The sequence below is a fragment of the Cyanistes caeruleus genome, unplaced genomic scaffold, assembly GCF_971803275.1.
Source record: "Cyanistes caeruleus unplaced genomic scaffold, bCyaCae1.hap1.1 HAP1_SCAFFOLD_141, whole genome shotgun sequence".
Classification (NCBI taxonomy): domain Eukaryota; kingdom Metazoa; phylum Chordata; class Aves; order Passeriformes; family Paridae; genus Cyanistes; species Cyanistes caeruleus.
The window spans coordinates 194,867-265,214 of NW_028255935.1; the positions used below are offsets into that span (position 1 = coordinate 194,867).

General features: G+C 47.5%; 3 protein-coding genes across 12 annotated transcripts in view; all 3 read left to right on the forward strand.

Annotated features, from left to right (window-relative positions):
- The first annotated feature begins 15,413 nt into the window (after positions 1-15,413).
- On the forward strand, positions 15,414-21,670 carry LOC147645961 (maestro heat-like repeat-containing protein family member 7). Of its 4 annotated transcripts, XM_086874070.1 has the most exons (16): positions 15,414-16,299; positions 16,399-16,557; positions 16,829-16,893; positions 17,011-17,160; positions 17,349-17,497; positions 17,822-17,969; positions 18,219-18,406; positions 18,496-18,633; positions 18,916-19,030; positions 19,209-19,349; positions 19,541-19,717; positions 19,855-20,010; positions 20,174-20,275; positions 20,621-20,723; positions 21,004-21,060; positions 21,345-21,670. In XM_086874070.1, exons 1-16 carry the CDS (start codon positions 16,173-16,175, stop codon positions 21,542-21,544), a joined length of 2,175 nt encoding a protein of 724 aa, XP_086730196.1. In that variant the 5' UTR covers positions 15,414-16,172; the 3' UTR covers positions 21,545-21,670. The 4 variants fall into 4 exon arrangements, with proteins under 4 accessions (XP_086730196.1, XP_086730193.1, XP_086730197.1 ...); XM_086874067.1 differs by having other exon boundaries at positions 15,455-16,299; positions 17,822-18,406; XM_086874068.1 differs by having other exon boundaries at positions 16,107-16,557.
- Positions 21,671-44,797: 23,127 nt separating this feature from the next.
- LOC147645962 (uncharacterized) lies at positions 44,798-45,911 on the forward strand. The gene is made up of 2 exons (XM_086874053.1): positions 44,798-45,105; positions 45,425-45,911. The coding sequence occupies exons 1-2, from the start codon at positions 44,851-44,853 to the stop codon at positions 45,620-45,622; spliced, it is 453 nt and encodes a 150-aa protein (XP_086730179.1). The 5' UTR covers positions 44,798-44,850; the 3' UTR covers positions 45,623-45,911.
- A 23,304-nt stretch (positions 45,912-69,215) lies between these two features.
- The window catches only part of LOC147645963 (maestro heat-like repeat-containing protein family member 7), a 6,252-nt gene continuing 5,119 nt past the window's right edge, over positions 69,216-70,348 (forward strand). For 4 of the 7 annotated variants that reach the window (XM_086874073.1, XM_086874074.1, XM_086874075.1 and 1 more), the window contains exon 1: positions 69,900-70,348. This exon is cut by the window's right edge. In XM_086874073.1, the coding sequence (XP_086730199.1) occupies positions 69,975-70,348 (374 nt within the window). In that variant the 5' untranslated portion in view covers positions 69,900-69,974. The other 3 variants (XM_086874072.1, XM_086874076.1, XM_086874078.1) reach the window with 2 other exon arrangements.

A 70,348-nucleotide genomic window follows, 5' to 3' on the forward strand; every position in this document is an offset into this window, starting at 1 on the left:
CTTGCTCTTTGTTTGTTGCCACAGGGAAGCGGGGCTGTGCTTTAGGTGCTGCGTGTTCAGGAGCACACAAGGCAGGGGGGATTTTTTATACAGGAGAAAGTGAAGGGTGTGAGGAAGTTGAAGGCAGTGCTAAAGCATTCTGCTTTTTTAAAAAAATAAAAAGAAAAAACTCACCTAAATTACCCATTTTCTCCAGAGTTACTTCTGCCAAGGGAAAGGAAAGATGAAACTGTGATGATTTTTCCAGCTGACTGTGAATGACATTCTGCTTTGGGAAGTGTTTGGATTACTGCTTACCTGAAGTGCTGGATATGGCAGCATGTTTTCCCTCTTTGCAATGTACAAGACTATTTTAGAACTTCTCTTTTGTTATTGGTGTGGAAAACAAATGGATTTTAGGGTAATAATACAGATTCTTAACTCTATTTGATTACATATTCTAAAATCAATTTTTAACAGAAGTTTTAATTATACATTACTTTCTTTAAAAGGGCAGAGGTACTTCAGATTGTTGATTGTGCTTGCAGAGACTTGGTTTCTTTTTCATTTTCTATCCCCATTATCCCTTTCCTGTAACCAATTTCAGTATTGCTAAGGAGCTTTCACTCAAATTGACAAACATTCGTAAAAACTCACTAAAATTAATACATTCTGAATCAATGCTGCTATTATTTTTTTTTTTTTTGTATATTTATTAATTTGGAACCTCTGACCCTGATATAATGGGAAGGAAGAGTCTTTTCTCTCTTTTCATAAGCAAATTTCTTGGTAAATTGCAGCAGAAAATGCTCAGTCCTCCTCATTAATGGATCTGTCTTACACTTCACATGGCATGACTTGAGCAGTAAAGGGTGGGTTTGCAGCTTACACCACACACACCTAATGAATTCCTGAGCTGCTTGAATTGCAGAGCTGCCCATTTGATCATCGTGCAAAGATGACAGTGGTCTCGATACCCTGATTAACGTGGAACAAAATATATTTATAACAATAGTTTATTCTAAGCCTGGAGATAAAACTGCCTTTCTGCTGCCAAGCAGTCAGCACCCACGGCATGCAATTAGCAACTTCCTTCCACTGCTTTGAAAGACATCATGCATGCAGATAGTGGGATTTTTTAGGCTAAGTTATTGAAAATTAAATAGAAAGTTGTGAAAAGGAACAATAAATGGGTTTTCCATCTGAAAGCCAGTGGCTTTATAGGGAAAATCCATAAGTGTGGCTGGTTTCCTGTATTGTTTGTTACAGAATAGTCATTACACACTTTACAAGTGAAGGATATTGTAATCACAGTAATGGAAAAATGTAGCTCAGTTGTAAACTTGAACAGTGTTGGGGTTTTTTTGTTTCTGAGATAGCCTCTTAGCTGATTACATTTTTGACCACAAGCATTTCTTAAATGTTAGGCCACATTTTTCTCCTCATTATATAGATGAAACTTGTAAAGAAAACCTTTTCCAGTTTCACAAGTTTCTGATTAATCCAAAGAGCATTATAAATCTACAATAAGTTTGCCTTTTGACTAGCAGCATTTGTAATAGCTTTAAAAAAGTAATCATTAAATGACTAATAACAAGCAATTGCCTTGATGCTCCTTGTTTTCAAATACCTATCTCAATTTAATGTCTTCCTGCAAGAAATTGTCAACAAAAATAATACAAATAAAAATGAGTGTTTGGTTAAAAGATGTCTCTAAACTTTGAAGTGGCAGGACTGGAAGAAGTATTTCTTTATTAATGGAAAAGTGTTGCTATTACAAGTAACGCTCCAAACGATGACGACCCTTCTGACGTGTAGTGTAATCAGTCTGTACATGGTATGAGCAATCTGTGCTGGGAGTTGGAGTAATGATCACCGTACCAAAAATAACCAAAATTTTGCACAGGTTTCAGCAGGACCAGGCGTTCATTTGCAGATGTAGAGCCATGCAGGGCTTAGAACCATTTCTTGCAGCAATTGCCTGAAAGTGCTAAGACCCTGAGACAGAGTGGGATTCAGTTCATTTGAGGAAGAGAGATTGCTGATGGTGCAGAAGGATGTGGAACAGGTGAAGACTTGAGCTGGAAGCAAAACATGAATGGGAAAGGGAGCATTTGTGTGTAGAGGCCGGCAGTGAGAAAGGCAGAAAGCTGAGTCCTTAGTTCACGGTGGAGCCTAGCAGTTGTCTAGATGTGCCTCTGGTTTGCCTGCAGTTCAGTAGGTTTTCCTCCTCCCTAATTTCTTGTCTGGATTTACTACTCATTTTCCAATTTTTTTGGTCAAGTACTGTGTGCCAGGCAGAAATGCTGGCCAGAAGCGCAGTCAGCGGTGTCCTAAGATGTATTGCTCAAAGAACGGCTAAGACATCACTCCCAGTTCACGCTGCATTGACAGCTCAAGAGCAAAGAGCCTGAAAAGTAGAACCAAGGATGATGAAAGCTGTTCATATTCCTGCCAGAAGCGCATGGCGCTGCAGCTGGTGACGCTCTGTGCCACAGCCCTCAGCTGTGAGGTGTCTAGCACATCTCAGTGAGCAACCAAGTGCTTCCGAGGACAAGCGCTCTCCCACACGTTTCTGTCCAGGCTGGCCAGCGATAGCCTAAAAACAGCTGCTCAGAGAGAAGGGTAGGAGAGAAACTGTGAGTTTGAGCTCACAGCTGAGAATTTTAGTCACTTGACTTCCACCCCATGCTTTCTAGCCTGTTCTAAGAAAAGTAGAGTCCCCAGAACAAGACTCTGTCAGCATATTCTCCCAGTGGAGAAGCTTATGTACAGTTAACGTTCTTATCCCCTTTGTAAACTTGTACCCCTTGTTTACTCCGATGGTTATTAGTAAGGTTAATTACTTACCAGTTTCTGAAGTGTTTTAAAGGTTCTTATGAGACATTCCTGTACCCTTTCCCTTACTTCCTTGCTATTATATAACAAAGCAGCTCCCATAGAAGCTGTGCCACACTAGAATAAAGAAACTCCCAGGAAGCTGTGCAACTGAGTAGTGTGCAAACTAAGGCATGCAAGGCACCAAAACAACGAGCTAAGAGAGGAATAAAAGGACAAGGAAACATATTCTAGCAAGCTATGATGAAAGATCATCTCCCTGCATCACCTAAACCTGCTTAGAAACCATCTTCCTGCATCACCATGACCTAAAGAGGACAGGAATGGCCTGACACCCCTAGACAGTGAACCTGAACAAGAGGCCTCCTGGCTACTTTCCTGAGGACGGAAGCCCCAGCTCTGCAGTGTGTGCTGCAAAGCTGAATTGTGTCTCCTCCTTGGAGCTGACAGTGTGGGAATGGCTGTGGTGCAAGCAACCCCTTGGGCCCCCCCCCCCACCCCAAGAGCCAAATCCTAATAAAAGCATCAAACAGGAGTCTTGCCTCCTGGCCAATTTGTTTCAATTACCGTGTGCCGCACGGGCCGCGGCCGAGGGGGCCTGGACCCAGCCGGAGCTCCTCCCGGAGCCCAGCGGACTCCAGCTCAGCGGGGGCCGCAGCGGGGCACGGCTTAGGCTTGGCAAGGTGTGAGCAGCCGTGGTCCGGCCCAGCCTCAACCGGGGTCCCGCAGCCTCCCGTCCCCACCCGGTCACTGCCAAGGCTGGCCCAGCCCCGCCAGGCCGAGCCTGTGTGACTCAGCCCTTCTGGGACACAGGGCCAGAAAGACTTCAGCCCTGAAGCAGCAGGCTTTGAGTTCAAGCCTTGGGAAGCGCTTGCCAAAGGCTTGATGGCAATTCATACGTTCATCAAGTCACCCCACTGAAAGTTATGTTTCTAGAATCTTCCCGTATCTCTCCCCAGATTGATTGCAATTCATCACAGTATTTTGCAGCTTTCTAACCCCAGCCTGTGTCTGGACCCCTGCCCTCAGACTGCGCCCTCACACCTCCCCTAGATATTGTTCTGTCTGCCCCTAGTCCTGGTCTTTGCACTTTGTTCCTGTGCTGCACAGGCTTTATGGGCCTCATCCCTACTTGATTTTCCTATTCCAGTTGGTTTTGGGGACTCCACGGCACTCGCTCCTTTAATTTTCTCCTCGGTTGTCTGCGTGTCAGGGGACCCTGAAGTTTTGAGGATTGTTGTGGCCACTGTCAGCACGACTGTAAGGGCCGCAGTGCAGCGGGGCCTGGCCCGACCGGCAGCCGAATACCTCCTCAAAGGTGGAAGCAAGAGAGAGATTTCCCGGGCTTGCTTGTCTGCAAAATGTCAATCTCACAGAGGTGGATCCAGCTTTTTAAATGCTTTAATAGGTAGTCAGTTCCCACAGCTAGCCAGCTCTTGGATTTTGCTTGGCACAGAGGCAGCTCTCGCTTAGCAGCTCCTCTCAGTAACATCATTTCCATGGGGGGCTTCTTCCCTGCTCACCAAACAGCAATTCATGCAAAAGCAGCACAAACTGTTCTTCCTGTCCTCCTGTCTTTGCTAGAGAGTGCCTTTCAAAGGGATAATAATTGGGAGCGAGGGGGTTTACATTTTCCATTGCAAAGGAGCCTCCTGCCTCCCTTAGCAGGCCCCTGTCTTTCAAACAAAGACACACACGGTCTCCTTTTGCACCTTCACTTGGCCCCAGCCACTCCTGATCATTTGAAGGAGCGACTCAGAAAAGGGGCGGCAATCCCCCAAGGCCAGAGCTGCTCCAGGCTGGTCCTGGTGCCTTGGGCTTTTGAAGGGGTGCCGCGGTGGCCTTTGTGACACAGGCACGGGGTGCCGGGGTGGCCTTTGTGACACAGGCACGATGCGTCAGGGGCTGTGGTGACACGGGACCTTGTGGTGCCCAAAGTCCATTGTGACATGGCAGAGCCCCTCCCCAGCTGGGGAGTATATAAAGGGCTTGCGGGGCCCTGGTCTGTCCCAGGACAGTGGCTGTGTCCAGGTACCTGTGTGTGCCAGAGGACTGCAGGCATGCAGGAGGAGAAGGCAAAGCCCAAGTCCCAGCCCCACAGGCCCTGGCCCGGCTCACAGAGAGCCCAAGCCTTGAGGGAGCAGCAGGAGGAGGCTGAGAGGGCAAGCAGAGGGAGGAGAGGAGCCGTGGAGTCCTGCGCTGAGGAAGAGGCAGAGGTCTGCCAAGGAGAAATGAACAAGTTCCAGCAAGGGACTCCAGGGGAAGCCTGCACTCAGCCACAGCTGTGCCCAGGAGAAGCCCATAGCTGCCAGGAGCTCTCTGAGTGGGAAGAAGGCCTTGAGCAAGAGCTGGTCCAAGTATGGGGGAGCTCCTGGCATTTCTGGGACTGGGATGAGGGCAAGGAGCAAGAGCCCTCCCCAGTTGTCTCCGAGTGGGACGAGTGCAGGGAGCAGGAGCTGTGGCAGGCAGACAGCGATCACTGTCAGGAATTTTCAGATTGGGAAGAATCTCCTGAGCAGCGGCTGTCCCCAGGAGAAGGCACGAGCTGCCGGGCACTCTTGGACTGGGAAGCTTGCCACAAGCAAGAGCTGTCCCTGGATGGCCAGGAGGTGACTGGAGGCAAAGCAAAGAGAAAATCCTCCAGGTCCAGCTGGGATGATGACACTGATGGAGAACTGGCTCAGGACAGCAGGGAATACTGTGACATCCTGTGCAGCCAGCTCAAGCCCTGGCAGCGGGAGGACGATGACTGGGATGAGGTGAGCGTCCTGGAGCTGCACGAGGAAGGAGAAGAGGCCAGGCAGCAGAGACTGGCAGATTTAGCCCAAGAGGGAAGCCTGCTGCCTGTCCCTCGAGAAGCTTGGGTGGAGAGCCAGGAACCCGAGCTGTGCCCACAAGAGCAACTCTGTGCCGGGCCTGGCCCTCTGGCAGCCCAAGCCACAGTGGAAGATGTCTCTTCTCCTGGGCAGCCACTTCCCCACAGGAAAGGCCGCTCGCTCTTGAGGAGGGGGCTGCGGGCGCTGCGGGGGCTGTTCCGCTGCCCCTGCCTGGCGGCACAGCCACAGGATTAGTGCCCGCTGGCAGCAGCACCAGGCTGCAGATGGCGGCTGCCCCGCGGCCTGCCCGGTGCCCCGAGGTAGCCGCACGGGCTGCCCCGGCCTGCGCTGGCCCTGCGGCCGCTCTGCGGCACCCCCGGGGTGGCTCCCCGAGGGCACACGGCAGCCCAAAGCGGCACCCAAAGGGGGACCCTCACTGCCGGGGCTCAGCGCCGCATCCCGGCCCATCATCCGGCCAGGAAGGCACCTGGAAAGTCATCGGCTCCCAGCGGCAGCCTGGCACTGCCAGTGGCACCCCTGCACCGGGTCCCCAAGGGCCACAGCCACACGGCTCTTGGCCCTTTGCAGGGACACTAGCTCCAGCTCCTCTCTGCTGGACTCCAAGGCCATTTCCTCTCCTTCGGAAAGGACTTTGCTGATCCTGTGGCACTTTGGCCATGAGGAATGGACACAGGCAGGAGGTGTTGCTCCCAGGACATGACGGCGGCCTGCTGGACTGCAACACACACAATTCTAACAAAAGAAAAGAAAGTTGTATTTAGGAAGTAGTAGTAGGAAAGAAAAAAACCCAACCCCCGCCCCCCACCCCCCCCTACTAAAACCTGCATAAGACCCTCCAGAAACCAAAAAATGATAAAGAATAAGAATAGGAATATTAGGAAGAAGAGGTGGAAGCTGAAGTGGATCAAGACATAGTAGTACTTAAAACATGGAAAATTAAGAATAAGAATAAAATGTTGGAGTCTGGAATACAGAGTGTGTGCCCTTGTTTCTGATACTTAGTTATAAGATCCAGTTGTAAGTTCCCCCAGGCAGGGCAGGTCCCTGGGAGCTGCCCCTGGTCCAGATAGTTTTCAGATGGGAAACACTATCAGAAGTAAGGTTTTAGAAGACAAAATGTCTTCCCTGCTGACAGCACCGTAAGGAATAGCTGCAGGGCAGAGTTTTAAAAACAGAGGTTGTCTTGACCTCTCTACAGCCTTGCATGGTTCTCAGCATGATAGATCAGGGGAAAAAATATTATAGTGGGTCGGACACATCACATTGCAACAGAGATGCAACAGCACCCCTGATTTTTCCATGGTTCTGGATGACAAGAACTAGGATACTGTTACCGCTGAAGATGAATAGATCATGCGGACACAGGTGGAGGTGTGCTGAAAAGAAGAGCAGAGTTTATAGTTTATTTCCTCCCAGGATTTATAGGCTTCTGACCACAGCCAGGGATTGGATGGTCAGGATAACATTTTCTCACTGCACTGGCCATGAGAGATGCCCATCACAAGACGTGTAACAGAAAGAATGTACACATATCTATGTTTACAGTTACTCTCCTGGGAAAGTCCTTAGAAAACCATGTCAGCAAGCTCAGAAGCTGAGTTTTCAGGGCTACATCTCCCCCTTTTCGGTTTAACAAAAAGAAAAGAAAAAAGAAAAATGAACAAAGAAACTAGCAACATTATAAACAATCAAAAAGATAAATAATAGGAAAATACAATACTCCATACAATCAGAAGGCTGTAATTTCAGGGTGATAGCTCACCCTTTCATTATTACAAAAAAAACCTTTTTTTTTTTTTGGAAAAAAAAAGCAGAAAAACAACAAAACTCAAAAATAAATGAAACAATTGTCCAACATCAACACCTGCTTGTGGATGGCTCTCAATTTGGTCACAGAGGCAGAATCCATGGCCAGATTGAAAGGCGCCTGGGAAAACTTATGAAATGCTCTGACAGCAGCCTGTAATTCCATCAATTGGGCTGATCTAAACTCATGACTCTCCAAAAAAATAAAACAAAAACCACCAACCTAAAAACAAAACAGCGACATCAATGGAAAGATTAATCTAATAAACTTGAGGAGCAGAAACTGCTTGCAGAACCTCCTCCAGCATCTACAGTGCCTCTGGGGTCACTGTCAGAGGTGACTTTAAATCAGAGTCCCCCTTTAATAGACCAAACAAGGGAGACAGTTTTGTCGTGGTCAGTCCCATATGAGGACACAACCATGTAAAACTCCATTAATATTTGGACATCATTCATGCAGTGTCTGCACTGAATGCAAAAAAAAGAATTGCACCTCCAGATGCGGGACTGTTCGTCCCAAAAATTATTTTGACCCTCAAATAATTTCAAGGAGGTTGTTTCTGGAGTCACTTGCAGCTCCATATCATTGGCAAATGCCAGCCAATTTTGCATGCCTTATGGCAAAATCTCCATTGATATCTCTGTGTGGGCTCAGCATTAATGATAGCTGGCACCAGAAAGGCAAATTTGGGTCTGTCATCAGGATGCAAAGGAATTGCAAAGAACAATCCTTCAGATCCACAATGAGGACTAGCCAATCAGCAGGAAGCATGGCAGGTGAAGGCATGCTAGCCTGCAACATCCCCATGCTTTCCATCATAGCATGAACTTTCTGGAGGTCTTGCAATAACTTCCATTTCCCAGACTTGTTCTTGACACAGAAAACAGGAATGTGCCAGGGACTGGTTGAAACTCCAGATCACTGTGATCCAACTGTTCTTGCATCAAGTCACGGAGGGTGACTAGTCTATCATGGGAAAGGACAACAGAATCTGCTGAACAAAGAGTCAGTCTCAAGTTCTTCTTTGCATAGAATCTGTCAGCATCGGCTCCAAGGGTCACTCTGGGGCCCATCAGCAAACCTGACAATCGTGATGTCCATGCCAGTGTCAAAAACCCGCAGAAGCTAATCTCTGACAGCACCTCACCAAGGATGGACAGGAGATGGATGGTGTAGACCCATTCAGGATGATCCCTGGCTGTCAGAACAGCAGTCCAGTGACCCAGGGAGGTCCAGGGAACCCGAAGCCACCATCTCCCCGCAGCTGGTTCTCAGCTCTGCGAACATAAAACTCAAAAGGCACAAGGTGAGCAAATCCAGGTCCTGCAGGGATAGGAACAGGAGGGGTGAGTGTGGAACCCATGGCAGAAATGCACCCCAGGAATTCTGAATCAACGTCCCCTGGGTGAGCAATAGTGCCTTGAGCAGTGGTATTCATCCACGCCACAAGAAGAGCACTCATGCCTTCACCCACCGTCCTGCTCTGCTGCAAGGGGACAATCCAGGCTCGCAGGATGGGAATCCAGCAGCATGGGGCTGGCAGAACACGGCCTGGCATCGGCACCACTCGCAGAACCCGCCCCCACCCCCCACGAATCCGGCGCGGGGCGGGCAGCGCTCAGAACTGCCCCTAACAGCGTTTCTTCGGGGCGAAAGGTCCAAGAAGCGGTGCCAGCCGCTCCTCTGCTGGAAAAGCGTGCGCGGCCACCGGCGTGGAGCCCGGGCCCTGCCCGTCCCCCACCGCGGGGCAGGGCATGGCCCAGCCGCAGCAGGGACACGGGACCGGCCCTGAGGCATGCCCCAGGGTGGGCGCCGCCCCCCGTTCAAGCACCCCCCATCGGTCTGTGCCAGGAGGGCACACGGAGGAGGCGAGTCCGCCCCGGGCTTCCACCGCCGGGGCATGGGCCGAGGCGGCGTTACACCCCCTGGGTCCGCAGCGCTCCCAACGGCCTGCTGGCAGGGATCCAACCCCGCCCCAGGCCTACACCGCCGGGGCGCCGGTCGAGGCGGGGTCACACCCACCGGTCCCGCGGCGGCCCCGTTCAACCCGTCGCACCTTCGCCAGATCCCGAGCAGCCGGAGCAGCCGGGGCTCATAACCGACCAGCAGAGCCTCAATCAGGGAATCGCCTAAAGGGTCCCAAGCTGACTGTGAAAAAATCGCTTCAACCACAGGGAAAAACCCCTCAATTCTCCCATACTCACACAATCGCTGAAAGTCAGCATATGAAACATCAATCCCTCTCTGATCAGACACCGCATGCCATATTTCCAGAACCAGGCCTTCGCTGAGAGAAAGCCCAAAACCATCCATAGCCACAGGCTAGACAGTACCCTGTAACACACGTGCAAGACACGTCGGGGTTCCCCAGATGTTACCGCTGAAGATGAATACATCACACGGACACAGGTTGAGGTGTGGTGAAAGAAAGAGCAGAATTTATTTTTCCTCCCAGGATTTATAGGCTTCTGACCATGGCCAGGGATTGGATGGTCAGGATAACACTTTCTCACTGCACTGGCCATAAGAGATGCCCATCACAAGACGTGTAACAGAAAGAATGTACACATATCTATGTTTACAGTTACTCTCCTGGGAAAGTCCTTAGAAAACTATGTCAGCAAGCTCAGAAGCTGAGTTTTCAGGGCGACAGTCTATCTCAAGGCCATTTCATCTTGGGACATCACTTATCTTCCAGACTACATCCTGTACCTCAATTTTAACATGTAACATCTGTAAAGCGCTGTATCTGCCTTGTAACACTGATTCTTTTGATTGCTTCGAATAATAACTTCAATAACAGTTACTATTTAGTTAGGACAAATCAATTCCATTTACTGCAATCCCGCATTTCTCTTTTTGACCACATTGATTCATGCTTTTAAAAAAAACCAACTTGAATCTTAGTATTTTTTCTATATTCTCAATAATCTCATTTTTTGCATTCACTTTATTTCCATTTCTAATTTCTTTAACATTTCTTGTGCTGCATCAAGTTTTTTCCACTCTCTCTCAAATTTGGTTAACATTTTTTTGAGCTATTATAGTTACTTTCTGTTCAGTATTCCTTGAATTACTGAATGGATTATGGAATCATACAAGGTAGAAACAATAATCTTAAGGTAAAACACAATATCAAAAATTTTAAGTTTTTCCATTATGTACTTTATAAAGGTTATCTCACCAATCAGTCTTCAGAAGAGAATTCCATTTTTGAACGGGTACATGTGTTACTCTTTTAATTTCTTCAGCAATTTTCGTGATGGCTTCTCCATGATCATTTATTTCCACACAACATTCAGATTCATTAAACTTTCTACAAACTCCCCCTACTTCAGTTAACAGATAGTCCAGGCCCATTCTGTTTTGATCTACTCATGCTCGCATTTGTGAATGTTGCTTGGCCAGCAACTTTAGGGCAGTAGAGGTATGGTTTAAAATGACTTTAAACTACTGCTTGGAGCCTTATGAAGTGATTCAAAAGATAACATATTCCTCCTGGACCTCAGTATAACGAAGAAGGAGGGTTGTATAACTCCTAAGGTACAGGATCTTTTCCACTTCTGAGGTAATTCCCTATACACTCTTGGCTCACAAATCCAATATATTATGTCAGGGGCTTTCCATTTGTTACTTGTTGTATCTGGTCATTCTCAATAGAATTTTAGGTCACTTATGGATTGCTAAGGGTTAGCTCCAAGACTTTTATACTAGCACAACTAGCCGATGGAGCCCCGGCCCAGCGGGGCTGTGGGGCGAGATGGCTCCGCGGCTCCCTGGACAGCAGCCAACCCTCTGCCCCTTCCAGAGCTCGGCACCAGCGGCTGCTGGCCGGGCCTCAGGGTTGGCCGGGCACGGGAAGCTGGGGCTGGCTGCAGGTAGTGCCCGGCCGAGGGGCAGAGCCCGCGCCAACCATTCCCTCCTGCCGCTCTCTCCAGCTGGCGCAGGACAAGAGGCGAGCGGCGGAGGACCTGCGCCGGGCCCTGCCGTACCTGCAGAGCCCACAGGAGCCCCTGCGAGCGGCGGCCATCAGGTTCATCGGTGAGCCACGAGCCCGGGCTCCCTCCCCGCCCCGCCACAGCTCGGCCCCGGCCCCGACTGCTGCCCCGGCAGCGGCACCCGGGCCCCACGCCCTGGAGCCCTGACTCCCCTCGGGGCTGCTGCTGCCGGCCTCTGGCAGCCGTGCCCTTGGGCTGAGTCAGGATGCGGCACGGGCCCGGGCTGAGCCCTGCCGGGGCGGGAGGGCGTGTGAGCACAGGGCTGGCAGCGCCGCTGGCAGGGAGCTGTGCCGCTGGGGCCCTGACAGGCTCTGTGTTCCCAGGGATGGCCGGGCGGTTCCTGAGGCGGCAGAAAGACCTGCAGCTAATTTACAAATGTGAGTGAGGGCAGTGGGCTGTCAGCGGGGATGTCGGGGAGAGCAGCAAGTCCTGGACTGTCTGTGGAGGGCTCTGCTCAATGTGCGGATGAGGGGCGGCGTGGGTGGATCACTCCGAGGTTTCACGTGGGGCATTCGTGGCCAGCAGCTTCGGGTTGATCCCCTTGGTCCCTGCTCCCTGCTGGCCATGGCAAGAGACGGCTGGGATGGCCCTGGCAGGGGGCTCTCTGTGGGCCTCCGCAGGTCTGGGAATCTGACAGTAGCTCTGTTCATCTCTCTTCCAGCCCTTGAAAGCCTGACAGAGGACAGAAGCTGTTCCATGTCAGACCTGGCACTTGAAACATTGTAAGTTCTTCAGGCAATACAGAGTGGCCGATATTCCGTCCTCCAGAGGATGCAAGATCAATTCCTCAGGTCATGGAGGACACGGCCTCGTCTGTCTGGCCTCAGCTGGCTGAGCTGCTGGATCTCTGCAGAGAGCTGATCTGGGAGGCTCTGTCTTCTGGGGCTACCTGAGCCAGCTGGGATTTTTTTTTTTCTTAAAGACTGTTCTTTTCTTCTTTTGGTTTTCATTTAGTATGTAAATATAGGATATGTTAAAATATACAGAATCCCAAGACCTTTCCTTTGCTGCCCAGGGTGTGTGGGGCATAGTGGAAGAGAGGGAAGAGGGTGGCTTATGCTCAGCAACCTGCTAGGGCATGCAGCGGTGCAGGGAAAATGGACAGAAGCCCTTGGCCTTTGGTGGTTCTGCTGAAGGCACAAACCCTGTCTCAGCCAGGAAGCGCCGCCATCTGTGTCCTCGTGCCCGTGTGGTGCTGGCTGGGTTGCTGAGGGCTCCCACGTGCCTCTTGATCCTGCTCCTCTGGAGCTCCTGTGGGGCTGTGGCGCTGCTGCTGGTCCACGCTGGGGGAGACTCTGAGGGAACAGGGCACTGGGAGGCTGTAAATGGATGAGGGTCTGTGGAGGCCCAGGCGGGACAAAAGCGTGGGAAGGCGTGAGGGGCATGTGTGGAGGCTGGAGGCTCCAAAGGGGACAGGAGGCCCCTGAAAGGCCGGACCGGTGGGAAGACCTGAGGAATTGGGTGTCAGAGGGCATTATGCCCCTGGGCAGCCACCTTTTTCCTGACAGCCGGCCGACCTGGCACTTCCCCAGAATGTCTCCCAGGCCTGCAGCAGAAGCCCTCGAGGCTGGGACAACACCCCTCCAGGAGGGTACGGACAGCCCAAGGTATGCCCAGGCTGGGCTGGCTGGGGACATGCAGGGCAGGGGGGTGCTGCCGGCCCATGGCCACTGGGTGCCTGCGATAAGGGGCAGTGGGCAGAGGCAGGGCTGGCCGCCAGCCCAGGCCCTCGCGGCTGCCCAGGACACGGTGCTGTGACTGAGGCTCCCCTGACACAGAGCTCGGGGTCCGCAGAGCTGCTGCCACCAAGGGGAGGGTGGTGATGTCTCCTCCAGCAGGGCTGCCCAGTCGCTGCTGCTGAAGCGACTCAGGAGCCCACAGAAACAGCAGCAGAGTGTGCACAGGAACAGCAGCAGAGTGTGCACAGGAACAGCAGCAGAATGTGCACAGGAACAGCAGCAGCCCCAACGTCGGCACCTGCACAGTGAGGCGTCCGCAGCAGCCGGGTGCCAAACCGGGGGAGGCTGTGGGCACAGTTGCCTTTGGTTTAGCAGAAGGCTTCAGCAGAATTGGCCACAATGGCTTTCTCTTCACTTGCCAGCCTCACAGCAACGCTTGGCAGCTTCAGCTGCAGCCTGTGCCCCTGACTGACTTGGATGGCCGTGCTTGAGGGCGGGCTCGCCTTCCACACTCAGGTGTCCCAAGGCAGCGGCATCAGCGCCATCGTGAGAGAGAGAGTAAGAGACTCTGATGGGACATGAGCCCTGTGCTGCAGCTGCCCTCCCTCTCTTCTGTCCAGGCACCTTAAAGACACATGAAACAAAATCCTGGACTTGCTTGGAACAGAGGAGTAAGCAGCATGCACTGAAAAAAAGCAGGGACTTACATGGCTTAGTTTTCCACTCCACTTGGTGAATCACAGAATCTCAGAACATTTTGTGTTGCAAAGTATCATAAACATCATCCACTTCCAACCACCCTGCCATGGGCACAGGTGGTGTGCAGACACAACTGTCACTAGAATTGGAAGAACACTTCTCCATGTTGACCTTTTCCTCTCCTGGATTTCAAGCAAAGATGAAAAAATCATCTGGTGAATCACAAATGAATATTGTAGCTCACAGAACTGGGAGCAGGAGTCTCCTGTGGCCCACGGTGTGTCCATTCAGCCATTGTTAGATCGTCCAGTTGGAGCTCAGCCCGGTGCAGCCCAGGCACAGGCACCAGGCTGGTCCATTTCAGCACCCCAAAGTCTTTGTGGCTCCCTGTGCACCCATTGCTTCCTGAATCCATTCTTGAATTCCCAGTTACTGCTGTGCAGGACATGAGAACACAGGAATAGCTTGTTTGGCTCATTCTTGTGTTTGCTGCTCCTGCCTAAAGGAATCATCAGGACTATATGCTGATGTCATGGTATAGCCCAACAGCAAAGACTTCTTCTGTAGTGTCTAAAACTCAAACCTTGTGTGACTGTTCAGACACTCTAAAATCCAGGGTGAAGATGACAGCTTTGGTATGGAAGAATCCTAGAAATTTTGACATGTGATTTTTCTAGTCAAGGATTTGAATGCCAATGTGGAAACTACAAAAATCTTCAAACTGGTTTTCATTGGCAACCCCTTTGAAATGGCATCAGCACACCTACAGGGGACAGGGTGTGACAGCGGGGACAGTACTTGGCAATTCATGGCTTCAAGTGTGGGAGAGAAATATTTTGCCCGGGTTCAACCTGAAGTTCAAGTTTTCCCAGGATTTTGATTGATTGGTCATTGCAGGTCAATTTAATAAATGCAAAAGGATGGAAAAGCACAATTTCTGGAGATTGTGCACTAGGGAGAAAATAGGAAGAAAACCTTGAAAACAGTCGGCAGGCTTTGGAAAAATTCTAAAAAGATGTGGGCTTTGGCTGCCCTCTGGCACAGAAGCCCCCCAGGGGTACAGGTCTCTGGGGCAGGAGACGAGTGCCAGCACTGCCAGGGCTCGGGTGGGGTGGCAGGTCTGCCTTGGCGGGGACTCTGCCACACCTGCTGATTTCAGTGCTGGCCGGGCCCCAGGGCTCAGAGCAGCATTCGTGCCCTGGCCCACACGTTCCTTGTCTGTGTCACACCTGCAGGTTTAGAATGGCCACCAGCTGGGACGTGTCCCAAGGAGGCCGTGCCAGCTTCTGTGCAAGGCCCCGTGCCCTTCCTGCTGCGGCTGCGTCGGCAGCCCTGGGGGCTCCTTCTGCTGCCCTGAGCCTGCAGAGCAGGGCAGCGTTGGCTGATGGTTTGAGGCATTCCTAAAGATCCTGTTGGGCTGTCTTAGACCCTTTGGGCAAGAGATTCCTCCCAACCTGGGCCATTTTTGGGGGGATGGGGGCAGGGGGAACCAGGGCAGCTGGCAGGGTGCGTGAGGGCCCTTTGTGACATATGGTCACCATGGGATGGAAAGGGACAGGGTGTCAGAGGGCCCTTTGTGACATGTGGTGGCATAGGAGCTGGCGGTGACAGGACCACGCCACAGTGCTCGGTGCACGCGACGGGACAGGACGCGTCAGAGCGGTGCTGTGAGGAGCCCCCGCACAGCACACTCGTTTGTGTCGGACCCGGAGCTTTTCCCAAGCGTTATTCCAACAGGTGACCTCGAGGCCAGACCACAGGGCTTGCTGACCTGTGGCCTTGCCGAGGCTTCTTTCTTAAGGTTCTGTCAAGGGCAGACCGTGGGACTTGGTGACCCGGGGCTTTTCCGAGGTGTCGCCCATCCCTGCAATCACTGCCCTTGAGACCAGACCTCAAACCTTGACGAGGAGCCTCCTGTCCTTGTGGCAGGAGCCCTCAAGACACAAGTGCAGGACTTGCTGTCCTGCCGTCTTGCCAGGACTTGAGTCTTGCAGGTGCCTTCCAGGCACGACTGCAGCACTTGCTGACCTGTGGCCTTGCCGAGGCTTCTCAAGGTTCTCTCAAGGCAGACCGTGGGATTTGGTGACCCGGAGCTTTTCCGAGGTGTCGCCCATCCCTGCAGTCACTGCCCTTGAGACCAGACCTCAAACCTTGACGAGGAGCCTCCTGTCCTTGTGGCAGGAGCCCTCAAGACACAAGTGCAGGACTCGCTGTCCTGCCGTCTTGCCCAGACTTGAGTCTTGCAGGTGCCTTCCAGGCACGACTGCAGCACTTGCTGACTCGGAGCTTTTCCGAGCCATCTCTCCTGCAAGTAGCTATAAATCCAGTCCCTGCCATGGAGCAGCGACCCCCAAGAGTGCCCAAGTTGGCCTGGGTTGAGGAGGAGGAGGAAGGAGAAGGCCCTGGAGCTGTCCTGGCACAGGAGACTGAAGAGGTGCAGGAGTTCCAGGCACCACGGGAGGGTGAGTTGCAGAGCTCGGCCTTAGGGCTAGCGCCTGTTGCCAGCTTGGCCCCATCCCATTGCATGCCATGCCATCCCCTGGTGCTGTTCCTATGGAAAGGATGGGAGAGTGTTGAAGATGATATGGAGCAGCGACCCCCAAGAGTGCCCAAGCTGGCCTGGGTGCAGGAGGAGGAGGAGGAGGAAGAGGAAGAAGGCCCTGGAGCTGCCCCAGCACCAGAGACCGAAGAGGTGCAGCAGTTCCGGCCGCTGGAGGAGGGTGAGTGGCAGAGCTGGGCCACAGAGCTGGTGCCTGTGGCCATCTTGGCCCCATCCCATCCCATTGCATCCCATCTCATCCCATCCCACCCTGTCCTGTGGAGACACACCCATGGACAGCATAAAAGAGGGGCTGGGGCTGCCCCCCCCAGCAGTGGCCGTGCTCCATCCCCTGGGGCATCCGCGGGGCTGTCCCTGCCTGGGGATCGCAGGGCTGGGCTGCGTTCTCCGGCCTCTCCCGCAGCCCCTCAGCTCTGGCTGCTCTTTGCCAGATGCAGCCATGGCCCAGACACAAGAGCAGGACCTTGGCGGTGGCCTCTTCCGCAGAACAGCGCAGGTACCTGCAGCCATCCCCAACTGGGCTGGGCCTGCTGGCACTGCTCAGCCCAGCAGCACGCCTGGAGCACTCCATGGAACATCCCCGATGTTTCTGTCTCCCGCCCTTCTCCTACAGCTGGTTTGCAGCTTCATCAAGAGAATTCGGGAAGAAGGGACCAGCGCCATGGCCACTGGGCTCAGACCTTATTCATACATCTTCAACACCAAGGCCACTGCTGCCCTGCTGGATATGCTTGTAGAGGAGGGTTTTTACAGTCAAAAGCAAGTAAGCAGCCTGTGGCCAGGGTTTGATCCTCCAGGGATCGCTTGGCCTCCCAAGCCACGCTTGCTGATCACTCAAAGCCTTTGAGGCCATTGCAGCGTGCTGAGAAGGGAAGCACTTCTCTGGGGAAGCTGGGGACATTCCTGACTCCCTGTGGCAGCTTTCCAAGTCTCCCCTTGTGCTTTCTCCAGGTGCCTGCCATGGTGAGGTACATCCACCAGTGGCTCATGGCCAATCAGTTCTCTGAGCACAGGCTGAACAGGACCCTGCTGGATCTGAGCGAGGCACAGCCCGCTGACGTGGTCATTGCTCTCCTGCGTGTGGCCCCAACGTGTGACAGGTACGGGGCCCACGTGCCCAGAGGGCTCAGGGCTCCTCAGCCCATCAGCCTGCACAGCCTGGCCCAGGTGTCTGACCAACAGAGACTTCCAGGGTCCTGTCTACCTGGGACCTTTCCCAGCCCTGCTACATCGGTCCCCGAGCCTGCTGCCATGCCATGGCCCTCAGGGCCCTGTCCCCACAGGGCTGGGCTGCCTGGCTGCTGCTGCTGGCGAGGGGCAGCAGGCAGAGGCAGAGCTGGCAGCAAGCTCAGCTCCCCCCCACTGCTGCCCAGGCCACGGGGATGTGTCTGAGACCCCCGTGAGACAGAGCTGTCGCCCCGCAGAGCTGCTATGACCATGTGGAAGACCATCTTGTGCTCGCCCAGGACAGCGGAGCGGGCATACCGGATAGTCCTCGATGTGCTGGGGAACTGGCCAGAGCACAGCACGCGCACCTCTGATGGAGACAACACGGGTGTCTTTGCCCTGGCTGTGAGTTTCTACAACTGGCCTTTGCTCAGCCCATGGCAAGCCACCTCTTCAGCAGCTCTGTTTCCTCCTTCCCCAACTGCATCTCCCTGCCTCAGGCACTGGGCTGAAACCTGGCCTAGGGGCAGCTTCAGGGGCACCAGGCGTGGAGCTCCCCAGGGGTTTCCCCTGACCGCTCCCTGCCACACTCAGGCCCTGCCACCCGCACACCTCGGCACTGAGCGCTGTCTCAGGGTTCTCTGTCCTCTGCAGGCAACTGTGCTGATGTGGAAGATCCTTCAGATGCCCTGCGTCCCACATGTAGTGACGGTGCATTTCCCCCGCCTCTTTGTGCATCTGCTCTTCCAAGTGTTCTTCAGCACTTTGGAGATGCCAGAGGATCTCAATGCCTTCTGGAAGGGATGCCAGGAGCAACACGGCCTTGCCATCAGCCCCAACAGGTGCTCTATCCCACTCCTCCTGTCCCTGCCATGTCTCCACGGCACGAGCCAGTGCTCCCAGCGTGACCTGGGCTTTGCTGTGCACACAGCTTTGCAGTGCAGGCCCTGAAGTCCCTGCTGTGCCAAATGCATCGTGAGGAAGTGGTGGTGGAAATGGAACACAAGCGTGGCTGGGACAAGCTGCTCTCTGCTGACACCCACCACTATGCCGTGGGTCTGCTGGCCAGGTGAGACCCCCTTCTCCCCACTGCCTCTGGCATTTGTGCCCCGTGCTGAGGTTGCCCAACACAGTCCCCACTGTCGTGGGCCAGAGGGCCTCGTCACCGAGGGACGGCTAGGGAGACTGGAAAAGGCTGGGAAAGGAGGGTGCCCACAAGGAGTCACCTCCCCAAGGGCCCAGGTCCCCTATCCTTGCAGGATGGTGCTCAAAGATCTGAACTCTGTCAATCAGTCCTGGGAGATGTTTGTCCTCCCAGCTCACAGTCTGGGCTACTTTTTCACCCTGGCAGGGAGATGTCGTCTGCCTCTATCCCCTTGTGTTCCCGCATCGTTCCCTACCTGCTCCAGCTGCTCAGCACACAGGAGGCACGCTGGGATCTGCCTGCCCTGGCATTCCTTGTGGAGGTGAGCCTGATGGCCAAAAGTGCCTCCCTGCAGAGCTGCCTGCCACCTCTCTGCCCTCTCATAGCTGCAGCTGCCTGGGACGGTGCCCATGCCTTGTGCTGCTGCCCGGGCCCTGTTTCCTGTCTTGTTTCTGGGCTCCTGCCGGCTGCCTCCCCTGTCACTGCCCTGTGCCTTTCAGATCCTGGACTACCTGGACTTGAGCGAACGCAGCGCTAACAGAGTCCTGGAAATCTTCTCAAGGCACCTGCGGAGCGAGAGCAGGGACAAGCGTCACCTGGCGCTCAGGGCCCTTTTCAAGTTGATTGACGATCCCTCGATGGTGAGAAGTGGGCAGTGGCTGAAGCTGCGCCGGGAAACGCAGTCCCTTGGGCTCGGCTGGGCTTCGGGCCCCGAGGCAGCTGCTGCCAGCTCTCCTGCCTCCTGCTTCTTCCTGAGTGCTTTGGGACAGGCCTTTGGCCTCTTGGCCCTGTGGCAGCAGGGTGGCGTTTCACAGACTTGTCTTCCACACAGGCTGAAAAAATGCGGAGCCTGACTGAAAGTCTTGTAGATTTCCTGTGGGATGCAGATGGAGAGATAGTCAGGATGACAGTCATGGTGCTCAGCTTTATCGTCTTGGACAAGGACATGCTGATACCCAGCCCCATTGCCCTGCAGCTGGCTGAGGCGCTCCTGCCACTCTTTGACCACGTAAGGCTCTGTGCCCCCAGCCGAGGCCACTGGCTGCTGCCCAGACACTTGGTGCCCTGGGGATTCTCAGGCCTGCGCCCTGCTGAGCCCCATGCAGACAGGGCTGAGGTCTTTTTTCCTTCCTTCCTTTCATATAGGATAATAGCCAGGTGCAGCTGGTGTCCATATTATTCTTCCGATCATTGATGACTCTTCTAACAGAAAAGGAAAAAAAGGCCCTGAAGTCACACGTGCACCACAGCCTGCTGCCTCTCTTCTTCCACTGCCATGACGAGAACCAGCAGGTGGCAGAGGTGAGGATTCCTGGGCTGCTGCTGTCACCCGGGGAGGGGGCTCGGCCGCCTCCTGCCCTGGCACCTTGCCGGCTGCAGCCTCCTCCTGGCCTTGGCACACGAATGCGGGCGGGTCCTGTGTCCTGACTTGTGGGGCCATCTGCGGGTCTCTGCTGCTCTCCAGGCTTCTTGGGCAACGCTGCTTTGTGCGGCCGAGTTCCTGAAGAGGAGAGATCTTGAAAGACCTGTGAAAAAGAAGAAGCTGTGGATGATCACCGAGTGCCTGGTAAGGACGGCTTGGAAGGCCCAGCCTCAGCCTGGAGAAGCCCCCTGTCCCCAGCGCTCGGTGTGTGGGGCTGGCAGCTGCGCCCCTGCCCAGTGCCGCCCCCGGGGGCCGCACGGCTTCTTCTTCAGGCTCCTGTGGTCCCGAGCCTGGTTCCGATGGAGCCCCGATCCACTGGGGCTGCAGGGCAGGGCGGCACCGCGGCTCCCTGGGCAGCAGCCGGCCCTCTGCCCCTTCCAGAGCTCGGCGCCAGCGGCTGCTGGCCGGGCCTCAGGGTTGGCCGGGCAGGCAGCGCCTGGCCGAGGGGCAGAGCCCGCGCCAACCCTTCCCTCCTGCCGCTCTCTCCAGCTGGCACAGGACAGGAACCGAGCGGCGGAGGACCTGCGTCGGGCCCTGCCGTACCTGCAGAGCCCACAGGAGCCCCTGCGAGCGGCGGCCATCAGGTTCATCGGTGAGCCACGAGCCCGGGCTCCCTCCCCGCCCCGCCACAGCTCGGCCCCGGCCCCGACTGCTGCCCCGGCAGCGGCACCCGTGCCCCACGCCCTGGAGCCCCGCCTGCCCTCGGGGCTGCTGCTGCCGGCCTCTGGCAGCCGTGCCCTTGGGCTGAGTCAGGATGTGGCACGGGCCCGGGCTGAGCCCTGCCGGGGCGGGAGGGCGTGTGGCCACAGGGCTGGCAGCGCCGCTGGCAGGGAGCTGTGCCGCTGGGGCCCTGACAGGCTCTGTGTTCCCAGGGATGGCCGGGCGGCTCCTGAGGCGGCAGAAAGAAGACCTGCAGCTAATTTACAAATGTGAGTGAGGGCAGCGGGCTGTCAGCGGGGCTGCTGGGTGGAGCTGCAAGTCCTGGACTGTCTGCGAAGGTCTCTGCTCAACGTGCAGATGAGGGGCGGCGTGGGTGGATCACTCCGAGGTTTCACGTGGGGCATTCGTGGCCAGCAGCTTCGGGCTGATCCCCTTGGTCCCTGCTCCCTGCTGGCCATGGCAAGAGCCGGCTGGGATGGCCCTGGCCGGGGGCTCTCCGTGGGCCTCCGCAGGTCTGGGAATCTGACCGTGGCTCTGTTCATCTCTCTTCCAGCCCTTAAGAACGTGGTTTGTGACACCAGCCCTGCCATCGGAAACCTGGCAATTCAAACATTTTACATCACCCAGGCAGTAGAGACGGCTCAATATTCCATCTTGGAGAACCTGCAAGTTGAGCTGCGCAGGGCATGGAGGACACGGCCTCGTCTGTTGGGCCTCAGCTGGCTGCGCTGCTGGAGCTCTGCTGGCAACTGACCCGGCAGGCTCTGTCTGCTGGGACCACCTGAACCAGCAGAGATTTTTTTTTGTTTCTTAAATATTGTTCTTTTCTTCTTTTCATTTTCTTTTAGGATATAAATATAGTATATATTATAATAGGCAGTCACTTCCCAAGACCTTTATCTTGCTGCCCGTGGTGTACAGGGCATAGAGGAAGCGGGGAAAATGTGATTCCACTGGGGGAATCACAGCTCAGCAAGCTGCCCAGGCATGCAGTGGTGCAGGGAAAATGGCCAGAAACCCTTGGCCTTTGGTGGTTCTGCTGAAGGCACAAACGCTGTCTCAGCCAGGAAGCGCCGCCATCTGTGTCCTCGTGCCCGTGTGGTGCTGGCTGGGTTGCTGAGGGCTCCCACGTGCCTCTTGATCCTGCTCCTCTGGAGCTCCTGTGGGGCTGTGGCGCTGCTGCCGGGCTGCACTGGGGGAGACTCTGAGGGAACAGGGCACTGGGAAGCTGTAAATGGATGAGGGTCTGTGGAGGCCCAGGCAAGACAAAAGCGTGGGACGGTGTGAGGGGCATGTGTGGAGGCTGGAGGCTCCAAAGGGGACAGGAGGCCCCTGAAAGGCCAGACCGGTGGGAAGACCTGAGGAATTGGGTGTCAGAGGGCATAAGCAGCCCCCGGGCAGCCACTTTTTTCCTGACAGCCGGCCGACCTGGCACTTCCCCAGAATGTCTCCCAGGCCTGCAGCAGAAGCCCTCGAGGCTGGGACAACACCCCTCCAGGAGGGTGCGGACAGCCCAAGGTGTGCCCAGGCTGGGCTGGCTGGGGACATGCAGGGCAGGGGGGTGCTGCCAGGCCACGGCCACTGGGTGCCTGCGATAAGGGGCAGTGGGCAGAGGCAGGGCTGGCCGCCAGCCCAGGCCCTCGCGGCTGCCCAGGACACGGTGCTGTGACTGAGGCTCCCCTGACACAGAGCTCGGGGTCCGCAGAGCTGCTGCCACCAAGGGGAGGGTGGTGATGTCTCCTCCAGCAGGGCTGCCCAGTCGCTGCTGCTGAAGCGACTCAGGAGCCCACAGAAACAGCAGCAGAGTGTGCACAGGAACAGCAGCAGAGTGTGCACAGGAACAGCAGCAGCCCCAACGTCGGCACCTGCACAGTGAGGCGTCTGCAGCAGCTGAGTGCCAAACAGGGGGAGGCTGTGGGCACAGTTGCCTTTGGTTTGGCAAAAGGCTTCAGCAGAATTGACCACAATGGCTTTCTCTTCACTTGCCAGCCTCACAGCAACGCTTGGCAGCTTCAGCTGCAGCCTGTGCCCCTGACTGACTTGGATGGCCGTGCTTGAGGGCGGGCTCGCCTTCTACATGTCATTGTTGTTGTAGTGCGTCTAAAAATCTTGGTATCTCCCAAGAGTAAAACTCACCTCTGTTTTGTGTAATGTTAGTTCCTACCTGAGAACCTTCTCCCTTCCCCCTTCCCATTGGCTGTATCCTCTCTGTATCCCCCGATCACCCCCACCCCTTTGTATAAGAGATAAGATCCAGGGCATTTCTGTCTCTTTCTTGCCCCGGATGGACGACAGACAATAAACCTGCAATTTGGATTATTCCAGCAAGTTTGGGCCTCCTGTGCCTAGATACTTTGAGTCCGTGTTGTATCCACTTATCCCTCCGGCCCCTGTTCCCCAGGGAGAAGGGGCAGGGAGAGAGAGAGTTACACCCCTTGCTCCTGCAGAGGGGCAGGGAGAGGGGTGTCCCGGCCCTGCCTCCCGATGGGGGGGTGCCAGCCTACCGAGCCTGGCGTGGCAGGGTGCGGGCCTCCGCCTGGCTCCTGCAGGGGAGGAGCTGGGTCTCTCCACAGGCTTGGTAAGGGAATGGAGCCCCCAGAGCCCGGCGTGGGGGGGTGCAGGCAGAGAAACCCAGGGAATACCAGCCCTGGAGAAGATGAAGGTATGCTAACAGCGGCTCCTGTGGTATACAATAGCAGCTGATATTCAAGTCAGTTATGTTAATATTAACCAGCTGCCATCTGATAGTTTCTTACAGTTTGTAGATCGACTGAGACTACAGATACAGAGACAAGTTAAAGAACCAGTGGCCCAGACAGAACTGCTTCAAGAAATGGCCCAATGAAATGCCAACGACGCTTGTCGTAGAGCAATTCTGAGTCTACTTATTAACCCTCCACCCACCATAGCAGATATGATTGAAGCCATGTGCCCAGAAAGCAGACTTGTACAGCGTACACGGCAAGAAACCAGGCAACCCAAGGACAGTGGCAGCAGTGACACCAGGAATGAATAAGCCACAGATGTCACCAGAACAGCTGCAGCACATCGTCTGTTTCCAGTGCAAGAGGCCAGGACATTTTGCAAGGAACTGTCCTCAAACCCAGCAACAAGGGAAACACTAGAAAGAAGCTCTAGCCAGTCAACCAAGAAACTAAAGTCTCAGCGCTTTTCTGTCAAGCGCAGAGACATAAAAATGACAGACCTGAAGCAGAAAAAAGACTCTATTTTAATGGGAAAAGGGGAGGAAAGGGAGCGGGCTGAGAGGCTGCAGAAATATAATTGTGAGGAAGGTTTGCCTAATAAGGTCTGGCAACCGCAAAAGTGATTCAGTAAGTGATTTGTAACTTGTCATGAAGTGACTTTACCTTTAAGGTGGTTTTAAGAGCTAAGGAAGTTGAAGTTGCTGGTGGCTGATGAGAGTCTTTTCTCCTGACCAATTATCGGTCATTACTGGGAATTGACAGCAGTTTTGAGCATTGAAAAGGGAGATCAACTTGTGAACCCTACCTTAAGATGTAAAGTCAGAGCACTCTTGGGCTCTTTGTTTCCTGGCTGTGAAAGGTAACAGAGCTCCAGGCCTCCCGTTCTCTGCCCGGCCATGTGGCCGGGCGGGGGCTGGGCTGGACCCAGCGGCTCTCGGCCGGGAGATGGGGGCTTGCGGGGGGCTTTCCCCGGGCTCTGGCCAAGCCAAGCCGATCTCTGGCTCGGCTGCAGGTTTTGCTGTGACTAAATTTACTAGAGACTGCCGAGTGAAGAAAGAAAGAGGCTCTGAACCTGCGGCGGGCTAAGGCGGCGACTACACTTTCCAGAACAGCCATGAGGAATCTTCTATCAATGACAGCTCCAGCTCCTGCACTGACAGAAGTCACAGAACCATCTACAAAGCCTGGGCAAGATTTTAACCCTTTCATTACCCAGATGAGACTTGCAGATTAATCTTTTTATCCAGAGAGGGAAAAAGAGAGTGATCAACATGAAAAGAGACTTTATAAACTACCAGTGACAGAAAAGAAAAGAAGCTTCAGAAAAGGTAGAGAATAAGGAGGTGCTTTAATTAAGATGAAATATTTTTCTGTTCAAGTTATGGAGATGGACAATAAAGTCCTGAAAGAACTCCTTTAATTCATGATAGAGTATGTAGGGAGGAATAAAGTGTTCAAAATGTAAATTTTGAGTAAAAAGTAGAGTAATTGTGGTACAGTGAAGTGCTGGAGGATTTGAAGCCTTGAGAGGCAATGAGAAAACTGTTTTCTAGTGAAGCTTACAGAGACAGATGAAGAAGACTTTTGCTTTTGAATAACTCGTCCTTAAAATGCCATCCCTAGACTCATGGCCCATACACACTTCAGAGTGATGTGAAGTGGGAGGAGTGAGCTCTGATAACAGCAGTTCTGGGCAGCTGACATCAGGGCAATAGAAAACTATAACAGAAGTAGTTTTCTAGTGAGAAACTCCATAAATTAACAGAAAGAGACTTCTGTTTCTCTACAAAGACTGGTGAAAAGACTGTAGCAGGAATTGAGACTGTTCTAACCATCCAAGTTCCAAAGTTTTTGTCTCTGTGGTCATGTGAACAAGGGAATAGTGGGTAGTGGGGGATAAAAAAGGTTTTTCTGGAAGTTTATTCTGTTGTTCTTATTATTGTAGTTTGTGAATAAACGTTCTTTATTCCTTTTAAGTTTTATGCCTGTTTTGCTCTTGTTCTAATCCATATCTCACAGCAAGAAATAAGTAATTTTCTTAGTTACTGGTTTAAAACCACGACATAACTTCTAAAGCTTTTTGCTTCAGATCTGATCGTTGGACTGTCATTGGAGTAGACTTGCAGGATAATTCACAAGACCCGTCTGGACTGGATAGCAGGTATTTTGCTATTGGAGACACAGCACATTCACCAATAGAGATTGAGGTGGCTCCCATGACAATTAAGGGAGACCTAACACACCTCACTCTCTTAGCTAGGTGCCCTCAACCACCTTTCTATGTAGACAAAGGGCAGGTAATAGCCCAGGTGATCCCTGTTCCAACAGAAATCCCAGTAGATGACAAAGCACCAGGAGTCTACTGGGCAGAAGTAGTGGGTGAAGACAAACCCATTATGGGATGGAACTTAACACATAAATCAGAACATCTCCATGTAGAAGGGTTAATTGATACTGGGGCAGATGTGACTATCATACCTGAAAAGGTGTGGCCCTCACATTGGGAACTGTAACCCATGGCAGGAAAAATACAGGGTGTTGGAGGAATGAAACTGGTTAAAATTGCTAAAGGTATCGTCCAGATTGAAGGTCCGGAGGGTAGGTTAGCTAGTGTCCGACCTTTTGTTATAGACTACAAGTGCCCGCTGTGGGGAAGAGACACCATGTCCCAGTGGGGAGTGAAATTATCAATTCCTGAGACACCTCTGGATTTTTGATGGAGGCCACTGTAGAGTGTCCGGTCCAAAAGTTATCTTGGTGTCCTGGTTTAGGGCAGATTTGGGAGAAAACCTCCAGTGGGGCTCCCCCAGGGAAGCAAACCCACGTGGCCCTTTTCTCCCACCCTCCAACCGGTTCGGGAAGAGATTTCTCTGAGTGAAGTGGAAAAAACCTGTTTATTTCACATCCACAGCACTACCCGGCACAAGAATGAACGATATCAAATTACAAAACCTCTTGCCGTTCAGAAGAGATGACAAACTTCAGAGGGTCTCTTTGCTGTGGGTGTTTGCTCTGTTATCAGTCTCTCTGGTGTTGGAAAATGCTGCTGCCCAGGCTGGGCTCCCGGTAGTCCACGGGTGAAAGCTCCCGGTGCTCCCTCGAGTCCCCAGTTCAGAGCAGGTTCGATTCGTTTCAGAAAAGGGGAAAGAAAACAGTCCAGGAAGACCTCTCTGCTCCGGCTAGCTGGAAAGCCAAAGCGATCTGTGTCTTGTTGTCTGTCTGTGTGGAAGTCAAAACTCCCGATGCGGGGGGAGCAAGTACAGTCTCTGATAACAGACTCGGTGCTTCTTTTCCACTCACTTTTACTCTTAGATGAAATTTTAAGAATACAAAGCCTGTGTCTGGGTTAGGTGGATGAATGGGGATACAATTTAACCTCCTAATCAACCCAAGACACTTCGGTAGATAATAATCCAGTTTGAGTGAACCAGTGGCCTCTCAGCAGACAAAAACTTGGGGCGCTAGAAAAGTTAGTAGAACAATAATTGGCCAAATGACACATAGTAGAAACAATCAGCCCTTGGAATTCCCCGGTGTTTGTAATAAAAAAGCCAGGGAAGGATAAATGGCACCTCCTTCAGGATTTGAGAGAAAGAAACAAAAAAATAGAGGACATGGGGTCTCTTTAACCAGGTATGCCATCCCCAACTATGTTACCACAAAATTGGCTCCTAGCAGTACTGGATATTAAAGACTGGTTTTTTCAAATTCCCCTGGGCCCAGCTGATGCGCCAAGGTTTGCCTTTTCCATTCCCACAATTAACCGAGAAGCCCCAATGAAAGGGTACCACTGGACAGTTATTACCTCAGGGGATGAAAGCAAGCCCCTTCATCTGCCAGTGGTATGTGGGGTCTTTGCCGTCCTCAGTGCGTGCTGAAAAGAGAGATGCCATCATTTTGCATTACATGGACGATGTTTTGGTATGCTGTCCCAAACACAACATGCTGCAAGACACCCTTGATGTAGTGGTTAAAGTTTTAACCTCTGCTGGATTCTAATTGCAGGAAGACAAAGTTCAAAGGATGCCACCTTGGAAATACCTGGGCCTGGAAATTACCGCAAGGATGGTTGCTGCACAAAAATTGGAAATTATTGGTAATCCTAAAACTCTAGCAGATCTCCATTCCCTATGCGGGTCACTAAACCGGGTCAGACCCTGGCTAGGTCTCACCAATGAGGACCTGGGCCCCCTGCTCAATTTATTGAAAGGGGAGAGAGAGCTGCTGTCTCCCAGGGAGCTGACTCAAGAAGCAAAAATTGTGATTGAAAAGGCACAAAAGGCCTTGACAGAAAGACAGGCACATCGCTTCAAACCTGAGCTGCCTTTCAAATTTATTGTCCTGGGCAAATTGCCACACCTACCTGGGTTAATATTCCAGTGGGCCGAGGGGCAGACAGATCCACTCTTAATAACAGAATGGGTTTTCCTCTCCCATCAATGACCCAAAACTATCACCAAGCCACAAGAGCTGCTGGCTCAGCTGATTCAGTTGGCCAGGGTAAGGCTGCATGAACTGGCAGGTTGTGACTTTATGTGTATTCACCTCCCAGTCAGGCTCTCTGGAGAAGGCAAAAACTCCCCTGAGAGACTGACCAAAGAGATGTTTGAGCATCTGCTGCAGAGCAATGCTACCCTCCAGTTTGCTCTGGACAGCTCTAGTGGGCAAATTTCAGTTCATGCGCCAGCACACAAATTGTTTCATGAGGAATTCCACCTCATTCCTTGTGAGAAAAGGAGCCAAAGGCCACTCAAAGCTCTCACAGTGTTCACTGATGCATCTGGGACATCTCACAAGTCGGTGATGACTTGGAGAAATCCACAGACTCAGCTTTGGGAAGCTGATGTTGAGTTTGTAGAGGGGTCACCCCAGATAGCTGAACTGGCTGCGGCCATAAGAGCCTTTGAGAAGTTTTCAGAACCGAATAATTTGGTTACTGACTCAGCCTACGTAGCAGGAGTGGTGTCCAGAGCGGAGCAGGCAGTTCTCAAGGACATTGAGAACGAACATCTCTTTAGATTGCTTTCAAAACTGATTTATTTGGTTTCAAATCGAGAGCAACCTTTCTATGTGATGCTTATAAAGTTGCATACCCCATTGCCAGGTGAAATCGCTGAGGGAAACCGGGAGGCTGATTCCCTTGCTGCCCCAGCTGAAAAGGCACGTCTCCCAGATGTGTTCCAACAGGCAAAGATAAGTCACCAGCGATACCATCAAAATGTGCCAGGACTGATTCATCAGCTCCAGCTGACATGGGGTCAGGCTAAAGCCATCGTGGCTACCTGTCCCAGTTGTCAGCTCCAGGCAGTGCCATCATTAGGCCTGGGGGTTAATCCCCGAGGAATTGAAAGCTGTGAAGTGTGGCCAACAGATATCACTGACATCCCCAGTTTTGGTCACCTTAAGTATGTACACGTGAGCATTGATACATACTCAGGAGCAGTGTATGCCTCTGCTCATGCAGGAGAAAAATCTGTACATGCCAAACAACACTTAGTACAGGCCTTTTCTGTATTGGGAATCCCTAAAGAAATTTAAACAGATAATGGCCCAGCGTATCAATCCAAGGAGTTCCTGGAATTTGTCCAGCAGTGGGGAGTGGAACATAAAACTGGCATCCCCCACTCCTCCACAGGTCAAGCTGTGATTGAGTGTGCACACCAGACGCTCAAACAAGTCCTAGCCAGGTAAGGTAGCGAGGCAGTGTGGATGTCTCCACAACAAAAACCCTGTAAAACTCTGTTTGCCATTAATTTCCTAAACTGCTCATTTGAAAACATGAAGCCTCCTGTGACTCGGCATTTTAACAGTGATGATCAGTTTTAATTGTCACAGCGTCCACCAGTTTTAATCAGGGACCCTGAAACTTGGCAAACCAAGGGCCCCTATGAACTTGTCACCTGGGGGCGTGGTTACACGTGTGTCTCCACCCCTGCCGGCCCCTGATGGATTCCTCAGAAACGGGTAAAACCTTTTGTTCCAAAGAATCCAGCCCCAGCAATAAGAGATGAGAAGCTGAGATGAGTGGCTGTTGCTTCCAAGAGAAGACGCCACCGAAGAGAGCAAGAAGAAACCTTTCTAGCCTCTGACCTGCATGCTTTGGCAGTAAATAAGTTTCCAAAAATGTCTGTTTCCTTGTTTTTAGAAATAACCTACCTCTCACTCAAATCCATGATGAGCCTTAACCCTGCTGTCATCCTGCTCGCACTGAGCAGCCTGACAGCGGCCTGGATCGTCGCACAGCCACGCCAGGACATCTGGGTGACCCTGGCACAAACACTTCATCAAGAAAACATATGTCTATCTACTTGAGCAGCGAAAAATCCTATGTCTACCTGCCTGGTAGGAATTCCATTGCAGGATGATGAATTTACACATCGCTTTAATACACTGACTCCTGAAGCAGGTAATGAATTTCCACAGCACTCAAATAGAAGCAGAGTTTAAAAACCCCGTCAAAGAGTGGCTGCCACATTTTCCTAAGGCAAGCCAGGAACCCCAGGAGTTAGAGCTACTGGGTTCCTCTCCAGCATTACACTGTGTACACTTTAGGGTCAGTCTTCCAATTAATAAAGAAACCTTCCACAATATAGTACAATATTGAGAAGAATTCACAGCAAAAAGGTGGTGCCATGTCCTAAGCTACATCAAAAGTGCACTCCTCAGCTCATACACATCTCAAAAGCCTCCCCAAAGGACTGTTCCTCACTTGTGAGGATAGTGCATGGGCAGGAATTCCACCCTGTCTCCTCGGAGGGCTGTGTACCAGAGGGCGTCTATCACTGTTAGCACCCAATCAAACATTAATTGGCGAATGGACCAATAAAAATAATTTGACGAGGAAAATTCAGAAGAGAAGTGCTACAAATTTAGATGAGAATTGTGATTCGGAGATTTTTCATTGGTCCAAATCAAAAAGAATTGCTGCATCCATTTTCCTTCTTTGGGTGGCTGCAGCCAAGGCCCTAGGTGAATTGGGACACCTAGAATGCTGGGTGGTAAAACAAGCAAATTTAACATCTAGCGCCATAAGTGCCCTCCTAGAAGATGAGGAAGTTAGCAGGCAGGCAACACTCCAAAATGGTGCAGCGATAGACTTTCTCTTATTGCTCCACGGGCACGAGTGCCAGGAGTTGGAGGGTCTCTGCTGCATGAATCTGACATCGAAAGCTCCTAACATCCATGCCACACTCCAAGAGATGAAAAGCATGATCGGACAAGTCAAGCAAGAAGCAGATGACTGGTTTAATGGACTGTTTAAAAACTGGGGACTCTCGGGGTGGTGGGCTTCAGTAGTGAAAACTATTCTGTCACTGCTAGTCATTATTTTGCTAACGGAGTTTGGAGTTTTAAGCAGGATACTATACAAAAGCATAATTAAGCTGATCTCAGCTACCTCAGATGTCAACCATATAGAGCTGGCAGACCAGAGTAACCCTCACCAGCCTGCAAATGGTACTTGGTGGGCCACTTCAGGTCAGTAAGTCATATAAGCTCATTTCATGAATTATATAGAACAAAATAGGGGGAGATGTGCTAGTGCACAATCCTGGGTGTGCTTTAGTTTCTGTGTAAACCCTCCCTGCAGCTATGACGTGTTTTTCCCTTCCCCTCCCTGTCCCTGAAATGTTATCCCATTGCTTGGTGTTATATGTCTCCCCGCCCCTCTCCCAAGGTTTGAAAGTACCTGGGAAATATTTCCTCCCTCTCTTTTTTTCCTCCTGGATCCCAGCCTGAATAAACATCTGACGTTGTGCCGGAGGGAAAAGCAGCTGTTTGGTCTTTATCTTGGTCATGAAGAGCCTCCCTGCCCTCCCCTCGACACAGCTAGCCAGGATTAATCAGGAGGGACAAAGTGGGGCTACTTCACACCTGGCTCCCCCAAGTGTCCTCCAGACCCGCAAGTTCTTTCTAAATTCCCTCCCCAGACCCAAAACTGCCCTAAATGTTCCTCAGAAAAGTTTCCATGGGCCCCAAAGTGGCCCCTTTTACCCTGTCTGAGAAAATGACAAAAGTTAGGATCAAAAGACTAAAAATAGGACTAATTAGCATAAAGAGGGAGAAAGAGTGGTCAATTAATTAATGAAGGGAATTGTGGTTGTTATGGATTATATTAATAAAAAAATCAAGATCCTTGTTGAATAAAAATAATTGGATTTATTTTAGCAAGCGGCAGCAAGCAAAACAGCGCTGGGCGGCCGGGGAATCACCGCTCCACCAACGGCTAGCGCCCCCCTCCCCAAACTTCAGAGCCCTTACAGTGTCTTCAGTTCCGGTTTCTGCGTCATCCGGGTTGATTCTGCTTCTGCGCGGCTTGTTGCTAGGTGGTCGTGTTTTGCTTTTCGGTGGTCGTGGGGAGGAAGATGCTCCTCTTCGTCACAGCATCGCCCTTGATCTGCAAGCCAAGCTCCATTTTTGGCTAAAATATTGGATACACAAGTTATGCTTCAAGCTCCATATCTGGCTAAGGTAATGAGTATACAAGTTATGCTCAACAACAGGATGTCCTTGGAGTTTCTGCCAGTTCTGCTTGGAACTTTTCAATTGCCAATATCTTGCTTAACCCTTTATTTTCTTGTTTTTACGAGCAAACTCCTTACATACTCATCACACCACCTGCTATTATAACTCAGTCCCCAGCCCCTCTGTTACCTCTGTCCACCCCGCAGCGGGCAGGGAGGCTGGGGAGGTAGTTTTAGCTTGCCAGACGAGGCCCTAAAAACGAGGCTCTTTCCCTATGCTGAGATGGCAGTTGCAGCTTTATTTCTTGGGATCCTTCAGGGTGAGATGGCAGAAGGGAAAGAGGAAGAGGTATGGACAGGCACTCCTTTTTCAGGACAGGGGAAGGGGCTGTGGGAATTTACACAACCAATAAGGGAACCTGGGGAGAACAAGATAAGGGAAAGAACTTACAAATCTACATTTTTAGGGGTACATTCTTTGGGTCATACCATTTTTCCTAACTGCATTACAACAAAAAGCCCAACAAAATTCTCTCAAATACATAAGAAATTCCAGAAATATCCAACGAAATTCCTGAAATCTTCTCAAAACCCTACCAAATTTCAGAAGCATCAAAAAAAAATCTTGACAAATTTCCACACAATCAAGGAAAAATTCATCAAAATTCTTCATATCTCCTCAAAATCCATCAAAATCCACAAAAATCCCACAAAATTCAAGAAACATCCCACAAAATTCCCCCAAAATTCTCAAAACCCTAAAAAATGCCTGAAGCATCCCAAAAAACCTTGACAACTTTCCCCACAATCTAGGAAAAATCCCTCAAAATTCCTCAAGAAAACTCAATATGCCTTAAAATTCCAGAAAAATCCTATGAAATTATAGAAACATCCCACAAAATATCAAGAACTTTCTGCACAATCTAAGAAAAATCCCTCTAAGTTCAAAAAACATCCCAAATAATTATTGAAATCTTCTCAAAACCCGACCAAATTCCAGAAACATCCCACAAAATCTTGACAACGTTGAACAAAATCTAAGAAATATCCATCAAAATTCTTCATGTCTCCTCAACATCCCACAAAATTCTACAAAAATCACACAAAATTCCAGAAACATCCCACAAAATTCCCAAAATCTTCTCAAAACACTACCAAATTCCAGAAACTACCGAAAAAATTGTGGCAACTTTCCACACAATCTCAGAAAAATCCCTCAAATTCCAATGTGTCTCCTCAAAATTCCCAAATAATTCCAGATACATCGGACAAAATTCCTGAAATCTTCTCAAAACCCTACGAAATTCCTAAAACATCTCACAAGATCTTGACAACTTTCCACACAATCTCAGAAAAATCCCACAATATTCTTCAAGTCAACTCATTGTCCCTCAAAATTCCAGAAACATTCTACAAAATCTTGAACAACTTTCCACACAATCTAGGAAAAAACCCGCAAAATTCTTCATGTATCCTCAAAATTCTACAAAAATCCCACAAAATTCCAGAAACATCCAACAAAATTTAAAAAATTGTCACAAAACCCTACAGAATTCCTGAAACATCCCACAAAATCTTGACAACGATCCATACAATCTAGGAAAAATCCATCAAAATTCTTCAACTTAACTCAATATCCCACAAAATTCCTGAAACATCCCTCAAAATTCCCAAAGTCATCTCAAAACCCTCCCAAATTCAAGAAACATCCCACAAAATTCCCAAAATCTTCTCAAAATCCTACCAAATTCCAAAAACATCCCACAAAATCTCAACAACTTTCCACAAAATCTAGGAAAAATCCATCAAAATTCTTCAAGCCAACTCAATATCGCACAAAATTCCAGAAACAACCTGCAAAATTCCCCAAATCATCTCAAAATCCAATAGAATTCCTGAAACATTCCACAATATCTTGACAAATTTCCACACAATCTAGGAAAAATCCATCAAAATTTTTCATGTCTCCTCAAAATTCCCAAATAATTCCAGAAACATCCAACAAAATTCCCCAAATCTTCTCACAACCCCACCAATATCTAGAAACCTCCTAGCAAATCTTGACAACATTCAACAGAATCTAGGAAAAATCTACCAAAATTCTTCAAGTCAACTCAATGTCCCTCAAAATTCCAGAAACATCCTATGAAATCTTGACAACTTTCCACACAATCTGGGAAGAATCCATCAAAATTCTTCAAGTCAAGTCAATATCCCACAAAATTCCCAAAACATCCTACAAAATTCCCGAAATCTTCTCAAAACCCTTCAAAATTCCAGAAGCATCCTACAAAATCTTCACAACTCTCCACACAATTGAGGAAAAATCCATCAAAATTCTTCATGTCTCCGCAAAATCGATCAAAATTCCAAAAAAACATAAAAAATTCCAGAAACATCCCACAAAAATCCCAAAATCTTCTCAAAATACTACCAAATTCCACAAACTCCCTCAAAAAATCTTGGCAACTTTCCACACAATCTCAGAAAAATCCATCAAATTCCAACATGTCTCCTCAAAATTCCCAAATAATTCCAGAAACATCTGGCAAAATTCCCGAAAACTTCTCAAAACCCTACCAAATTCCAGAAATCTCCCACAAATTCTTCACAACTTTCCACAAAATCTAGGAAAAATCCCTCTAAATTCTTCATGTTTCCTTAAAATTCCCAAATAATTCCAAAAACATCCCACAAAATTCAAAAAATCTTCTCAAAACACAACCAAATTCCAAAAACACCCCCAAAAATCTTCACAAACTTGAACAAAATCTAAGAATAATCCATCAAACTTCTTCATGTGTCCTCAATCCCACAAAATTCTACAAAAATCCCTCAAAATTCCCGAAACATCCCACAAAATTCACAATATCTTATCAAAACACTAACAAATTCCTGAAATAACCCACAAAATCTTGACAACTTTCCGCACAATCTAGGATAAATCTCACAAAATTCTTCATGTCTTATCAAAATTCCCAAATAATTCCAGAAATATCCGACAAAATTCCCGAAATCTTCTCAAAACCCTACCAAACTACAGAAACATCCCACAAAATCTTGAGAACTTTCCACACAATCTAGGGAAAATACCTCAAAATTCTTCATGTCTCCACAAAATTCAACAAAAATCCCACAAAATTCTATGAATCTTCTCAAAACCCTACCAAATTCCAGAAATATGCAACAAAATCGTGTCAAGTTTACCCACAATCTCGGAAAAATCCATCAAAATTCTTCAAGTAAATTCAATATCCCACAAAATTCCAGAAACATCAAACAAAATTCTTGAAATCTTTTCAAAACCCTACCAAATTCCAGAAACATCCCAAAAAATCTTGACAACTTTCCACACAATATCGGAAAAATCCATCAAAATTCTTCAAGTCCCCTCAATATCACACAAAATTCCACAAAATCACACAAAATTCCAGATACATCCCACAAAATCTTGACAACTTTCCACATTATCTCGGTAAAATCCATCAAAATTTTTCATGTCTCCTCAAAATCCCTCAAAATTCCACAAAATTACCTGAAATTCCAGAAAGATCCCACAAAATTCCCGAAATTTTCTCAAAACGCTACCAAATTCAAGAAACATCCCACAAAATCTTAAAAACTTTCCCCAAAATCTAGAAAAAATCCATCAAAATTCTTCATGTCTACTGACAATCCCACAAAATTCCACAAAAATCCCTCAAAATTCCAGAAACATTGCACAAAATTCCCAAAATCTTCTCAAAACCCTACCAAATTCCAGAAACATTGCACAAAATTCCCAAAATCTTCTCAAAACCCTACCATATTCTAGAAACATCCCACAAAATCTTGCGAACTTCCCACATAATCTCGGAAAAATCCCTCAAAATTCTTCAGGTCGCCTCAAAATTCCTCAAAATTCCACAAAAATCCCTCAAAATTCCAGATACATCCCACAAAATCTTGACAACTTCCCCCACAAATTAGGAAAAATGCATCAAAATTCATCAAGTCATGTCAATATTTCACAAAATTCTACAGAAATCCCACAGAATTCCAGAAACATCCCACAAAATCTCCACAAATTGACACAAAATAAGAAAAATCCCTCAAAATTGTTCAAGTCTTTTCAGCATCCCAGAACATTGCAAAGAAATGCCACTAAATTCCAGGAAAATCTTGCAAAATTAATAAAATTTTTTCAAATACCCGCGAAAATCCCACAAAATTTCTCAAACATCCAACAAATTGCGATAAACCTTGTGAAAACGCAACAAAATTCCAGAAACATCACACAAAATTCCCAAAATCTTCTCAAAACCCTAACAAATTCCAGAAACATCCCACAAAATTCCCAAAATCTTCTCAAAACTCTTCGAAATTCCAGAAACATCCCACAAAATCAATACTGCTTTCCACACCACCTAGGAAAAATCCATCAAGATGCCTTAAAATTCCACAAAAATAACACAAAATTCCAGAAACATCCCACAAAATCTTGACAAATTTCCACACAATCTCAGAAAAATCCATCAAAATTCTTCGGCATAAATAAATATCCCACAAAATTCCAGAAACATCCCACAAAATTCCCAAAATCTTCTCAAAACCCTACCAAATTCCAGAAACTTCCTATAGAAACGAGAAAACTTTTCAACAAAATCTAGGAAAAATCACTCAAAATTCTTCATGTGTCTTCAAAATTAAACAAAAATCCCACAAAATTGCAGAAAAATCTCACATAATTCAGAAATTCTTCTCAAAACCCTAACAAATTCCAGAAACATCCCACAAAATCTTGACAACTTTCCACACAATCCAGGAAAAATCCCGCAAAATTCTCCATGTCTTGTCAAAATACCAGAAAATCCCACAAAAATAACACAAATTTCCAGAAACATCCCACAAAATCTTGAGAACTTTCCACACAATCTAGGGAAAATCACTCAAAATTCTTCATGTCTTTTCAAAATTCAACAAAAATCCCACAAAATTCCAGAAATATTCCACAAAATTTTATGAATCTTCTCAAAACCCTACCAAATTCCAGAAATTTGCAACAAAATCGTGTCAAGTTTACCCACAATCTAGGAAAAATCCATCAAAATTCTTCAAGTAAATTCAATATCCCACAAAATTCCAGAAACATCCCACAAAATTACAGAAATCTTCTCCAAACCCTTCCAAATTCCAGAAACATCCCACAAAATCTTGACAACTTTCCACATTATCTCAGAAAAATCCCTCAAAATTTTTCATGTCTCCTCAAAATCCCTCAAAATTCTACAAAATTACATGAAATTCCAGAAAGATCCCACAAAATTCCCGAAATTTTCTCAAAACGCTACCAAATTCAAGAATCATCCCCAAAAAAATCTCGATAACTTTCCATACCCTCTTTGAAAAATCCATCAAAATTCCTCATTTCTCCTCAATATCCCACAAAATTCCAGAAACATCCCTCAAAATGTTGACAACTTTCCACACAATCTAGGAAAAATCCATCAAAATCCCTCAAAATTCCACAAAAGTCCCACAAAATTCCAGAAACATCCCAGAAAATATTGACAATTTTCCACACAGTCTAGGAAAAATCCATCAAAATTCTTCATGTCTCCTAAAAATCCCTCAAAATTCCACAAAGATCCCACAAAATTCCAGAAACATCCCACAAAATTCTATGAATCGTCTCAAAACCCTACCATATTAAATAAACATCCCACAAAATCTCTACAACTTTCCACACAATCTAGGTAAAATCTCACAAAATTCATAATGTCTACTCCATATCCAAAAAAATTCCACAAAATTCCCGAAACATCCCACACAATTCACAAAATCCTCTCGAAACCCTAACAAATTCCAGAAACATCCCACAAAATCTTGACAACTTTCCACACAATCTAGTAAAAATCCGTCAAAATTCTTCATGTCTCCTCAATATCCCACAAAATTCCTAAAACATCCCCCTAAATTCTCAAAATCTTCTCAAACCCCTACCAAATTACAGAAACTTCCCACAAAATCTCAACAACTTTCCACACAATCTAGGAAAAATCCATCAAGATGCCTTAAAATTCCAAAGAAGTCCCACAAAATTCCAGAAACATCACACAAAATCTTGACAATTTTCGACACAGTCTAGGAAAAATCCATCAAAATTCTTCATATCTCCTAAAAATCCAAAAAAATTCCACAAAAAATTCCCACAAAATTCCAGAAACATCCCACAAAATCTTCTCAAAACCCTACCATATTCCAGAAACATCCCACAAAATCTTGAGAACTTTCCACATAATCTCTGAAAAATCCCTCAAAATTCTTCAGGTTGCCTCAAAATCCCTCAAAATTCCACAAAATTACATGAAATTCCAGAAAGATTACACAAAATTCTCGAAATTTTCTCAAAACGCTACCAAATTCAAGAAACATCCCACAAAATCTTGACAATTTTCCACACAGTCTAGGAAAAAGCCATCAAAATTCTTCATGTCTCTTCAAAATCCCTCAAAATTCCACAAAGATACCACAAAATTCCAGAAACATCCCACAAAATTCCCAAAATTTTCTCAAAACCCTTTGAAATTCTAGTAACATCCCGCAAAACCTTGACAACTTTCCACACAGTCTAGGAAACATCCATCAAAATTCTTCATGTCTCCTAAAAATCCCTCAAAATTCCACAAAGATCCCACAAAATTCCAGAAACATCCCACAAAATTCTATGAATCTTCTCAAAACCCTACCAAATTCTAGAAACATCCCACAAAATCTCTACAACTTTCCACACAATCTAGGAAAAATCTAACAAAATTCCTTATGTCTACTCCATATCCAAAAAAATTCCACAAAATTCCCGAAGCATCCCACAAAATTCCCAAAATTTTCTCAAAACCCTTCGAAATTCCAGTAACAGCCTGCAAAACCTTGACAACTTTCCACACACTCTAGGAAAAATCCATCAAAATTCTTCATGTCTCATCATTATCCCTCAAAACTCCACAAAATTCCCACAAAATTCCAGAAACATCCCACAAAATTCCCAAAATCTTCTCAAAACCCTACCATATTCTAGAAACATCCCACAAAATCTTGAGAACTTTCCACATAATCTCGGAAAAATCCCTCAAAATTCTTCAGGTCGCCTCAAAATTCCTCAAAATTCCACAAAAATCCCTCAAAATTCCAGATACATCCCACAAAATCTTGACAACTTCCCCCACAAATTAGGAAAAATGCATCAAAATTCATCAAGTCATGTCAGTATTTCACAAAATTCTACAGAAATCCCACAGAATTCCAGAAACATCCCACAAAATCTCCACAAATTGACACAAAATAAGAAAAATCCCTCAAAATTGTTCAAGTCTCTTCAGTATCCCAGAACATTGCAAAGAAATGCCACTAAATTCCAGGTAAATCTTGCAAAATAATTAAAATTTTTTCAAATACCCACGAAAATCCCACAAAATTTCTCAAACATCCCACAGATTGTGATAAACCTTGTGAAAACGCAACAAAATTCCAGAAACATCACAAAAATTCCCAAAATCTTATCAAAACTCTTCGAAATTCCAGAAACATCCCACAAAATCTCAACAACTTTCCACACAATCTCGGAAAAATCCATCAAAATTATTCAGGTCACCTCAAAATTCCTCAAAATTCCACAAAAATCCCTCAAAATTCCAGATACATCCCACAAAATCTTGACAACTTCCCCCACAAATTAGGAAAAATGCATCAAAATTCATCAAGTCATGTCAATATTTCACAAAATTCTACAGAAATCCCACAAAATTCCAGAAACATCCCACAAAATCTCCACAAATTGACACAAAATAAGAAAAATCCCTCAAAATTGTTCAAGTCTCCTCAGTATCCCAGAACATTGCAAAGAAATGCCACTAAATTCCAGGTAAATCTTGCAAAATAATTAAAATTTTTTCAAATACCCACGAAAATCCCACAAAATTTCTCCAACATCCCACAAATTGTGATAAACCTTGTGAAAACGCAACAAAATTCCAGAAACATCCCACAAAATCTCAACAACTTTCCACACAATCTCGGAAAAATCCATCAAAATGCCTTAAAATCCCACAAAAATATTCCACAAAATTCCAGAAACATCCCACAAAATCTTGACAACTTTCCACACAGTCTAGGAAAAATCCATCAAAATTCTTCATGTCTCCTCAAAATCCCTCAAAATTCCACAAAGATCCCACAAAATTCCAGAAACATCCCACAAAATTCTATGAATCTTCTCAAAACCCTACCAAATTCTAGAAACATCCCACAAAATCTCTACAACTTTCCACACAATCTAGGAAAAATCTCACAAAATTCCTTATGTCTACTCCATATCCAAAAAAATTCCACAAAATTCCCGAAACATCCCACACAATTCACAAAATCCTCTCGAAACCCTAACAAATTCCAGAAACATCCCACAAAATCTTGACAACTTTCCACACAATCTAGTAAAAATCCGTCAAAATTCTTCATGTCTCCTCAATATCCCACAGAATTCCTAAAACATCCCCCTAAATTCTCAAAATCTTCTCAAAACCCTACCAAATTCGAGAAACATCCCACAAAATCTCTACAACTTTCCACACAATCTAGGGAAAATCCATCAAAATTCTTCATGTCTCCAGAATACCTAAAAAAATTCCAAAAACACCCCATAAAATCCCCGAAATCTTCTCAAACCCCTACCAAATTCCAGAATCATCCCACAAAATTCCCAAAATCTTCTCAATACCATACCAAATTTTAGAAACATTCCACAAAATTCTATAAATCTTCTCAAAACTCTTCGAAATTCCCGTAATAGCCCACAAAATCTTGAGAACTTTCCACACAATCTAGGAAAAATCCATCAAAATTCTTCTTGTCTCCTCAAAATCCGCCAAATTCCACAAAAAACACACAAAATTCCCAAAATCTTCTCAAAACCGTACCAAACTCCAGCAACATCCAACAAAATTCCAAAACTCTTCTCAAAACCCTTCGAAATGCTAGTAACATCCCACAAAATCTCTACAACTGCCCTCACAATCTCGGAAAAATCCCTCAAAATACTTCATGTCTCCTCAATATCTCAAAAAATTCCAGAAACATCCCACAAAATCCCCGAAATCTTCTGAAAACCCTACCAAATTACAGAAACATCCCACAAAATTCTCTAAATCTTCCGTAAACCCTACCAAATTCCAGAAACATCCCACAAAATCTTGAGAACTTTTCACACTCTCTTGGAAATATCCCTCAAAATTCTTCACGTGTCCTCAATATCCCTCAAAATTCCCAAAAATTCCCACAAAACTCTTGAAATGTCCCACAAAATTCCTAAAATCTTCTCAGAACCCTACCAAATTCCAAAAACATTCCACAAAATTTGGATACCTTTCCACACAATTTAGGAAAATTCCCTCAAAATTCTTCATATCTCTTCAATATCCCCAAAAAATATTCCACAAAATTCCCGCAATATTCCTGAAACATCCCACAAAATTCGCGAAATCTTCTGAAAACTCTTCGAAATTTCAGTAACATCCCACAAAATCTTGACAAATTTCCACACAATCTATGAAAAATCCGTCAAAACTCTTCATGTCTCCTCAAAAATCCCTCAAAATTCTAAAAAAACCCAAAGAAATTCTGGAAAAATCCCTCAAAAATTCCCAAAATCCTCTCAAATCCCTACCAAATTGTAGAAATATCCCACAAAATCTTGAAAACTTTCCACACAATCTAGGAAAAATCCATCAAAATTCTTCAGGTTTCCTCAAAATTCCCAAATAATTCCAGAAACATCCCACAAAATCCCCGAAATCTTCTCAAAACCCTACCAAATTCCAGAAACTTCCTACAGAAACGAGAAAACTTTTCAACACAATCTAGGAAAAATCACTCAAAATTCTTCATGTCTCTTCAAAATTAAACAAAAATTCCACAAAATTGCAGAAAAATCAGACAAAATTCCTGAAATCTTCTCAAAACCCTACCAAATTCCAGGAATATGCAACAAAATCGTGTCAAGTTTACCCACAATCTCGGAAAAATCCATCAAAATTCTTCAAGTAAATTCAATATCCCACAAAATTCCAGAAACATCAAACAAAATTCTTCAAATCTTTTCAAAACCCTACCAAATTCCAGAAACATCCCACAAAATCTTGACAAATTTCCACACAATATCGGAAAAATCCATCAAAATTCTTCAAGTCCCCTCAATATCCCACAAAATTCTACAAAATCACACAAAATTCCAGAAACGTCCCACAAAATTACAGAAATCTTCTCCAAACCCTACCAAATTCCAGAAACATCCCACAAAATCTTGACAACTTTCCACACAATCTCAGAAAAATCCATCAAAACTCCAATTTCACAGGCCTATTTAACATTTGATCCATCAAAATCAGTCCTTTGCTTTGTATTTTGGAAACTTGTTCATTTTGGGGAATTTGTCATCTTCTCAGGGCATTGAAGGTCAATCAAATGCTGCAGGTTTCATTCTTCCTTTAATATGGTCTGTGTGCTGAGGTTTGACTCTTAAGCAGAGCTCATTTTTTATTTTGCAGCCTAGCAGTTCTCCTGTGGGGCTGTGGGCAGGTCAATTCACTTGAGAACGATGGGTAAATCAGCTCCTGGGAAGCTGTGCACTGCCTTGCCCCGATGCTTCAGCATGCTTGAGGTCAGCTTGGCTGTCTCCGACTGTCTAATAATAATGCAGAATAATAGAATTAAGTATTCATTTTAATTGCTGATCAATAAGATGTGTTTTCATCTAAATCTGCGTGCTAGTTTCTAAACCACTACAGTCTGTTTCATCAATGACCTTCTTCATTTTTGCTTTCTAGTTTCTGCCGATCTTATTTTCTCGCCTGTCCCTGGGAGAGGAAGGGATGATGGCTGGAGGTTTGGCAGTCAGCGAGGGCCTGGCCACCACTACAGTTCTGGACTCTCAGCCTTGGAGATGTGATCAGGAATCTGCTGTTAGTTCCCAGTTTTGTATTGCAAAGACTGACCATGCTGCCAGCACTGTGTTTTATGAGTGAATTTTCATTTGGTCAAACTCCAAAGCAGCCTTAATTTTAAGGTGGAATTCTTTGTGGATGAGGCTGTGAAGAATATGGTGTTTATACTCCCATCCTACCAGCAGTACAGTAGAACAACTCCTAACTGATTTGGTAATAAAGACCTAGTTTTTCTTCACTAAACCTGCCCTAGCAAAATTCATAAGCTGGTGATAGCTATCTCTGGAGTGGAAAATCTTTATTGAGTTTATTGACAATTTAATATACTTTGTCAAGCTTTGCTGCTTAGTTTCTGTTCATCCAGAGACACCTGGGGCTACCTTTTGCTTCCTAAGGGATTAAACTAGCAAGCACTTAGAATCAGATTTTGGGAAGATGGGTGCAGGAGACTTGGTAATTCACTTCAGAAAAACATAATAATGATGAACACTTCAGATGGAAATGATAGTATTTGACATACTATGTGAAATGCTTTTAAGTTATTTTTTAGTTTTTCTTTAATTTTTAATCCTGGATAAATTAAATGAGGCTTTTGGGGAAAGCATGAGCTGGAATTTATATTGTATTTATATTGCCCCGCCGTCACCGAGGACAGGGCTGTCCAAAGAAGTTGATGCAGCTGCTGAGGCAGAACTGTGACCTGATGCAGTTGCACCTTCGTTACTGCTCTCAGCAGAGGCCAAGAACCAAGTCAGCGGCAAAAGTGGGCATTGGGAGGAGACTCCGCATCTCCCCTCAGTTCTGACCTCCAGAGCGTCAAATCAGCTCTTTGACTCACAGCTCACCACAGACCTCGAAACAGGAGGCAAAGATCTACACCAGTTGGCCTTTCACAACTTCTCACCCATCTATTACCTTTCTGTGGCCAGCTTCAGAAAATGGGGGGGAAGCCATTCCAAAGAACACGACCAAGGAAATCACACAGCACTCGGGACTTTTTCCAGACATCAAATTTTTAATGGATGATGTGAAGTATCACAGAAGCAATTCCTGTCCACAGAAAAAAAGATTTCAAATGTTTTTGTCTCAAAGACAATCACTGGATGTTGAAAATTTCTGCTGCTGAAAGTTACATTAGGTCCTCAACACTGAGCAATCAATATCCCCACAATCTAAACTGTGAAATTACCACCTCGGCAAGGAGAAAATTTTCAGGATTTGCAACTCATCTCAAAACTTCAGTAGAACTGAACCAGCAGAATTTCCCTGAGATGCCATTGTGTTCTGGAACCCCTCAAATACTCACTAAAACAGACTTTACTTTCAGTAGGACAGCTGTTGATGAAAATCTGCGGTAAAACCTATGGGAAGTGGCCATGTGCACGCATCTTCCTTCCCACAGCAGGCACAATCAAATCCTCCTTTGGATGGCCTCAAAGTTGAGCAGCACTCATTGGCACAGCCTCTTCTCCCACAGACAGGCCAGTGAGCAACACGGCAGCACCAGCCAGATGGGCAAGGACAAGAGAGAGCAGATGCCAACAAGGCTTTGAAGCTGTGCCAAGGGAGGTTTACGCTGGGCGTTGGCAAGAACTTGTGCCCAGAAAGGGCCATTAGATCCTGCAATGGCCTGACAGGGGGCTGCTGGAGTCATCCTTGTGGCAGGTGGGCAAGGCAAGCCAGGCCGCAGCGCTCGGGCCCCGCTCTGCTGGCCATGCTTGCCGCCATGGCTCACAGGTTGGACTCAACATTCTCTCAGGGCTCTCTGAGGCCAGGGCGTTCTGTGCTTCTGTGACATCACAGCCTCTGGCGACGGCACGGTGCCTGGCAACTGTCGCCAGCTGTTGCTGCGCCCCAGAGCCCAGGCAGACCTGCTTGCAGAGAGACGCCCAGAGCCTCTGTGCTGCCGGCAGAGCTCTATGGCTGCTCACGGCTCTTCCTCGCTGCTGCAGCTTTACGTGCTGCTGCTCTTGGCCCATCCCCTCGACCCTTCCAGCAAACTCGAGCAGAGCACGGATGCCTCTCCTATGCTTCCGGAGGATTTCTACCCGGAGGAGACGGACCCTGAGCAGATCCTGTGGGTGTCCTGGGCAGTCCTGCTGGTTGGCGTGCTCATCATAGGCATGGCCATGGGATGGGCCCTTGAGAGAAGATTTCGGAGATGCTGGGGAGAGGTGAGGCGGGGCTGGGGGGGTCAGGGAGGCGGGATGGGGCAGACCTTGAGGGCCTCTTGGGCACCCTTTGGCCAATGCCCTGTGGCAGAAGGGGCCTGAGCTCCTGGCTGGGGAATCCGGCCCAGGGGCTGAGCCCCATGGACAGCACCAAGCAGAGGCGGCCAGAGCTCTGCCTGCTGCAGCCTCTTCCCCGGGGCAGCCCAGCCCAACTGAGCCCGAGTCTCTGTCTCCGAGGCCAAAGGCAGCCCCACTTTGTGGGTGCCGGCCCCGCTCTTCCCCTCTGCCTCTTCCATGGGGATCCCTGTGCTTTGCCTTGCAGCGGAATCTCCGGAGCCCTTCAGGCCGTGCAGGGCCCCGCCGCCATCGAAGACACGGCTGTCCAAAGAAGTTGATGCAGCTGCTGAGGCACAACCGTGACTTGATGCGGTTGTGCCTTCGCTCTCAGCCGAGACCAACAACCAAGACGGCGGCAAAAGAGGGCATTGGCAGGAGACTCCGCACCTCCCCGCAGCTCTGACCTCCAGCGTGGCACTCCGAATTCAGAACATTACGGGGAATGTGTGACCAGTGCCCAGCCCAGGCACTGCGACGTTCCCCATCTTAGAAGTTAGCCACACCCCTATTGTTAGTTGTAGGATTCCCCACCACGTTTCCCCCAAGAAGTTGACCTTTCCCTTAGTGTTCAATTCTAAACAGTTGAAGTATTGAAGTATTTTAGGCTTAAGATTCTTACCCCATAGTCTTCAAGTAACGTTGTAGTGTAGATTTTAGAAGTAGTCAAGTGAATAAAGTTCACGTTTTCTACACGTTGCTGTGTCATTGTCTTGATGTTGCACCTGAGACCTGGGGACTCCTTGAGAGATGGGTTTGCATGGCAGCTCCAGACTGCCTGCAATGGAGAGCCCGAGTGCCCCAGCAGGGTTTGCAAGAGTATGGAGGGCAGCGGGAAAGAAGAAGGTGGCCAATATTCACCTGCCTCCACCTTCCAAGGAAGCTTGGAGTCAAACCCTGTCTGCACGTCAGGGGGGACCCTAAAGGCCCCGGCAGGCATCAGGATGGCCCCAGGACGGGGGGCTCGCAGGACTCTGGTGCACCATGAAAGGAGCAGGATCATCCCTGGAATGCTGGGAGAGAAATGCAGAGACGTCTCCCCTGGGATCCAGGCAAGGGCTGAATTCAGGCAGGCAATTAGATCCACAGGCTGCCTGGGCTATGGCAGCTATCAGTCCTGCTTCATAGATTTCTGGGGGGAGTTTATCTATATAGATCTGTATTTAGTTCTTTCTATTTATCCTGTTGACCCTCCAAATAGGATTAGATTTCATTTGCCTACAAAACATCCGTTTTTTGATTTGTAGGAATCAACCATCTGTGCTCCCAGTTTCAATGACTTCTCTCAAACTCATTCTGCATCTTGCTCCTTTACAGCACCATCAAATACCTCTGTTAAATAAAAGGAGTATCAGTGGAAGGACGACAGTCTTGTTGCTTTCTGAAGAAAGTTAACTTTGATGACATATCTACTTTTAAAAATCCCATAGGAATAAAACTTACAGATCAGCTTTAGAATTTCAGAAGCTGGTTCAGAAGCTCAGCTCTTCCACACCACTTTACTTTTTGGGGACATTCAGCAGCAATAGCAAACAAGCACAGCAAAGAAATGGAAGAAGAAATGCAGATCATCAGCAGCAGACCACCTAGCAAAATCCATTTTAAATACAGCTCCAAGTTCTCAAAGAGCAAGTGTGAAGTGTAAATGGAGACACTCACACCAAATTACTACCAGTTGGTACTTTTGGCATTTCCACTGGCTTTCCTCTTCACTTTTTTATCTCTCACCTAAGGGAGGAGAAAAAAACCCAAACAAACACAACCTTTCAGGCAGAGAAAAGATGTGGTTGCTCTTGAAGAAAGCATTTGATTCTGCCTGTAGAAGAACCTGTTGGGAAAAATAGTAGCTTTTAGCAAAATGCCACTGTGCTCTTGCACTTGTTCTACCACTGTGAGAAAGAACAGGCACGTCTGTAAGGCTCCTGCAGCTCACCCTGGCTGAGGGTCATTGACCACTTATCACTGCAGGGGTCACTGGCAATAACGATGGTGGAAAATGTGGAGGGAGCTGGATAAATAAATGCTTGCCATTGCCTTAGCAGAAAAAAACCCCATCAAAAACAACCCACCCTCAAAACAAAGCAATGAAAATAGTTTGCCTCTGAATGAAAAGAACTTCAATTAACTATATGATGTCTGCTTTTGGTTCAGCATTCATCAATCTGAATTTGAATATGCATAGGGTAATTCAAGGTAACTGAAGCTTAAAGATCATGTCTATTTACTTGTGCATAGCCTATACTGAAGCACATTAGAAAGCCGTGTTTTGCTTGAAATCTGCGCGGTATTAACTTCATTCCCTCTTATACTCACTAGGTAATTAAATACATGAAGAAACAGATTTTTTTTTTTTTTTTTATTAAGAATGCATCATAAATTAGGAAGGCATGGCTTTATCAGTCTGCTGATACCAACATTACTCAGCTAAGTTGAAAGTATTAACACAAGAACTTGATGACAGAAGCAATGTTCATCAGAGCCTCAACAATAAAGTTGCAGTTCCAAGTTTTTCAGATGTCCTACACTTGCTAAGGCATCTCCAGAAAGAGGAGACTACTGAAAATAGCAGAGGAAATTTGAAACCCATTTCTCTTTTGGTTTTTTTTTTTTCAGAACTTTCTTGTGGGCAACAGAAAACTCCTAATATGTGGAATGAAACGTAGTTTTTTTGCCTGAGTCATGAGTCATCCCCTCAGTTCCAACCTGATCCAGTGGTCACTTGAATCTTGGAAAGGGTCAAATCAGCAATATGAAATTTCAATTGTATTCATGAAAGTAGCTCTTTTTTCTCCATTCCCCTCCCTCTCCCAAATATATCAACACCAAGTGAGAAAGGCTTGATTTGAAAGATAATTATTACAGAATTAAACATGGACATAGCTAGTTTGCTACAAGTTCCAGCAGATAGAGAAACGAGAGCAGAATCAGAGGTTATCAAACTCAATATAAAATCCAGCTCATGCTTTCCCCAAAAGCCTCGTTTAATTTAGCCAGGATTAAAAATAAAAGAAAAATGAAAAAATCATATAAAAGCATTTCACATAGTATGTCAAATACTATCATTTCCATCTGAAGTGTTCATCATTATTATGTTTTTCTGAAGTGAATTACCAAGTCTCCTGCACCCATCTTCCCAAAATCTGATTCTAAGTGCTTGCTAGTTTAATCCCTTAGGAAGCAAAGGTAGCCCCAAGTGTCTCTGGACAAACAGAAACTAAACAACAAAGCTTGACAACATATATTAAATTGTCAATAAACTCAATAAAGATTTTCCACGCCAGAGATAGCTATCACCAGCTTATGAATTTTGCTAGGGCAGGTTTAGTGAAGAAAAACTAGGTCTTTATTACCAAATCCGTTAGGAGTTGTTCTACTGTACTGCCGGTAGGATGGGAGTATAAACACCATGTTCTTCACAGCCTCATCCACAAAGAATTCCACCTTAAAATTAAGGCTGCTTTGGAGTTTGACCAAATGAAAATTCACTCATAAAACACAGTGCTGGCAGCATGGTCAGTCTTTGCAATACAAAACTGGGAACTAACAGCCGATTCCTGATCACATCTCCAAGGCTGAGAGTCCAGAACTGTAGTGGTGGCCAGGCCCTCGCTGACTGCCAAACCTCCAGCCATCATCCCTTCCTCTCCCAGGGACAGGCGAGAAAATGAGATCGGCAGAAACTAGAAAGCTTAAGCTAAAATCAAGAAGGTCATTGATGAAACAGACTGTAGTGGTTTAGAAACTAGCACGCAGACTTAGCTGAAAACAAATCTTATTGATCAGCAATTAAAATGAATACTTAATTCTATTATTCTGCATATTATTAGACAGTCGGAGACAGCCAAGCTGACCTCAAGCATGCTGAAGCATCGGGGCCAGGCAGTGCACAGCTTCCCAGGAGCTGATTTACCCATCGTTCTCAAGTGAATTGACAATTCACAATGCCCAGAGCCCCACAGTAGAACTGCTAGGCTGCAAAATAAACAATTAGCTCTGCTTAAGAGTCAAACTCCAGCACATAGACCATATTAAAGGAAGAATGAAACCTGCAGCATTTGATGGACCTTCAATACCCTGAGAAGATGACAAATTCCCCAAGATGAACAAGTTTCCAAAACACAAATCAAAGGACTGATTTTGATGGATCAAATGTTAAATAGGCCTGTGAAGTTGGAGTTGTTAGGTTGAACATGAAAGAAGGGAAAAAAAACACACCCCAATCCTCAAATGCAATTTTAGATCCCTCTTGGAAAATTTGCTTTAAAATAGAGGAAGAGATACAATCTTCCCCTCACCTGGAGATTTTAATGAATTCAAGCCATTTCAAATCTGTCAAGAAAGCCCTACCACAGTTCCCGTCAAACAACATTTTCTTTCATTTTTTTCTTCTCATTACTACTTCAGAGCAGTCTAAATAACAGCAAATAAGGAAATTCAAGTTGCAATTCAAACACTAAGCTCTGGAGTCCTACATTGCCTTCAAACACCTGTATGAAACACTAACTCCATGCTTAATGCTCTCCAATACATAGAAGCCATTTATTTGCATATCCTTTGGCTGCTAAAGCTGTAACTTGCATTTCTATCAGCAGATGGGCCTGATTCTCACCTTCCCCTGATACACATGAGCAGTGTGGGCCCTGACTTTCTGGGCAGCTCACACTTCCTTGATTCAAACTCTTGACTTTGCTCTGTGTAACACGGCCCTTCCTGAATCCAGCCTAAGGTACGAAGCAGCCACACACCTTCTGAAGTTTCCATTATTGATATCTGCCTCTCCCCATTAGAATGCTTTGCAAAAACAATTAAGATCCAATGTTGCCCGTGTCTGCTGCAAGAGGAGCTCTCTGGCTTTTTTACTCCTATTTTTAGAACATTCTCTTTCTAAGGTCATGACAGCTGGGTACAAATCCAGAGCAACACCTTGAAGCATTAACAAACAGAAGCAACAGAAAACAGAAGCTGCTGCATTTCCTGCGGCCATTTGAGGGTGCAATTGCAAGTGTGAAAATATTGCAGTTCTGTCATCCAGTAAGAAGTACACGTTCCAAAGGAAATCCATTCAAAGCAGATTATACAGCATAGATTTGTTATCCATTTTAAATTGTTACTGGAAGCCAAAGAAAGATTTCTTTGGGAGCCTCACAGGTTTTTCTTCAGAATTTATAATGGAACAGTTACTCTGCTTTAAATTTAAGTGGTTTTTTTCCCCAACAGTTTCATCTACCTCCTCACCAAGCTGATACAGAATAGAGGAGCACAGATAGTGGGAGGAACAGATTTGGAATTCCATAAATGGACTTCTCATGTGGCTAGAACTGATATTTACAGCTCTGTGGGCTTAGAGCATCCATCCAATGTCCTGCCAGTCCAGCACTTTTGATGGTATTTGCAGCCACTGGTTCCACAGAAGTTAGATCAATGCGCTTCTCCTTGGATGTCATGTGGCTGCTGCAAGTGCAACAATGGAGCCACCAATTTCCATTTGCAAGGTCAGGATTACAAATTTAAAACCTTACTGTTACAAGATGTAAAGGCTCTCCAATCCTGCTGTAAACAAGAGCTTTTAAGACACTTAACTCTTCCAACTTCAGCTTGCTTCCAACTTTATGGTATTTGCTTTTTTAGATAATAAAGGATTGTCTGTAGATTACTGTGGATTAAAATTATAACTGCAGACCTGAGTATTGGTCTCAAGTTTGATGGTATGAGGAAGTTGATGGTCTTCTTATCCATCCCTGGAATCACCCTGATGCACTGTCTCAACTATCTCCCAAAGGTATTTATTTTTTTCAACATGGATTATCTATTTTATGAAGTTTGGAACAGGGAGAATGGCTGCCTTCCATACAAATCAAACAGGTTGGATTTTCAAGTGATTCGAATTGTATCAAAGTCTTCAGACCCAAATAGGTGTAGCTTCTGTGAAATACAGAAGCCCTTATGAAAGGCTCACTCAGAAGGTGCAAATAGAATAAATAATTTAAGAATATTAATAATAAAAAATTATTAAATTAAAGAATTTAATAATAAAAAATATGAAGAAGGAAAAGGGCTTCATTCCCTAACTCTGCAGAATTCCATCCAAGTAGAATCTCACTCACTTTACAATGAAAGGAAAATAGTTTAGTGGTGGTGGCAGGGACAAGGCGAGGATATATGGTGCCAGGGAGGATTCTACACTTAGAGATGCTGAGTATCCAGCCAAGAGACAGAAATTCATAGCAGAATAAGCTTCTACAAACTGAAAATACGCTTGGCTCAGGTAGGTTTCAGGCCACAACTTTGATTCTCCAGAGGCAAAAGTAAAGAACAGTTCAGTCCTTTTTCCTCCCCAACTCATTCCTAGGTCCGCTCCTGCACAGTTTGTAAAAGAAAAAAAGAGTCTCATTCAGAACAAGGACGTAGGACCTTTTCCCTCTGTTGCAATTAATGTGAAAAAAAAGAAAGAAAAATACCTGCTCTGCATCTTGTGTTTATCTGCCATTTTAAACCACATTCTGAGCTCATCTCTTCTCAGAGGTACTTCCTTTCTAAATTTTACTTTTATTTTTTGGGTCCAAAAAGTATTACTACAAGTAAACTTCCCCTTGAACAGCCTGCCAGAGAAGAAGAAACAGCAGTGTTTGCTATCTGCCACCAAATTTTACATCCTGTCCTATAATCTTATTTTCATAAGCTGAAAGTCATTGGGGAAGGCAGAGAGAGATCTACATTTGTGCATCCTAGCAGGATGCTGTGCTGGAAAATATCTCTACCGAGTGTTCTTGGGTTAGTGGATCCAAATGACTTGATAGTACTGAGGGTCTGCACTCATTTGTACTAAATGGATGTAGGGACATTGCCATTGGAAATACAAATTTACAAAGGGACTGCCCCATAGGCTTGTATGAGTAGTTTTAGTTTAGGGGCATTATCCGATGATATGACTGACAATATCATATGGTCTCTGTGTTACCAACACAGCCCTACAGCCTTGGAATAAAGTTTCTAACAATAAAATATTTGGCATGCAATATGGAATGGTGGCCAAAAAGAAAATTAATGTCATCAAAGTTAAGGACCCTAGCAACATTTTAAGAGAAGTCTTATGAAGATGAAATTCTCTATTTCAGCTCATTATGTGTTGATCTATTTTATATATTAGTAAGGGCCTGTCTGCACAAACCAGTCTTTGAAATACGTCGTGATATTAAAGGCTAAAGTCCTTGAAACCTTCCTGCAGGAGAGAGAGTAAAGCAAAACAATATCCGTGTGTACAGGACAAAAAATGTAAACCTGCGTGCATTAGCCAATAGTAGCTTGCTTAGCCCACAGACCCTGTAAAACCCCATATAAGTGTGCAAAAGGTAGAAATAAAAGGCGTTCACGTTTACTTCTGTGAAGGCTGGTGAATAGCTGGTGGTCTCGCAATAATTTTGTGGCATTTTGAGAAAATTTTAATAATTTTGTGGGATTTTCCTTGAATTTTATAGGATTTTTTTGGAATGTTGTGGAATTTTATAAAATTTTGTGGAATTTTGAGAACACTTGAGTAATTTTGAAAGATTTTTCATATATTGTGTGGAAATTTGTACAGATTTTGTGGGATATTTCTAGAATTTGGAAGGGTTTTGAGAAGATTTCAGGAATTTTTTTCTTGAAATTTTTGGATTATTGTGGAATTTTTTGGAATATTGAGGAGACATGAAGAATTTTGATGGATTTTTCCTAGATTGTGTGGGAAGTTTTCTTTTTTTTGTAAGATGTCTTAGGAATGTCGTAGGGTTTTCATAAGGTTTTGGGGATTTTGTGGGATGTTTCTGGAATTTTGTGGGATTTTGAGGAGACATGAATAATTTTGATGGATTTTTCCTAGATTGTGTGGAAAGTTGTCGAGATTTTGTGGAATGTTTCTGGAATCTGGTAGAGTTTTTAGAAGATTTTGGGAATATTTTGGGATGTTTCAGGAATTTTGTGGGATTTTTTGTGGGAATTTTGTGGGATATTGAGGAGACATGAATAATTTTGATGGATTTTTTCAAGATTGTGTGGAAAGTTGTCAAGATTTTGTGGAATGTTTCGGAAATTTGGTAGGGTTTTGAGAGGTTTTTGGGAATTTTGTGGGATGTTTCTGGTATTTGGTAGGGTTTTGATAAGGTTTTGGGGATTTTTGTGGGATGTTTCTGGAATTTTGTGGGATTTTTGTGGAATTTTGTGGGATTTTGAAGAGACATGAAGAATTTTGAGGGATAATTCCCTGATTGTGTGGAAAGTTGTCAAGATTTTGTGGGATGTTTCTGGAATTTGTTAGGGTTTTGAGATGATTTTGGGGATTTTGTGGGATGTTTCTGGAATTTGGTAGGGTTTTGAGAAGATTTCGGGAATTTTGTGGGATGTTTCTGGAATTTTGTGGGATTTTTTGTGTAATTCTGTGGGATTTTGAGAAAATTTTAATAATTTTGCAAGATTTTTCTGGAATTTTGTGGCATTTCTTTGTAATGTTCTGGGATGTTGAGGACACTTGAACAATTTTGAGGGACTTTTCTTAGTTTGTGTGGAAATTTGTGGGGATTTTGTAGGATGTTTCTGGAATTTTGTGGCATTTTTTTGGAAATTTGAGGGATTTTGAAGAGACATGAAGAATTTTGATGGATTTTTCCTAGATTGTGTGGATATTTGTCAAGATTTTGTGAGATGTTTCTGGAATTTGGCAGGGTTTTGAGAAGATTTCGAGAATTTTGTGGGATCTTTCTGGAATTTCATGTGATTTTGTGGAATTTTGAAGGATTTTGAGGAGACATGAAGAATTTTGAGGGATTTTTCCTAGATTGTGTGGAAAGTTGTCAAGATTTTGTGGGATGTCTCTGTAATTTGGAAGGGTTTTGAGAAAATTTTGGGAATTTTGTGGGATGTTTCCTGAAATTTTTGGGATGCTTTTGGACTTTTGAGGGATATTGAGTTGACTTGAAGTAGTTTGAGATATTTTTCTGAGATTGTGTGGAAAGTTGTGAAGATTTTGTGGGATGTTTCTGGAATTTGGTAGGTGTAAGAGACGGTCTGAAGATTCCCTCATCTGTCTCACAACCGTCTCAAGGACAGAGACTGAGACCCTGAATATCACAAGGGACTTGGTTTGGGGCTTTGGGCCTAGCTGAGATGGATGTTTGCTCAGTGATCGTTTGCAGGAGGTTGCACGGTACACTGCCCTCGTTCCTGCTGGTGAACAGAGGCTTGGTAACCTGCGCAACGAGTTCTCCAGGACTCATGGCTCTCGTTCCTGCTGGTGAGCAGAGGCTTGTGCGTGGTACCCTGTGCAATGGGTTTTCCACGACACCTTGCCCTCGTTCCTGCTGGTGAGCAAAGACTTGCAAGACATGGATCGCTCTGTACCCTACACCTGCTCCCCGCGCAATGGAATTCATCACAATGATCATCAATCTCCTCTGGCTTTGGCCCTGCGCCCCTCGCTTTGCAGAAGACTATAAAATTATACCCCAAACTTACCTTCCTTTGAGATCTCCCCAACGGACAGAAGACTCTGCATCGTTGGACGGCTGAGTGGACTTTGACGTTGGTAGCTCTAATCCCCTTACTCTCTTTTCCTTATGCTTTGCTTTCTCCTTTCTCTCCCTCTATCGCATATTAGTGCTGATGAACACTCCATAAAGTGTGTTTTGCTGTTTAAGTCCTTGCTTTGCTGATAATCTTTTGTACTCTAAGACCGGCTAAAAGAACCACATCACGAATCCCACCTTGCGGATCGTGACAGGGAGCTGCATCCAGATTATTTCATGTGAATCCCCTGAGTTGTCCAGCTGCCTCTATGCCCCGTCCTCGGGAGTTTGTGGCCCAGGCACGACGTGCAAGAGCTGTGGCACACCATGGGTACATGAAATTAAGTGGTAAGGCTGACATGCCAAAGCAGCATTTTCTAGGCACAGCTCCTAGGAAACTTCACAGGGAATTGCATACAATATTTGTGGCATTAGAAAGTGTTATAATTCACTGCTCTTATATGACCACCAGCTGCTAGCTCAAACCTACTACAATTTCTGCTCTAGAACAACCAAGCTGAAAGGTAGAATTAAACTCCTTGTGATGGTAATCCCCTTTTTCATATATTTGCACAATATCTAGTGCAGTGGGGCACTAATAACAATAGGAAGTTTTAGCTTTTAATTTTAACCTTCAGTCTGTCTGGGTTAGCATTTGCCTTTAAGGTGACTTAACATTTTGCATGTAATTACAGTCTCTGGATCTTTGAAAAGAGCTGTTTCTCTTGAGTTTTCTGAGTGGAATAAAATACATTTATTAGCCTGTAACCTTTTTTAAATCCCTCTCCCATATGGTATTCATGTGGCATCACATATAACAATGTAGGATAATAACCTGCATAAGATGGGCTATCATGAATATTGATGAACAGGGTAATGAAGATCTCTGTGTATGGTGCATGACTACATATGGGCAACCTATTGATGCAATTTCTTAAGATTAAATCAAAATAATAGACGATAAACATAAGAGTTCTACCGGCTTATCTGATATTTCAATCCATTTCATGTTTGGGGAGAACTGAAATATTAATAAGCAGAAAGATCTGTTATTCAAATTAATTCTAGCAGGAAAGAAAACAATTTCGCCCTTTTTTTCTTTACCTGTTGACTTGTGGGACGGATGACAAGCTGATATGTTTCCCTGGAGGCTAACATCTCATGTTCCAGAATACAGGCTTTCATTAAAAAATGATGACTTGTGAGACGATGTTCATATTCATGTGAACACAGTGCAGGTGCTCATCTTCTCTAGTGCCTACAGAGAGCCTGAAACAACCAGTGTGACAAACAAAGCACAGCTGAAACAGCCGACAGCAACTCCAGCATCAGTGATGAGGATTTATTCGTGTTCTTGTTGGGTTTGATCTGCCAGCACTATAAAAACTCTGGGGTCACTGATGGATAGATGCTCTGAATCCTCCATCAAGGCCGGTCCAGCACCGTGATGAGCAATGTGTGATGGTCACTCAAGCTCCATCTCCAGGTTAACCACACTTTTTGCCCTCACTGCTCACAGGACGCGTCTGCTTCACTCTGGTGATTTAAGGGCTTCTTCTAATTTCCATCCTAACTTTCTGCACCAATTTTACCCAATTGTTATTATGCCAAAAATCTCTTTTTCTTAAATAGTTGTGAGCTACCACTGCATATTAATGTCTCCCCCTTGAGTGCTGCAGCTATATCAGCTCTCAACCTTCACCTCGACTATCATGCTGTGTATTCACCTGATCATGGGGACAGCTCTTCTCTCCACCTCTTCCGCTTGGAATCACTTTCCCCAAACTTTAACCAGCCTTCCAAGTGAGGGTGGACCTCAGCCATATGAACAAGCATCAACACTTCCATACATCCACCTCTTCTTTTCCTGTCTGAAAACTGCTTGCAGTATTTTCCAGACAACTCACTTTGGCTGCTGACAGACAATCCCTAACTTTGACTGGTCCCTACGTCCTTTCTCACCTCAGTGATTGCCAGCTGATGAGCTCTCAGTTTGGAGCAGACAGTGCTATCATTGATCCTGCAGCGTTACCTTGCATGCTGAGTAGCCTCCCTCTGCAAACTCCTCTGGTTCTTGCTCTTTGTTTGTTGCCACAGGGAAGCGGGGCTGTGCTTTAGGTGCTGCGTGTTCAGGAGCACACAAGGCAGGGGGGATTTTTTATACAGGAGAAAGTGAAGGGTGTGAGGAAGTTGAAGGCAGTGCTAAAGCATTCGGTTTTTTTTTTAAAAAAAAAATCATCTAAATTACCCATTTTCTCCAGAGTTACTTCTGCCAAGGGAAAGGAAAGATGAAACTGTGATGATTTTTCCAGCTGACTGTGAATGACATTCTGCTTTGGGAAGTGTTTGGATTACTGCTTACCTGAAGTGCTGGATATGGCAGCATGTTTTCCCTCTTTGCAATGTACAAGACTATTTTAGAACTTCTCTTTTGTTATTGGTGTGGAAAACAAATGGATTTTAGGGTAATAATTCAGATTCTTAACTCTATTTTATTACATATTCTAAAATCAATTTTTAACGGAAGTTTTAATTATACATTACTTTCTTTAAAAGGGCAGAGGTACTTCAGATTGTTGATTGTGCTTGCAGAGACTTGGTTTCTTTTTCATTTTCATTTTCTATCCCCATTATCCCTTTCCTGTAACCAATTTCAGTATTGCTAAGGAGCTTTCACTCAAATTGACAAACATTCGTAAAAACTCACTAAAATTAATACATTCTGAATCAATGCTGCTATTTTTTTTTTTTTTGTATATTTATTAACTTGGAACCTCTGACCCTGATATAATGGGAAGGAAGAGTCTTTTCTCTCTTTTCATAAGCAAATTTCTTGGTAAACTGCAGCAGAAAATGCTCAGTCCTCCTCATTAATGGATCTGTCTTACACTTCACATGGCATGACTTGAGCAGTAAAGGGTGGGTTTGCAGCTTACACCATACACACCTAATGAATTCCTGAGCTGCTTGAATTGCAGAGCTGCCCATTTGATCATTGTGCAAAGATGACAGTGGTCTCGATACCCTGATTAACGTGGAACAAAATATATTTATAACAATAGTTTATTCTAAGCCTGGAGATAAAACTGCCTTTCTGCTGCCAAGCAGTCAGCACCCACGGCATGCAATTAGCAACTTCCTTCCACTGCTTTGAAAGACATTACTATCATGCATGCAGATAGTGGGATTTTTTAGGCTAAGTTACTGAAAATTAAATAGAAAGTTGTGAAAAGGAACAATAAATGGGTTTTCCATCTGAAAGCCAGTGGCTTTATAGGGAAAATCCATAAGTGTGGCTGGTTTCCTGTATTGTTTGTTACAGAATAGTCATTACACACTTCACAAGTGAAGGGTATTGTAATCACAGTAACGGAAAAATGTAGCTCAGTTGTTAACTTGAACAGTGTTGGGGTTTTTTCGTTTCTGAGATAGCCTCTTAGCTGATTACATTTTTGACCACAAGCATTTCTTAAATGTTAGGCCACATTTTTCTCCTCATTATATAGATGAAACTTGTAAAGAAAACCTTTTCCAGTTTCACAAGTTTCTGATTAATCCAAAGAGCATTATAAATCTACAATAAGTTTGCCTTTTGACTAGCAGCATTTGTAATAGCTTTAAAAAAGTAATCATTAAATGACTAATAACAAGCAATTGCCTTGATGCTCCTTGTTTTCAAATACCTATCTCAATTTAATGTCTTCCTGCAAGAAATTGTCAACAAAAATAATACAAATAAAAATGAGTGTTTGGTTAAAAGATGTCTCTAAACTTTGAAGTGGCAGGACTGGAAGAAGTATTTCTTTATTAATGGAAAAGTGTTGCTATTACAAGTAAAGCTCCAAACGATGACGACCCTTCTGACGTGTAGTGTAATCAGTCTGTACATGGTATGAGCAATCTGTGCTGGGAGTTGGAGTAATGATCACCGTACCAAAAATAACCAAAATTTTGCACAGGTTTCAGCAGGACCAGGCGTTCATTTGCAGATGTAGAGCCATGCAGGGCTTAGAACCATTTCTTGCAGCAATTGCCTGAAAGTGCTAAGACCCTGAGACAGAGTGGGATTCAGTTCATTTGAGGAAGAGAGATTGCTGATGGTGCAGAAGGATGTGGAACAGGTGAAGACTTGAGCTGGAAGCAAAACATGAATGGGAAAGGGAGCATTTGTGTGTAGAGGCCGGCAGTGAGAAAGGCAGAAAGCTGAGTCCTTAGTTCACGGTGGAGTCTAGCAGTTGTCTAGATGTGCCTCTGGTTTGCCTGCACTTCAGTAGGTTTTCCTCCTCCCTAATTTCTTGTCTGGATTTACTACTCATTTTCCAATTTTTTTGGTCAAGTACTGTGTGCCAGGCAGAAATGCTGGCCAGAAGCGCAGTCAGCGGTGTCCTAAGATGTATTGCTCAAAGAACGGCTAAGACATCACTCCCAGTTCACACTGCATTGACAGCTCAAGAGCAAAGAGCCTGAAAAGTAGAACCAAGGATGATGAAAGCTGTTCATATTCCTGCCAGAAGCGCATGGCGCTGCAGCTGGTGACGCTCTGTGCCACAGCCCTCAGCTGTGAGGTGTCTAGCACATCTCGGTGAGCAACCAAGTGCTTCCGAGGACAAGCGCTCTCCCACACGTTTCTGTCCAGGCTGGCCAGCGATAGCCTAAAAACAGCTGCTCAGAGAGAAGGGTAGGAGAGAAACTGTGAGTTTGAGCTCACAGCTGAGAATTTTAGTCACTTGACTTCCACCCCATGCTTTCTAGCCTGTTCTAAGAAAAGTAGAGTCCCCAGTACAAGACTCTGTCAGGATATTCTCCCAGTGGAGAAGCTTATGTACAGTTAACATTCTTATCCCCTTTGTAAACTTGTACCCCTTGTTTACTCCGATGGTTATTAGTAAGGTTAATTACTTACCAGTTTCTGAAGTGTTTTAAAGGTTCTTATGAGACATTCCTGTACCCTTTCCCTCACTTCCTTGCTATTATATAACAAAGCAGCTCCCATAGAAGCTGTGCCACACTAGAACAAAGAAACTCCCAGGAAGCTGTGCAACTGAGTAGTGTGCAAACTAAGGCATGCAAGGCACCAAAACAACGAGCTAAGAGAGGAATAAAAGGACAAGGAAACATATTCTAGCAAGCTATGATGAAAGATCATCTCCCTGCATCACCTATACCCGCTTAGAAACCATCTTCCTGCATCACCATGACCTAAAGAGGACAGGAATGGACTGACACCCCTAGACAGTGAACCTGAACAAGAGGCCTCCTGGCTACTTTCCTGAGGACGGAAGCCCCAGCTCTGCAGTGTGTGCTGCAAAGCTGAATTGTGTCTCCTCCTTGGAGCTGACAGTGTGGGAATGGCCATGGTGCAAGCAACCCCTTGGCCCCCCCCCACCCCAAGAGCCAAATCCTAAGAAAGGCATCAAACAGGAGTCTTGCCTCCTGGCCAATTTGTTTCAATTACCGTGTGCTGCACGGGCCGCAGCCAAGGGGGCCTGGACCCAGCCGGAGCTCCTCCCGGAGCCCAGCGGACTCCAGCTCAGCGGGGGCCGCAGGGGGGCACAGCTTAGGCTTGGCAAGGTGTGAGCAGCCGTGGTCCGGCCCAGCCTCAACCAGGGTCCCGCAGCCTCCCGTCCCCACCCGGTCACTGCCAAGGCTGGCCCGGCCCCGCCAGGCCGAGCCTGTGTGACTCAGCCCTTCTGGGACACAGGGCCAGAAAGACTTCAGCCCTGAAGCAGCAGGCTTTGAGTTCAAGCCTTGGGAAGCGCTTGCCAAAGGCTTGATGGCAATTCATACGTTCATCAAGTCACCCCACTGAAAGTTATGTTTCTAGAATCTTCCCGTATCTCTCCCCAGATTGATTGCAATTCATCACAGTATTTTGCAGCTTTCTAATCCCAGCCTGTGTCTGGACCCATGCCCTCAGACTGCGCCCTCACACCTCCCCTAGATATTGTTCTGTCTGCCCCTAGTCCTGGTCTTTGCACTTTGTTCCTGTGCTGCACAGGCTTTATGGGCCTCATCCCTACTTGATTTTCCTATTCCAGTTGGTTTTGGGGACTCCACGGCACTCGCTCCTTTAATTTTCTCCTCGGTTGTCTGGGTGTCAGGGGACCCTGAAGTTTTAAGGATTGTTGCGGCCACTGTCAGCACGACTGTAAGGGCCGCAGTGCAGCGGGGCCTGGCCCGACCGGCAGCCGAATACCTCCTCAAAGGTGGAAGCAAGAGAGAGATTTCCCGGGCTTGCTTGTCTGCAAAATGTCAATCTCACAGAGGTGGATCCAGCTTTTTAAATGCTTTAATAGGTAGTCAGTTCCCACAGCCAGCCAGCTCTTGGATTTTGTTTGGCACAGAGGCAGCTCTCGCTTAGCAGCTCCTCTCAGTAACATCATTTCCATGGGGGGCTTCTTCCCTGCTCACCAAACAGCAATTCATGCAAAAGCAGCACAAACTGTTCTTCCTGTCCTCCTGTCTTTGCTAGAGAGTGCCTTTCAAAGGGATAATAATTGGGAGCGAGGGGGTTTACATTTTCCATTGCAAAGGAGCCTCCTGCCTCCCTTAGCAGGCCCCTGTCTTTCAAACAAAGACACACACGGTCTCCTTTTGCACCTTCACTTGGCCCCAGCCACTCCTGATCATTTGAAGGAGCGACTCAGAAAAGGGGCGGCAATCCCCCAAGGCCAGAGCTGCTCCCGGCTGCTCCTGGTGCCTTGGGCTTTTGAAGGGGTGCCGCGGTGGCCTTTGTGACACAGGCACGGGGTGCCGCGGTGGCCTTTGTGACACAGGCACGGGGTGCCGGGGTGGCCTTTGTGACACAGGCACGATGCGTCAGGGGCTGTGGTGACGCGGGACCTTGCGGTGCCCAAAGTCCATTGTGACATGGCAGAGCCCCTCCCCAGCTGGGGAGTATATAAAGGGCTTGCGGGGCCCGGGTCTGTCCCAGGACAGTGGCTGTGTCCAGGTACCTGTGTGCGCCAGAGGACTGCAGGCATGCAGGAGGAGAAGGCAAAGCCCAACTCCCAGCCCCACAGGCCCTGGCCCGGCTCACAGAGAGCCCAAGCCTTGAGGGAGCAGCAGGAGGAGGCTGAGAGGGCAAGCAGAGAGAGGAGAGGAGCCGTGGAGTCCTGCGCTGAGGAAGAGGCAGAGGTCTGCCAAGGAGAAATGAACAAGTTCCAGCAAGGGACTCCAGGGGAAGCCTGCACTCAGCCACAGCTGTGCCCAGGAGAAGCCCATAGCTGCCAGGAGCTCTCTGAGTGGGAAGAAGGCCTTGAGCAAGAGCTGGTCCAAGTATGGGGGAGCTCCTGGCATTTCTGGGACTGGGATGAGGGCAAGGAGCAAGAGCCCTCCCCAGTTGTCTCCGAGTGGGACGAGTGCAGGGAGCAGGAGCTGCGGCAGGCAGACAGCGATCACTGTCAGGAATTTTCAGATTGGGAAGAATCTCCTGAGCAGTGGCTGTCCCCAGGAGAAGGCACGAGCTGCCGGGCACTCTTGGACTGGGAAGCTTGCCACAAGCAAGAGCTGTCCCTGGATGGCCAGGAGGTGACTGGAGGCAAAGCAAAGAGAAAATCCTCCAGGTCCAGCTGGGATGATGACACTGATGGAGAACTGGCTCAGGACAGCAGGGAATACTGTGACATCCTGTGCAGCCAGCTCAAGCCCTGGCAGCGGGAGGACGATGACTGGGATGAGGTGAGCGTCCTGGAGCTGCACGAGGAAGGAGAAGAGGCCAGGCAGCAGAGACTGGCAGATTTAGCCCAAGAGGGAAGCCTGCTGCCTGTCCCTCAAGAAGCTTGGGTGGAGAGCCAGGAACCCGAGCTGTGCCCACAAGAGCAACTCTGTGCCGGGCCTGGCCCTCTGGCAGCCCAAGCCACAGTGGAAGATGTCTCTTCTCCTGGGCAGCCACTTCCCCACAGGAAAGGCCGCTCGCTCTTGAGGCGGGGGCTGCGGGGGCTGCGGGGGCTGTTCCGCTGCCCCTGCCTGGCGGCACAGCCACAGGATTAGCGCCCGCTGGCAGCAGCACCCGGCTGCAGATGGCGGCTGCCCCGCGGCCTGCCCGGTGCCCCGAGGTAGCCGCACGGGCTGCCCCGGCCTGCGCTGGCCCTGCGGCCGCTCTGCGGCACCCCCGGGGCGGCTCCCCGAGGGCACACGGCAGCCCAAAGCGGCACCCAAAGGGGGACCCTCACTGCCGGGGCTCAGCGCCGCATCCCGGCCCATCATCCGGCCAGGAAGGCACCTGGAAAGTCATCGGCTCCCAGCGGCAGCCTGGCACTGCCAGTGGCACCCCTGCACCGGGTCCCCAAGGGCCACAGCCACACGGCTCTTGGCCCTTTGCAGGGACACTGGCTCCAGCTCCTCCCTGCTGGACTCCAAGGCCATTTCCTCTCCTTCGGAAAGGACTTTGCTGATCCTGTGGCACTTTGGCCATGAGGAATGGACACAGGCAGGAGGTGTTGCTCCCAGGACATGACGGCGGCCTGCTGGACTGCAACACACACAATTCTAACAAAAGAAAAGAAAGTTGTATTTAGGAAGTAGTAGTAGGAAAGAAAAAAACCCAACCCCCGCCCCCCCCCCCCCCCCCCCCACTAAAACCTGCATAAGACCCTCCAGAAACCAAAAAATGATAAAGAATAAGAATAGGAATATTAGGAAGAAGAGGTGGAAGCTGAAGTAGATCAAGACATAGTAGTACTTAAAACATGGAAAATTAAGAATAGGAATAAAATGTTGGAGTCTGGAATACAGAGTGTGTGCCCTTGTTTCTGATACTTAGTTATAAGATCCAGTTATAAGTTCCCCCAGGCAGGGCAGGTCCCTGGGTGCTGCCCCTGGCCCAGATAGTTTTCAGATGGGAAACACTATCAGAAGTAAGGTTTTAGAAGACAAAATGTCTTCCCTGCTGACAGCACCGTAAGGAATAGCTGCAGGGCAGAGTTTTAAAAACAGAGGTTGTCTTGACCTCTCTACAGCCTTGCATGGTTCTCAGCATGATAGATCAGGGGAAAAAATATTATAGTGGGTCAGACACATCACATTGCAACAGAGATGCAACAGCACCCCTGATTTTTCCATGGTTCTGGATGACAAGAACTAGGATACTGTTACCGCTGAAGATGAATAGATCATGCGGACACAGGTGGAGGTGTGCTGAAAAGAAGAGCAGAGTTTATAGTTTATTTCCTCCCAGGATTTATAGGCTTCTGACCACAGCCAGGGATTGGATGGTCAGGATAACATTTTTCTCACTGCACTGGCCATGAGAGATGCCCATCACAAGATGTGTAACAGAAAGAATGTACACATATCTATGTTTACAGCTACTCTCCTGGGAAAGTCCTTAGAAAACCATGTCAGCAAGCTCAGAAGCTGAGTTTTCAGGGCTACATCTCCCCCTTTTTGGTTTAACAAAAAGAAAAGAAAAAAGAAAAATGAACAAAGAAACTAGCAACATTATAAACAATCAAAAAGATAAATAATAGGAAAATACAATACTCCATACAATCAGAAGGCTGTAATTTCAGGGTGATAGCTCACCCTTTCATTATTACAAAAAAAACCTTTTTTTTTTTTTTGAAAAAAAAGCAGAAAACCAACAAAACTCAAAAATAAATGAAACAATTGTCCAACATCAACACCTGCTTGTGGATGGCTCTCAATTTGGTCACAGAGGCAGAATCCATGGCCAGATTGAAAGGCGCCTGGGAAAACTTATGAAATGCTCTGACAGCAGCCTGTAATTCCATCAATTGGGCTGATCTAAACTCATGACTCTCCAAAAAAATAAAACAAAAACCACCAACCTAAAAACAAAACAGCGACATCAATGGAAAGATTAATCTAATAAACTTGAGGAGCAGAAACTGCTTGCAGAACCTCCTCCAGCATCTACAGTGCCTCTGGGGTCACTGTCAGAGGTGACTTTAAATCAGAGTCCCCCTTTAATAGACCAAACAAGGGAGACAGTTTAGTCGTGGTCAGTCCCATATGAGGACACAACCATGTAAAACTCCATTAATATTTGGACATCATTCATGCAGTGTCTGCACTGAATGCAAAAAAAAAGAATTGCACCTCCAGATGCGGGACTGTTCGTCCCAAAAATTATTTTGACCCTCAAATAATTTCAAGGAGGTTGTTTCTGGAGTCACTTGCAGCTCCATATCATTGGCAAATGCCAGCAAATTTTGCAGGCCTTATGGCAAAATCTCCATTGATATCTCTGTGTGGGCTCAGCATTAATGATAGCTGGCACCAGAAAGGCAAATTTGGGTCTGTCATCAGGATGCAAAGGAATTGCAAAGAACAATCCTTCAGATCCACAATGAGGACTAGCCAATCAGCAGGAAGCATGGCAGGTGAAGGCATGCTAGCCTGCAACATCCCCATGCTTTCCATCATAGCATGAACTTTCTGGAGGTCTTGCAATAACTTCCATTTCCCAGACTTGTTCTTGACACAGAAAACAGGAATGTCCCAGGGACTGGTTGAAACTCCAGATCACTGTGATCCAACTGTTCTTGCATCAAGTCACGGAGGGTGACTAGTCTATCATGGGAAAGGACAACAGAATCTGCTGAACAAAGAGTCAGTCTCAAGTTCTTCTTTGCATAGAATCTGTCAGCATCGGCTCCAAGGGTCACTCTGGGGCCCATCAGCAAACCTGACAATCGTGATGTCCATGCCAGTGTCAAAAACCCGCAGAAGCTAATCTCTGACAGCACCTCACCAAGGATGGACAGGAGATGGATGGTGTAGACCCATTCAGGATGATCCCTGGCTGTCAGAACAGCAGTCCAGTGACCCAGGGAGGTCCAGGGAACCCGAAGCCACCATCTCCCCACAGCTGGTTCTCAGCTCTGCGAACATAAAACTCAAAAGGCACAAGGTGAGCAAATCCAGGTCCTGCAGGGATAGGAACAGGAGGGGTGAGTGTGGAACCCATGGCAGAAATGCACCCCAGGAATTCCGAATCAACGTCCCCTGGGTGAGCAATAGTGCCTTGAGCAGTGGTATTCATCCACGCCACAAGAAGAGCACTCATGCCTTCACCCACCGGACCAAAGCATTCGGAAACACATGGAATGCCTGATACGCTCAGCTGCACAGTCATCTGACAAGAGGACAAGGTCCACAGGCCAGCTGAAGAAGCTCCAGCAGCCTGGGACCCCTGGCCCGTCAAGGCCACTGACTTCGCCCCTGCGGCAGCACCACCCGAGCCAGTGGTAACTCGCGCAGGACATTGGTCTGCCGCGGCCGCAGGAGGTGGCGGGGGAGGGCCGGCTCCAGCCACAGGCTCGGGTGATGCCCGGGAACCCGAGGCGGGGGGGGCTGGAGGCAGTTCAGCACAGCCCGCCTCCAGCGCCGGGAAGGACCGAGGCGCCGGTAGAGGCACAGCCTGTGAAGCCGCAGCACCGTCCTGCTCTGCTGCAAGGGGACAATCCAGGCTCGCAGGATGGGAATCCGGCAGCATGGGGCTGGCAGAACACGGCCTGGCATCGGCACCACTCGCAGAACCCGCCCCCACCCCCCACGAATCCGGCGCGGGGCGGGCAGCGCTCAGAACTGCCCCTAACAGCGTTTCTTCGGGGCGAAAGGTCCAAGAAGCGGTGCCAGCTGCTCCTCTGCTGGAAAAGCGTGCGCGGCCACCGGCGTGGAGCCCGGGCCCTGCCCGTCCCCCACCGCGGGGCAGGGCATGGCCCAGCCGCAGCAGGGACACGGGACCGGCCCTGAGGCATCCCCCAGGGTGGGCGCCGCCCCCCGTTCAAGCACCCCCCCATCGGTCTGTGCCAGGAGGGCACACGGAGGAGGCGAGTCCGCCCCGGGCTTCCACCGCTGGGGCATGGGCCGAGGCAGCGTTACACCCCCTGGGTCCGCAGCGCTCCCAATGGCCTGCTGGCAGGGATCCAACCCCGCCCCGGGCCTACACCGCCGGGGCGCCGGTCGAGGCGGGGTCACACCCACCGGTCCCGCGGCGGCCCCGTTCAACCCGTCGCACCTTCGCCAGATCCCGAGCAGCCGGGGCTCATAACCGACCAGCAGAGCCTCAATCAGGGAATCGCCTAAAGGGTCCCAAGCTGACTGTGAAAAAATCGCTTCAACCACAGGGAAAAACCCCTCAATTCTCCCATACTCACACAATCGCTGAAAGTCAGCATATGAAACATCAATCCCTCTCTGATCAGACACCGCATGCCATATTTCCAGAACCAGGCCTTCGCTGAGAGAAAGCCCAAAACCATCCATAGCCACAGGCTAGACAGTACCCTGTAACACACGTGCAAGACACGTCGGGGTTCCCCAGATGTTACCGCTGAAGATGAATAGATCACACGGACACAGGTTGAGGTGTGGTGAAAGAAAGTGCAGAATTTATTTTTCCTCCCAGGATTTATAGGCTTCTGACCATGGCCAGGGATTGGATGGTCAGGATAACACTTTCTCACTGCACTGGCCATGAGAGATGCCCATCACAAGACGTGTAACAGAAAGAATGTACACATATCTACGTTTACAGTTACTCTCCTGGGAAAGTCCTTAGAAAACTATGTCAGCAAGCTCAGAAGCTGAGTTTTCAGGGCGACAGTCTATCTCAAGGCCATTTTCATCTTGGGACATCACTTATCTTCCAGACTACATCCTGTACCTCAATTTTAACATGTAACATCTGTAAAGCGCTGCATCTGCCTTGTAACACTGATTCTTTTGATTGCTTCGAATAATAACTTCAATAACAGTTACTATTTAGTTAGGACAAATCAATTCCTTTTACTGCAATCCCGCATTTCTCTTTTTGACCACATTGATTCATGCTTTTAAAAAAAACCAACTTGAATCTTAGTATTTTTTCTATATTCTCAATAATCTCATTTTTTGCATTCACTTTATTTCCATTTCTAATTTCTTTAACATTTCTTGTGCTGCATCAAGTTTTTTCCACTCTCTCTCAAATTTGGTTAACATTTTTTTGAGCTATTATAGTTACTTTCTGTTCAGTATTCCTTGAATTACTGAATGGATTATGGAATCATACAAGGTAGAAACAATAATCTTAAGGTAAAACACAATATCAAAAATTTTAACTTTTTCCACTATGTACTTTATAAAGGTTATCTCACCTTTGAAATGAATATTGTAGCTCACAGAACTGGGTGCAGGAGTCTCCTGTGGCCCACGGTGTGTCCATTCAGCCATTGTTAGATCGTCCAGTTGGAGCTCAGCCCGGTGCAGCCCAGGCACAGGCACCAGGCTGGTCCATTTCAGCATCCCAAAGTCTTTGTGGCTCCCTGTGCACCCATTGCTTCCTGAATCCATTCTTGAATTCCTAGTTACTGCTGTGCAGGACATGAGAACACAGGAATAGCTTGTTTGGCTCATTCTTGTGTTTGCTGCTCCTGCCTAAAGGAATCATCAGGACTATATGCTGATGTCATGGTATAGCCCAACAGCAAAGACTTCTTCTGTAGTGTCTAAAACTCAAACCTTGTGTGACTGTTCAGACACTCTAAAATCCAGGGTGAAGATGACAGCTTTGGTATGGAAGAATCCTAGAAATTTTGACATGTGATTTTTCTAGTCAAGGATTTGAATGCCAATGTGGAAACTACAAAAATCTTCAAACTGGTTTTCATTGGCAACCCCTTTGAAATGGCATCAGCACACCTACAGGGGACAGGGTATGACAGCGGGGACAGTACTTGGCAATTCATGGCTTCAAGTGTGGGAGATAAATATTTTGCCCGGGTTCAACCTGAAGTTCAAGTTTTCCCAGGATTTTGATTGATTGGTCATTGCAGGTCAATTTAATAAATGCAAAAGGATGGAAAAGCACAGTTTCTGGAGATTGTGCACTAGGGAGAAAATAGGAAGAAAACCTTGAAAACAGTCGGCAGGCTTTGGAAAAATTCTAAAAAGATGTGGGCTTTGGCTGCCCTCTGGCACAGAAGCCCCCCAGGGGTACAGGTCTCTGGGGCAGGAGACGAGTGCCAGCACTGCCAGGGCTCGGGTGGGGTGGCAGGTCTGCCTTGGCGGGGACTCTGCCACACCTGCTGATTTCAGTGCTGGCCGGGCCCCAGGGCTCAGAGCAGCATTCGTGCCCTGGCCCACACGTTCCTTGTCTGTGTCACACCTGCAGGTTTAGAATGGCCACCAGCTGGGACGTGTCCCAAGGAGGCCGTGCCAGCTTCTGTGCAAGGCCCCGTGCCCTTCCTGCTGCGGCTGCGTCGGCAGCCCTGGGGGCTCCTTCTGCTGCCCTGAGCCTGCAGAGCAGGGCAGCGTTGGCTGATGGTTTGAGGCATTCCTAAAGATCCTGTTGGGCTGTCTTAGACCCTTTGGGCAAGAGATTCCTCCCAACCTGGGCCATTTTTGGGGGGATGGGGGCAGGGGGAACCAGGGCAGCTGGCAGGGTGCGTGAGGGCCCTTTGTGACATATGGTCACCATGGGATGGAAAGGGACAGGGTGTCAGAGGGCCCTTTGTGACATGTGGTGGCATAGGAGCTGGCGGTGACAGGACCACGCCACAGTGCTCGGTGCACGCGACGGGACAGGACGCGTCAGAGCGGTGCTGTGAGGAGCCCCCGCACAGCACACTCGTTTGTGTCGGACCCGGAGCTTTTCCCAAGCGTTATTCCAACAGGTGACCTCGAGGCCAGACCACAGGGCTTGCTGACCTGTGGCCTTGCCGAGGCTTCTTTCTTAAGGTTCTGTCAAGGGCAGACCGTGGGACTTGGTGACCCGGGGCTTTTCCGAGGTGTCGCCCATCCCTGCAGTCACTGCCCTTGAGACCAGACCTCAAACCTTGACGAGGAGCCTCCTGTCCTTGTGGCAGGAGCCCTCAAGACACAAGTGCAGGACTTGCTGTCCTGCCGTCTTGCCAGGACTTGAGTCTTGCAGGTGCCTTCCAGGCACGACTGCAGCACTTGCTGACCTGTGGCCTTGCCGAGGCTTCTCAAGGTTCTCTCAAGGCAGACCGTGGGATTTGGTGACCCGGAGCTTTTCCGAGGTGTCGCCCATCCCTGCAGTCACTGCCCTTGAGACCAGACCTCAAACCTTGACGAGGAGCCTCCTGTCCTTGTGGCAGGAGCCCTCAAGACACAAGTGCAGGACTCGCTGTCCTGCCGTCTTGCCCGGACTTGAGTCTTGCAGGTGCCTTCCAGGCACGACTGCAGGACTTGCTGACTCGGAGCTTTTCCGAGCCATCTCTCCTGCAAGTAGCTATAAATTCAGTCCCTGCCATGGAGCAGCGACCCCCAAGAGTGCCCAAGTTGGCCTGGGTTGAGGAGGAGGAGGAAGGAGAAGGCCCTGGAGCTGTCCTGGCACAGGAGACTGAAGAGGTGCAGGAGTTCCAGGCACCACGGGAGGGTGAGTTGCAGAGCTCGGCCTTAGGGCTAGCGCCTGTTGCCAGCTTGGCCCCATCCCATTGCATGCCATGCCATCCCCTGGTGCTGTTCCTATGGAAAGGATGGGAGAGTGTTGAAGATGATATGGAGCAGCGACCCCCAAGAGTGCCCAAGCTGGCCTGGGTGCAGGAGGAGGAGGAGGAGGAAGAGGAAGAAGGCCCTGGAGCTGCCCCAGCACCAGAGACCGAAGAGGTGCAGCAGTTCCGGCC

Coding starts and splice junctions, on each gene's coding strand:
- LOC147645961 (XM_086874071.1), top strand. CDS start 16,173: ATGGAGCAGCGACCCCCAAGAGTGCCCAAGTTGGCCTGGGTTGAGGAG. Junction 17,498..17,821: donor GTGGCCCCAACGTGTGACAG/GTACGGGGCCCA, acceptor GTCGCCCCGCAG/AGCTGCTATGACCATGTGGA. Junction 19,031..19,208: donor CCCTGGCATTCCTTGTGGAG/GTGAGCCTGATG, acceptor TGTGCCTTTCAG/ATCCTGGACTACCTGGACTT.
- LOC147645962 (XM_086874053.1), top strand. CDS start 44,851: ATGGCTGCTCACGGCTCTTCCTCGCTGCTGCAGCTTTACGTGCTGCTG. Junction 45,106..45,424: donor TTCGGAGATGCTGGGGAGAG/GTGAGGCGGGGC, acceptor TTTGCCTTGCAG/CGGAATCTCCGGAGCCCTTC.